This window comes from Passer montanus, unplaced genomic scaffold, assembly GCF_014805655.1.
Source record: "Passer montanus isolate IOZ18808 unplaced genomic scaffold, ASM1480565v1 scaffold1, whole genome shotgun sequence".
Lineage (NCBI taxonomy): Eukaryota > Metazoa > Chordata > Aves > Passeriformes > Passeridae > Passer > Passer montanus.
This window is the reverse complement of record NW_024356504.1, coordinates 107804-179892: the sequence shown is the minus strand read 5'-3', so window position 1 is coordinate 179892 and position 72089 is coordinate 107804. Positions and strand designations below refer to the sequence as shown.

At 39.7% G+C, this 72089-nt stretch overlaps 1 long non-coding RNA gene across 1 annotated transcript; it reads right to left on the bottom strand.

Annotated features, from left to right (window-relative positions):
• Positions 1–22498: 22498 nt before the first annotated feature.
• LOC120497437 lies at positions 22499–53590 on the bottom strand. The gene is made up of 3 exons (XR_005626508.1): positions 53485–53590; positions 53054–53150; positions 22499–22829 (listed from the first exon to the last, which is right to left on the bottom strand). It is a non-coding gene; the product is annotated as an uncharacterized LOC120497437 (long non-coding RNA).
• Positions 53591–72089: the final 18499 nt, after the last annotated feature.

Genomic DNA, 72089 nt, shown 5'->3' with positions numbered 1-72089 from the left:
ATTAATTTAGCACTGGAAAATTAAAGAGAGCTATCACTGTATAACAGCAGTAGAGGAAAGTTGCTTATTATTTACCTGAAGTAATTTGAAAAACGCTTACAAATCCTTTTTCAATTTTACTCCTTTGCCTGAACATAACACAGTTACCAATTGCTACTGAGGATAAGAAAGTTCACCCTGTAACAAGTGTACTAGGTTTAATTTACAAATTTAATTTAATGCAGGTGGTGTTGACACAAATAAATATTAGAATATTATAAGTTAGTCTGAATATTAGATGCACAAAAAGAAAACTGTGTTAATGTTACATGGATGGGTGTCAGGAAATAGGACTGACTGACACTACTCATTCTCCAGTGTACTGGACACTGAATTTCTACATATGCTTTTAAAAAATGTAAATATAAACAAGTGTCATCTGAAGTCCAGTTTACAAATTTAATTTAATGCAGGTGGTGTTGACACAAATATTAGAATATTATAAGTTAGTCTGAATATTAGAAGCACAAAAAGCAAACTGTGCTAATGTTACATGGATGTGTGTCAGGAAATAGGACTGACTGACACTACTCATTCTCCAGTGTTTTGGACATTGAATTTTCTACAAATGCTTTTAAAAAAGTAAATATAAACAAAAGTCATCTGAAGTCCATTTGGAATACTTCACTGAGACTTGAAATAGACTCTTTTCAGTCAAAGTCAAGGTGCCTTGGAACTTTCTCCCATCCTTGCATGTAACAGCCTATCTTGGACCTAAAAAAAGGCTACCAAAGAGATTTAATGAAATTCTTCACTATTTTGTGCCCAAGGCACAAATTTTTTCCAGTCTCACTCAGTATTGCTCCATCCATAGGTGGAGAAGAACCTCTCAGCTTTGAGGACCCTTTTTCAATTCCATAGGCTACAGCTGTTTTTGCAGGGTTGATCCAGTGACATATTATGTTGAAAGGGAAGAACTAGAAATAACTGCATCTCTTAGGCTACAGCTGTTTTTGCAGGGTTGATCTAGTGACATGCGATGCTGAAAGGGAAGAACTAGAACTTCAAATAACTGCAGGTAACACCTGGTACCTTTCCAAAGCAACCTGACTTCAGTTAGTCAAATCGGACACTTCACATGTCTAAACTAGCAGAGCCCTTGTCTCAGATAAATTTGCATACTTCAAAGCAATAAAACAAGATGTTCATGATGAAAGAATCAAAACACACTAATTTTCCCACAAGTTTTCAATGTTATAGCTTGTTTGCTTTAGTTGGTGGAATGATCTGGCAAACTTACAACCTGCACATTTGATTGTAGTTAATAGACCCTGAGCAGGTAGGAAGGCTGCTGGTGTCTCTGCCGTGAAGACGGCAACAAGGAAACTTGAAACACAACAAAATTGAAATGTGTTGATAACACACTGCATGACAATATTTGACCGTCCAGGCTTTTAATAATTAGCTGTGAACTAGAAGATTTATTTGAATATTAAATGGGATGGAAGATTTCTGAAAGGTGAACGCACATTACTGACCAGATAATCTTACAGAGTCTTTTGAGACTTACTGGTGAACACTGAAGCTGAGACAGGTGATGACAATCTCTGAATTAAATAGCAAATCTAAATGCTATTTATCTCTTAATCAGTCAAAGTCCATTTCTTAATTTATAAACCATACTAGATTTAAATTGTGAAAAAAGTTCTGAAAAAAATTATACTATGGAGTTTAAGACAGTTTCAAGAGTCTGTTTCTCACCATGACGTAAATGAGTATAAACAGAATATATTTGTTACACTTTCAAACCATAGTTAATTTCAGTGCTCTTTCCACCTCCTCATCTAAATAAATAACAAGCTCACAGACGCAAATTTTATTTTGCAATATGTTAAGATTGGACAAAAAAAATCAGTGAAGAATGATTAAAAAAACAGTTTATCTCTTCAGAACATTGATAGAATCATTAAGGTTGTGATAGACCTAAAGAACATCAAGTCTACCACTAAAGCAAGTGCCACAGCTACACTCTGCAAAATGTCTCCAGGGATGGGGACTCAACCAATTCCTTGGGCAGCCTGACAAACATTTAGATACATTTTTCCTAAGAACCAATCAAGGTCTCCCCTGGGGCAACTTGAGGCCATTTCCTCTCATCCTATCACTTGCTGCCTGGGAGAAAACACTGCCCGCCTCCTTTTTAAGGCAGTTGCAATAAGGCAGCAGGAAGTGTCCCTTTGAGCCTCGTTTTCTCCGGGCTGAAGGTCCCGGCTCCCTCAGCCACTCCTCATAGGAGCTGCTCAGACTTCTCCAGACCCAGCCTCAGCTCTGTGCCCTTCTCTGGACATGCTACAGCACCTCAGTGTCTTTCTTATAGCGAGGGGCCCAGAGCTGGGCACAGCACCCGAGGTGTGGCCTCACCAGTGCCCAGCACAGGGGGGCACTCCCAGTCCTGGCCTCACTGTTCCTCTTAATCAAAGTTAATCCATTTCTTAATTTATAAGCCATGCTAGATTTAAATTGTGAAAGAAGTTCTGAAAAAAATTATACTATTGAGTTTAAGACAGTTTCAAGAGTCTGTTTCTCACTACGATGTAAATGAGTATAAACAGAATATATTTGTTACACTTTCAAACCATAGTTAATTTCAGTGCTCTTTCCACCTCCTCATCTAAATAAATAACAAGCTCACAGACGCAAATTTTATTTTGCAATATGTTAAGATTGGACAAAAAAAATCAGTGAAGAATGATTAAAAAAACAGTTTATCTCTTCAGAACATTGATAGAATCATTAAGGTTGTGATAGACCTAAAGAACATCAAGTCTACCACTAAAGCAAGTGCCACAGCTACACTCTGCAAAATGTCTCCAGGGATGGGGACTCAACCAATTCCTTGGGCAGCCTGACAAACATTTAGATACATTTTTCCTAAGAACCAATCAAGGTCTCCCCTGGGGCAACTTGAGGCCATTTCCTCTCATCCTATCACTTGCTGCCTGGGAGAAAACACTGCCCGCCTCCTTTTTAAGGCAGTTGCAATAAGGCAGCAGGAAGTGTCCCTTTGAGCCTCGTTTTCTCCGGGCTGAAGGTCCCAGCTCCCTCAGCCACTCCTCATAGGAGCTGTTCAGACTTCTCCAGACCCAGCCTCAGCTCTGTGCCCTTCTCTGGACATGCTCCAGCACCTCAGTGTCTTTCTTATAGCGAGGGGCCCAGAGCTGGGCACAGCACCCGAGGTGTGGCCTCACCAGTGCCCAGCACAGGGGGGCACTCCCAGTCCTGGCCTCACTGTTCCTGGCACAGGCCAGGTGCCATTGGCCTCTTGGTTACATGCTGGCTCATGTTCAGCTGATTGCTGACCAGCAGCCCCAGGTCCCTGTCCTCTGGGTGGCTTTCCAGCCACTCTCACCAAGCCTGTAGTGCTGCACGGGGTCATTGTGACCCGAGGGCAGGACCTGCCCCTTGGCCTTGAACCTCACAGCACTGGCCTCAGCCATTGATCCAGCCTGTTCAGATCCCTCCTGCCCTCCAGCAGATCAACACTGCTCCATTTCCTCTCATCCTATCACTTGCTGCCTGGGAGAAAATACTGCCCGCCTCCTTTTTAAGGCAGTTGCAATAAGGCAGCAGGAAGTGTCCCTTTGAGCCTCCTTTTCTCTGGGCTGCAGGTCCCAGCTCCCTCAGCCACTGCAGCCCCAGGTCCCTGTCCTCTGGGTGGCTTTCCAGCCACTCTCACCAAGCCTGTAGTGCTGCACGGGGTCATTGTGACCCAAGGGCAGGACCTGGCCCTTGGCCTTGAACCTCACAGCACTGGCCTCAGCCATTGATCCAGCCTGTTCAGATCCCTCCTGCCCTCCAGCAGATCAACACTGCTGCCCAGCTTGATGTCACCTGCAAACTGACTGAGGGTGTGCTTGATTCCCTCATCCAGATCACTGATACTCAACAGCAGCAGCTTCATCACAGCCTTGGAGAGAGAATTGGAAGGAAAAAAGGGTCTTTGATTTTTATCATTGTTTTGGACACACTTAACAGGAAATCTTTGGGGGAAAGAGAACTGAAAAAAGAGTCTTAAAGGACAGTGAAACCTCTGAGACATGACCAAGAATAATTACAGAATTCCATCCAATAACATTACTTATCCCTGTGAGGAAGTGTTGAACTACATGATCCTTATGAGTCCCTTATAACTTGAGATTGTCTGCAATTGTATGACATGAATTATTTAAGATGAGCAGTATGTACTGAGTCACCCTTGCCTTTGACATGTATCATATCCTGTTAAGGACAGTGCAGTCTAATGCATAAGCACTCCAATTTTCAGCACTGAGGACTGCACAAATACAGGACAGATTCAGGCTCAAGTATCTATATTTTTTTTTAAAAAGGAGAAATGGAAACACTAGGCTGAAATCCTACTGCCATATATAATACAGTAAGATTTCAGCTTTACTGTCTTTGTAGGCTACAGTCACCATTTCTCAATCCTTTTGCTTTTCTCCAGCACTGAGTGAAAAAGTTCAGCCTAACAGCTTCAGTGCTTCAGAGACAACAGGTTCCTAAAATACTTCAATAAACTCATAATGTACTCCTTTTAGAGATGCAGCTTCATGAGTCTGACGTTTATAATGACTTAGCAATACTGGAAAGCTAACCAACACCAACTTTACCCAAGATCTCAAGACCTGTCATTATTTTATTTCAGACAGCAAACACAAGGGGGTGTTGGAGATTGCATCATGCTTTTTCTTGCCATTCTGGGACATATTTAAGATCTTAACAGTCCACCTGCCTCTTCTGACTCATGCACTTCCTCCTGTCATTCCTTTGTAATAACTTTATTCCTTCTTCAATTATCTCCCAGTAAATTCCAGCAAACTGGTGTCCACAGAAGCCACCTGGCTCCATGGTTTTGTCAGAGGAACATCTACTCCCTGATAGCTCCCAGGGCTGCAGATGCAGTTACAGCCTTAAAGATTTCAATCCGCAGGGCATTAGCATAAGCCAGTAATAAAACCTATCATTCAGAAACCACAGTTCCAGCCATACAGTGAAACTGAAACTCAGGCTTCCTTTAACAAAGCTTCCCTGAAGCTTATGACTGAAAATACAAGGCAACATGCATTCATAAATTAGAGTAAATTATGGATTACTAATGTAATCCATAATTACATGGAAGTAAAATTAACAGTACATGGCCACAACAAGTTAAAACTCTCTCCAAAATATGTACTTCTACATGTAACATATTAGGATTTTTTCCCTTTATATTCTCCTTCTAATACAGCAGAAGGATCTAGTAAAAACCATGGCTTATTTATTAGAAGTAGGCATCCTTGTCCTTTGCAGAGGTGTTTGGGCTCTTCAACAGTATTTGACCAATAATATTCTTGTACTTCCAGAATGAATTGTTTGTGTATAATAAGTCTTTCCAATAAACTCAGCTTCTTTTATACTTTAAATATTTTCTTCATCATTATAAAACCTAAAAATCTTCAAAAGACAATTGCTTTAAGGAAGGATTCCATCCTTCACTACTGACCATAATATTAAAATGGGAAAGTAGAACATGAGAAGTAAAATAAAGGTCAGCAGATGGGAAATACTTTTAGCAAGAAAAGCACATTCAGAACAGAGTTAAGAGCCTGGCTGTGTCTGCAAAACAGGAGGAGGAATGATGGAGAAAACATCTTGTTCAGACAAAGCAGTTCTTGAAAGATGATTTTTACAACCACTATCAGTGTAGAAGAAGCTGTTGGGATCTCTGTAAGCTCTCCCTTGTATTTTACATTTTGGCTGATTGACTCTCTGATAGAGAAGTTTTTTTTCTCTTCCAAAAGCTTTTCATGATGCATGTGCAGGACTTTATCAGGCAGGTAGAGCGACCAACAATAATGGTGAACAGAAGCTGCTGCTTGGGCTTTTTTCTGAAAGAAGTATTTCTAAATATCTGCACTTACAAACAATTCATGTTACAAATGAGCATGAACAAATGCACATTTATTGAGAAGAGAAATCAATAAGATTTAATCTGGATTTGATTAACTTTAAATTGTTTTGAAAACTGCACTAGTTTTTCTTATTAAGTAAATGCTATATTTGTTGTGCATGAAGATTTGCTTTATGTTAGGGTGGTGAGCAACCTCTGCAACAAGAAGATTCTATTTAAGTGCAAGTTTCACCACGAGATTATTTTTAACAACTGTCCACTTACAGTACTAGACAAACACTCTGTACTGCTATGCATAGAAAAAAACAGAATTAAATTAAAGCAGCCTTTTCTCAGCTCTGCAAGAGGAGGCTGATGGCCTGCTACCAGTGCATGGTGAGAGCTATGCCACTGGACAGGATAAACGTGTGTTCTGTTCTGTATAAAGAGTACAGAGTTAGGCCTTTGTAAGTTTAATGAATGATCAAACTGGCTACAATTAACTGTGTGTTTCAATCTACCACATTTCTCAGAATAATTAAAGACAAAGAAGAATTTTCAGTGATAACATGGGGAATCTTGAAAGAATTTTTGAAAAAAATTATCACAGAGTTGTGGGCTATAAACCACAGGGGTTAGCAATAACACAATCTTTAGCATGTCACAATGTGCCTGGACATGATTTCATTATACAACTGAGCTGGTGAGTTTAGAATTTGCATGCAACATTAAAGTTTATTTCTGATTTAAGTATTTTTAACTGTAAAACACTGTCAAAGAAGGAAACAGAGAAACATATACATTTAAGGAAACCAAGGGGAGGAGAGAAAATATGCTTATTGTTCTTATTCTTGGAACTCCAGAAATAACTGAACATTCCTGTTCATCCACTGAATTAGATATACAAACTGTCTTTGCATTTCAGAAGGACTCTCTTGACTCATCCCAAAACCAGAGCTATAATGGGTATTCACTGAATTAGATATACAAACTGTCTTTGCATTTCAGAGGGTCTCTCTTGACTCATCCCAAAAACAGAGCCATAATGGGTATTGAGGTTAGACCTTTCCTATGAGTGCCACACACAAATCTGGGTGTGTTGCTAAAAAAAAACGCCAATCCACCCCAAACCATAAAAACCCCATGCTACTGTTGTGGTGCTTCCCAGAATGGAAAAGATGAAAGTAGAAGTGAAGATCTAAATCACATGGTGCTACAAATACTCTATCTAAAAGATGTATTAAAGCCTTAGCAACAGGAAATAACATAGAAGAATCATGACTTCCATCACTGCAGGAATAAAGGAATATTTTGCTGTTGATCTTCAACAGTTGTTTCATGAGGTTAACAACTCTCTGGCCCTTTGCTTTGAGAAAGATTGCCCCTTACAGCCCTGCTTACTTCATCATGCAAAGACTAAAGGTCTGATTAACCCACACAAAAAAAATCAGGAATATTTCTTTAACTTTATATAGACCCTCAAATCATGTGTCATTTTCAGTGAGTTACTATGCATAACTAACTTAATACTCAGTTTGTGATAAAGAATACAAAACTGAAAGCTTTTCCTTTCATTTTTAATTTAAGAAATACAAAGCCCAGGAGGAATTTTAGATATTCAGTTATCTTGCTCCTCAATTCCAGCAATGTGGAACAGGTCTATTTTTCTTTCTCATTAGGTATCTAGGTGTCATAGCAATACTGATTTCTCCTCCAAATAACCATCTGCAAAGTCCTGTTAGTTATTTGTTCAGACAAGATGACACTAAAAGGCAAACCCTTCTTCATTACAGTTTCTGCAGCAGTAAATTGTCACTCTAATACAAATAAAAAACTTCAAGCAGGAGATCTTCAGACATTCTGTGTTGGCTTAACACCAGTTTCCACTGATTTTTCAGGAAACAGAACTCTAAATGGAAATCTTCAGTGAGATTGAAGAATACAAAATGATGATGTCCAAAAATAAGAGGATTAAAACAGTCTTCTGTAAATTGCAAACCAGTGTCTTGTATGCTACCATTCAGTGATTCATTTTAATACTGTCTGCAGCCAGCCACATGCTTAAGAATATTCATAATATTAAACATTGTTTAGGTGATTTCGGTGGAAAAAAAGGTACTGGCAGAGGGAAAGGTAAAAACCTTTACTGACTCTAAATGGAAATCTTCAGTGAGATTGAAGAATACAAAATGATGATGTCCAAAAATAAGAGGATTAAAACAGTCTTCTGTAAATTGCAAACCAGTGTCTTGTATGCTACCATTCAGTGATTCATTTTAATACTGTCTGCAGCCAGCCACATGCTTAAGAATATTCATAATATTAAACATTGTTTAGGTGATTTCAGTGGAAAAAGGTACTGGCAGACGGAAAGGTAAAAACCTTTATTGTATTTGCTCCCAGAACCAAATTTTTTTTTTACTGCTGCTGAAAAGACAAAAATGTTATGGTTTGCTACAAGTATTCTGACCTGTTTGTCTGCAGAACTTTGCAGATATTATTGTAAGAGAAATGAACCAATGAAGTTTCTTTTCCTAGCCTCCCATGAGAAATGCTCAAAACAAGGGATATCCTCCAGGAATCAGGTTTACCCCAGTAGAACCTTCTCTCATTAATATTTTCATGTGAAAATATATTCTTTTGTTAGGATTGTCCCAAGTGAAGAATTGTCAATATCATGTCAAATAATCACACCAAACAGAGCTGCTCCTACAAGGTAAAAAGTGTGAGTTCCTTCTTTTTGCTGCAGAGGCTTTTGCTTTGCATTAAACCCTCCACAGAAACCCTCCAGTTTGTTATCAGGAAAGGAAAGACTGAATGGCACCAGCTTAGCCTTTTGCTCAGCTGAGCTTGAAGAGTGGATCTGAAAATACAGTACCAGCACCAAATCCATTTAACCCAAGACTCATTCAACTTGAAATAAGTCACTGCACAGAGTCTAGTTCCAAAAAAAATTAAAAAAAATAATCAAGCCTTTAAGAGTTTTTCATGTTTGCAGTGAGTTGCAATATGTGTGTTAGCAGGCTTTTGGAAATGTTTCTTGGAGATAAAATTGGAATAATCTATGTGGTTTAATTTAAATAATTTATGCATAAAGCACTGCAGAGTTATAATTGTAATTATAGTGTTCAACTCAGTAGCAATAAGGTACATTTGAAGTTGGATTCTGATTGTACTGTATATCTTATGCTCCAAATTTCATTTTGTTTTGAACAAACCCTTTGGAGCACAAGAAGATGGCTCAGAGCTCCACAAAAAAATTCCTGAGTGAAGTTTTAGAGAGTTTCTTTGCTACACATTTTTTTATTTTTATTTAAAGTCTGAAATCCAATCTTGCATGCTTCTGTGTCATAGTGATAAAGTAAAGGTGGCTGAAAAGTGCCCCTGGTCAGAGAGGAAGGACTTTTTTACTTTTCTCAGGAAGGAGCAGCTGTTCCTATCAATAATTTCCTCAAGCAATAGGCCTGGAGTGTAAACAATATTTTACACGGATGGCAGCAGAACAGATTACATTATTTCTGAATTTTTGCACTTCACTGTGGAGAATGGATTAACCCTGTGTGACATAAATTCAAATCTTAGTTCCTTGAAATGAATGAAAGGGTTAAAGTATTGTAAAGAGGAAAAAATTTCTACAGAATAGTGTAGTCAGAAGAGTGTCATTAACTTGGTTCAGAGGGAGACAACGCTGGCATTAGGAGCACTTCCGAAATTGCATATTGAAGCTTGAACAGACAAAAGGTTTGTTTCCAGGAGACAACACTGGCATTAGGAGCACTTCAGAAATTGCATATTGAAGCCTGAACAGACAAAAGGTTTGTTCCCACCACTCATAATACTATTTTTTTCCCCTGAACTTGTGACACATGTCCAGAGACAGATAAGAGGAAAATCCTGAACACAGCGTGTAGTCAGAAGAGTGTCATTAACTTGGTTCAGAGGGAGACAACGCTGGCATTAGGAGCACTTCCGAAATTGCATATTGAAGCTTGAACAGACAAAAGGTTTGTTTCCACCACTCATAATACTATTTTTTCCCCTGAACTTGTAAGACATGCCCAGAGACAGATAAGAGGAAAATCCTGAATACAGTCAGTCATTCAGGATGCTAGACAAGTATGAGGGGAATGGACAACTGATACCTGTGTGCTCCTCCTAATTAAAGATGCACTGCCAGCATTGGAGATGGGTGGATCATTGTCACAGTCTAGTAGGACATAGCTGGTGTTTGCAGTAAGAACTAGGTGGGTAAGTCATGCTCAATTTCAAACACCAGCAATGAACTCAAAGGTCTCCAGATTTCAAGTCCCTGGAGCAGGTGAGAAAGCACACCTGTGGATTCCACTGCTCCTGAGCAGGTCTTGCAAGAAGAACCCATCTTCAGCCAGGCCCCAGGCAGAAACAGTGGGCTCAAAAGGTTGAATAAACAACTGTCAGATTTTCAGGGGTGAACGCTGAATGGGCCCCTCAGTCTCAGGAAGAGTTAAAAGGTTATATCTCTATTTCTTTTGACAGAGAATATGCTAGTCCATACCATCCTGCAGCTCTGGAAGGTAATGACATGATCACTGGTTAACCTCTTGGCCAGGCCTATATTTAGCTCTTTCTACTTTGCCCAGTATTAGGTGTGATGCTGGATCACACTCATCCCTTACCCACCCACACCTACCACTGCTCCTGAGCAGGTCTTGCAAGAAGAACCCATCTTCAGCCAGGCCCCAGGCAGAAACAGTGGGCTCAAAAGGTTGAATAAACAACTGTCAGATTTTCAGGGGTGAATGTTGAATGGGCCCCTCAGTCTCAGGAAGAGGTAAAAGTTTATACCTCTATTTCTTTTCACAGAGAATATGCTACTCCATACCATCCTGCACTCTGGGAGGTAATGACATGATCACTGGTTAACCTCTTGGCCAGGCCTATATTTAGCTCTTTCTACTTTGCCCAGTATTAGGTGTGATGCTGGATTACACTCATCCCTTACCCACCCACACCTATATGTGCAAGGTCACTATGCAGCAATGAACTCAAAGGTCTCCAGATTTCAAGTCCCTGGAGCAGGTGAGAAAGCACACCTGTGGATTCCACTGCTCCTGAGCAGGTCTTGCAAGAAGAACCCATCTTCAGCCAGGCCCCAGGCAGAAACAGTGGGCTCAAAAGGTTGAATAAACAACTGTCAGATTTTCAGGGGTGAATGTTGAATGGGCCCCTCAGTCTCAGGAAGAGGTAAAAGTTTATACCTCTATTTCTTTTCACAGAGAATATGCTACTCCATACCATCCTGCACTCTGGGAGGTAATGACATGATCACTGGTTAACCTCTTGGCCAGGCCTATATTTAGCTCTTTCTACTTTGCCCAGTATTAGGTGTGATGCTGGATTACACTCATCCCTTACCCACCCACACCTATATGTGCAAGGTCACTATGTTTCCAAAATATGGATTATTGAGAAGTCCATAAGATCTTGTATCTTCAGATGATTTAATGTGAGAGGCAAGCAAAACTACCAAAGAAAAAACTTATGAGAAAGAAGCAGCTACATTTATTTCAGTAGCCTCCCTACAAGCTTATTTGAAAGTGTTAGAAGTAGTTCAACCAGAAAGCTCTAACATTTATTTCAGTAGCCCCCCACAAGCTTATTTGAAAGTGTTAGAAATAGTTCAACCAGAAAGCTCCAGAAGCTAAATATTTCAGCTGAAGAATTAGAGGCTCACAGCTCTTTCAAGACAGGAAAGCAAGGTAAGTGCAATTCCTTCTACACTGCCATCATAACATGTTTCCAACATGTATTAATAAAGCTGTCATTATTCCAGCTAACCCCTAAGTCTCTAATCAGAAAGTAAAACCCCCTCTTGATTTTGTCTTCTCTTCAACACCTACACATCACTGTAATTTTGCTTTACAACTGGAAGACAATCCATTTTCTGCATTAAATGAGTTCTTGAAACATTAAGTCTGAATCTGAGCTAGTAGGCCCTTTCTTCTCCTTTATTTTGAGCAACAGGATTTTCCTGGGATGGCGTAGAAAAGATATTTTAGGCATCTGGAAGAGACCAAAACCCCTCAAAGCCTCAATCACCAACCAAAATCCTAAGAAAACGATGAGATCAAAAGCCTTAAGAGTCACATCAACATGCCTTTAATATAACCCCAGGGATGGTGACCACCATTTCTCAGGCAGCCTGTTCTCCCATGGACAGCCTGAGGCCATTTCTTATCCCATCACTCATTGCTCCGGAGAAGAGACTGGCACCTGTCTTGCTACAGCCTCGTGTTGCGTTGCTGTACAGAGTACTAAAGTCTTTCCTGAGACTCCTTTTATCCAGGATAAAACTCGCTCAGCCTCTTCTCCTAAGAGGAGGAGTGCTCCAACTCTTACACCAGCTTCATTGCCCTCCTTTGGACACACTCCAGCGTCTCAACATCTTTCTTGTAGTTAGGGGTCCAAAAACACACAATAATTTCAAGTGTGGCTTCATGATCACTGCTCTTGTACTGCTGGCCACATTTTCTGTGGTACAAGCCAGGACGCTGTTGGCTTTCTTGGCTATCTGGGCACGCTGCAGGCTCACAGTCAGCCAGCTATAGACTCACAGCACCAAAATGTCATGTTTAAGGAGAAAATAGCTGCTAAATGTGGCCTGTTATTCCAAAATTAAAGTATTGCAAAGTTTCAGATAATGAAACTGATAGACTCTTATTCTAAGAATTGAATAAATTGAAGTTGATAGATACTGTGCTCTTGATCTGAGATAAGAAGCTTTATCAAAGCAGCCAGTTGGATAAACAAGCAATCTGCAAGATGTTAAAAAAGGAATTAAGCATGAGAAACCTTCAGAAGCTGTGCTTTGCTTCTTTTGTGGTCAGAATTAGAGCTGCCATCAGCCTTACAGCTTCAAGCTGCTCTCAGATCACTACGAACACACATACCTACACACCAGGTATTAACCAGTCATTTTAAAAAATACAGCTCGATTTATAGATCAATTTTCATTAGCACTGTGCCTACATGTTCCATTTGGCTAAAGAAACCCAGCACCAGTCTGCAAACACTAGAACACTAGTCTGTATTTCTCAGCGCCACACTAAAATACAGACGGCCAGAGGGGGGGGAAAAAAAACAACAACAAACCCAAAAAATCCTGCTGCTTCAAACCCTGTAGTCCTCACTTTGGAGTTCCAACTGATTTGCATCCTGTTTTTCTGGCAAAAATTCAAAATTAAAAGGTAGTAAATATCAGATTAGTGGGGAAAAATATTTGATTTCTTCTAGATGCCACTGTTTAAGTAGCAAAATTGTACTTCTCTATTTCCCAGCACAGAAACAGTTAAGGTTTACAATCTGAAGTTGAGGCAGAACAAGATAAGTTAAAAAATTGAGAGCAATTATGTAAGATTTTGTACCGCTTTAACTGAATTGCTATTTAAGCTTACTTGAATTTTAAATCTGCCTTAAAACCAGTGTCTGGCAGATCCAAATCATTATCCCTGATTAAAAAAGCAAAATATTCCCTCTCAAGGCAGACTCATGGATGGATTGTTTGGAAAAAAATCCACCCCGTAAAAAAATTCCCAAATCCCCAGTAATATGATGTGAAGCCTGAGACAACCTGGCTACCTTCCCTGCAGAAAGTCCAGGACTGTACTGGCCCACAGAAGAGCTTGCATGCAGGGAAGAGCTTGCAGAATAAACCTCTAGAACAAGATATGTGATGTTAAACAATGCTATTCCAAACTCCATACTGTTTTCAGAAAGTCCAGGACTGTACTGGCCCACAGAAGAGCTTGCATGCAGGGAAGAGCTTGCAGAATAAACCTCTAGAACAAGATATGTGATGATAAACAATGCTATTCCAAACCCCATACAGTTTTGGTTTTTTTTACCAGTCTGAAAACAACATTGCTGTTTCAGACTGTGATGGTGCAAGGATTCAGCTGTGACAATGTCCCTGCCAGTCCAAGCAGCTGAGGCCATTCAGCAATTTTACCAGGCTTCTGTGAAAGTGCCTGAAAAAATGTTCATGTTGTAATAAAAAAAAAAAAACCAAACAAAACCCCCAAAAACCCAAAACAACAAACCAACCACCAGAAAACACACCCAAACCTCTCAGCCCTATCTGGCTTCAGTAGACCATGAATGAGTCAAAACAGGTCACAACTATACTGACAAAATGAAATGTAAAATTAGGAAAAAAAAAGAAAATAGGAGAGGGAGCTTGAGTACAGATTCATGCTGGTACACGAAGCCAGACTGTCTGAAGCTCAGCTCACTCATGGGAATATTTCTATCCACCTGACCTGCTGTGGGATATTACTAAAAATTATATTAAAGAACCTGACAACTGTGAACAGGCCATCAATAGAAGGGTTCAGATTACCTGTAGCATGACTCAGAACAAAGCCCTTGGTTTTAATAGTGCATACACTCTGTTCATCCTATAGCAGGCAGCTGTCTCTTACAACTGATGGCTGACATGGCATCCATTGGTGCCAATTTTCCAATCACTTCCCAAACTTTCCTGTTCAATGAGGTGAGCTGCACAATGGCAGTTTATTTACCTGCTGGCAAACCTTCTCTTTGAAGGGTCACCGCTCTTAATTATAGTGGCACCTGTGTACTGCTCTGCTTTTAAGCCTGTCAAGGTTTCCATTATGAACCCATTTCTTGATGTTTATTCTGTAATGCCCTTCCAAGCCCACTGTGGGCTGCAGCACAGCTTGTAAGGTCTCAGCAAGTATTTCTCCTAAGTAATTGTGGTTCTCTTGGTTCATCCCAAATAACTTAGGAATGACACTTTCTACTGCTGCTTTGTGGGACGCTTATACATGCTTTTTTTTAAAGAAACAAACACTTTACAGATAGGGTACTCCTAAAAGAAAGTATAATAATCTTACAGGAAATATTGGTCTGTACATCCAAGTCCCAGGGCTCCATAATTTGCCATCTTAAATTCTTAGCATCTGTTGGAATGAACTGCTGTTCTGCCTTGGCTTACCATCATTGCTATTTGATGTTGACTTTTTATTTTCCTCTCCACCTATCTTGCCTATTATCACAGGCCTTTTGGCATTCTCTTTTTCCTGAAGGCAGGAAACACTACTGCTGTTGAAGAGAGGGTGCACTAAACCATGCAGATTACCTGCTTTACATTTCATATCGTGTGTAACATTGTAACATTGCAGACAAGAGAATGGAAGGCAGCCTCTCTATGTTCTCTTACCTGAAGCAGGAGGAAAAAAGTATCCAAAGAAAAAAAAAAAGCCAAATCCATTCACTTCTGTTCAGTCATGGTAACATACACATAAAGACTGGACCAGACTGTCACAGGGACAGCTATCAAATGGTTCCAGAAGGAGAAACGCAGCAGAGAAACAATGAACACCAGCAGTAATAAGCAAGCAGACACTGGAAAGAGACTGATGTATACAGTGGGCTGAGGAACAAGTGACATGTGAAAGGTACTCACTTTTCTTTTGGTGGGAACATGGAAACCAAGTTTCAAGGCTCACATCTGCAATTGTCCATGTCACACTGGAATCTTGCAGGACTAGAAGCAGTGAGACCACAAGCCCAGCTTGTTGCCATTTACACATCAGGTTCATAAATCCTTATTCAATTCTTAACATAACAAACTGAGGATGTTGAACTTCCTGTCTGAGGTACCAGCCTCTGATGCACACCAAAGCTTTTAAGATATTGTTTGAGTTTGCATTAAGTCCATGGAAGAAATTAGTGGTCTGGAATGGAGTTCAGCATTTCTGCTTTGGCATTGGAATGGCACCTGCTGTGACAAGAGAGCCTTGCAAAAAGAGTTCCTGCAGCCAGATTAATTGCTATGCACACGTACACAGCAGAAGTGGGAAGGGAAGAAAGGTTTGTGTTAGCATTGATAGTTACACCTGGGGCACCCTGCTTTCCTTCCACAACCTTGCATGCTTCTGAAATGTAGAAGGATTTTTGTGTTTTCTTACCTGCTTCTAGTCATGCACTTTCAGATCCCTAATGATTCTCCATTTTGATCACAGATAAAGGTAGCAAAAGGGACCAGGTTGTGAAAGACACTGTGTATTCCTTCAGACAGCTACACAAAACCTTTTGTATTTCATGTGACCCTGTTTGAAAGAGTTATCCACTAGCTAGGAACAGAAATATTCTATCTTCAAAGTTTCTATCCTCTCCTGTATTCCTTTTGCTATGATCATCTGAATGACAGAACCTTGCTTTTGATCCCAAATGGATAATTCAATAAATCATTCCCATTCAAGTAAGTGAAATGACAACAGCAGATTTAGAATAACAATGACAAATAGAATTTCTGTCTTTGACTGCCAAAGTTGTTCAAGTTTAACTCTTCTTCCCATATAGGAAGAGGTCATTGCCTTCTGATGTGTAAACAAAGTTAAACTTCAGTTTTGTCCAGACCCCATAAACTTTATGACTTGAGAAGTGACTTAATAATTAATATAACTATAAATTAGGCAGAAATCTAATTACTTCTTGGACAGGTACTAGTTCCCCTTGGGCATTAAGAATCTATTTTTCTTGTTTGAATGCTGAATGTCTAAGTAGGAAAGAAATAAAATCCTTTCTGTTTTAATGAAAATCCTGCAAACTCCACAAACCCTACAGAAATAATAATCTCTGCATTACTTTTAGCTGCCTATCACACATCGTTACCATGAGTCTGAATGCCCTTTATGATCCCTGTTTAAGTGGATTGTTTAGCTTGGGTTTTGCCCATTTGTTGTGTGTGTGTTGGGTCTCTTAATTTGAGTTGTGGGGTTTTTTTTTGTTTGGTTGAGTTTTTGTGTTACTTTCTTTTGCTAGCTAGCTTGTTTTCTTTTTATTTTCTCTGTATTCATGCAGTAACTAACACATTGCAATAATTTAGTGACCATGGATTTGTACAGAAGTGAACGAATTTCACATAACCACAAATATTTAGCCATGTAAAGAAGACAGGAAGTTCTTACAGCTCTGATTTTAAAAAGCATGCACAAATGTGTGGATGCATGTAAGGGAGACACTGTCTTCTAGGCCTAAGCTGCAACTGCTTTTTCACTCTCAGTAGAGCACCAAAAATTAACACAAGTATTTTTTCCATTATAAAAATGCCACAGAAACTATTTACCACACAAAATAGGGGTTTTTTGGCACTAGAGAACATCCTCTCATCAAAAGTGACACTGAAATTAACAGAATAAACAGTTTTTTATCTCCTTATTTCAGATTTGCAACCCAGAAGGAAAGCTGTATCTTCCCTTGAACTGATTTTAGCTCTGCAATCCCCTGCAAAACTAAATTTCATGTCAAGAGTGAGATGGGAGATGATTAATACCAAATCTGTAATCTGGCTAGGAAAAGTGGCCAAAAATAAAAAAGTAAAATACCCTAAAGGATTGATACACTGCAATAAATTTATTTTGCTCTTAACTTTGAGATCCTGCAATGCAGGGTTTCCAAGTGTGACAGGATAATGAAAAAGTTATATGACACCCACTACCATCCTTTTTACTACTTCAGATAAAAACCACTCCTTTCTTTTTCCCCTAGGACTGCCTGAGATACAAGGTGCTTGTCTTTAATTTGATGCCACCATCATCAAGCTTTCAACAGTCTTGACAGGCTCAGGGCTCTCTTTTTGCCCCATATCTCTCCAGAAATTACTGTAGCACCATAAACTATAAATCACCTTTAAAGGTGACCTCCAACAGCAACAAATTGACTTATTCCCTTTTGTTACTGATTAAGAGGCAAAGAAAAAAATCAGAGATTTGGAGTTGGATAGTCTGGTTAATATTTGGGTTTTTTTAAGAGCTTGGTTATTTTGGCTGTTTAATTTATTTCCCACTAACTTTATCTTCCCTAATTTTCCCATGTAACTCCCACATGGCTTTTCCCTAACTTTCTATGCCAAATTAATTTGCCATAAAATGGCAAGTGAGTTGCAGCACATAAATCAGATTTCTGGGCACAATTAGGGATGGGTATGTGTCTCATGTTTGCATACATAAACAGATCCTCATCTTTCCCCCCTCTTCTTGGCATTTTAGGGCTAAAACAAGAACTAATCCCCACTGAGAAAAATTGCCCATTATTTTCTTCAGTCTAGGCATCTCTAGATGAGACCAGGGACACCTCACACTGACACAACGAGGTGATTGTTCTCCGCTGTCCAAGAGCAGGACTGTACACACTGGGGTCTCAGTGACTGAAATTCAGGGCTTGCTGCATTCAGGTGGCCTCATACCAATCAGGTGTCAGAAAAAAGGGTTCTGAACTGCACAGTGACTGAAATTCAGGGCTTGCTGCATTCAGGTGGCCTTATACCAATCAGGTGCCAGAAAAAAGGGTTCTGAACTGCGATGACTGAGACTTCTTCCAGCTCTGTCTGGAAGAAGGAAGAATGAACAAAGACCACCTCAAAACCTCTGGTTGCTGGAGACAATGGATTGCATTTTGGACTAACATCCATAGGCATCACAGCCTTCAAACCTGGCTCTGACAGACAAACACAAAAGCTGCAGTACTCTCACTGGAGAGCAGGAGTAGAGGGAACTCTCCAGGTCCCAGCAGGACAGAAGGCACCCTTACTTTCTTCCTATGGCACATCCTACTGCATCTCTATTTGACCACACTTATCAGAAATCTCTGTGATTTTTATAAATTTTCCCCTACTTACAATCAATACTTGCACATTTCTGGTATCATACATTCTTCAGCATCAATGTCCTTTTTGAAAGTCATCTGAATGACATTCAACAATTAAAAATAACACTTAACCTTTGTGCCAGGGGCAATATTTCATTTTAACAAATTGGAACTATAAGAAATCAATTAATCCACAGAGTATTTTTCCTGGTTTATGTATTCAATTGATTTTTTTACATATATTATGTAAGAAATAGATAATATGATTATTTCTTTGAGAAACATGCAAACTCTGACAACAGCCAATTTCTTAATAGAGCTAAGAAACATCAGGTGAGTGAATTTAGAAGCAAGCAGTGTCTGTTCTACATGCAGTTTTCCTTCTACTTAAACCATCACTATTTCATTAATTTACAATTTCTTAGTAAGGAAGAAAGTGATTACAATGCTTTATCACTGACCAGAGGACACCAAAACTTTTTTGTGGTAAAAATCTTAATACTTTGCTGGTAATTAAGGCAGATTTGTTAGCGTATGTACATAGGTTCAATACTTTGTTTACATATGATACCCTGAGTGCTATTTTTCTGATATTATCACACATTACTCTAGTGCCAGAGTTAACTGTAATACCTACATGCCTGTACCAACTCATGTTATAAAAGAGACGTTGAAGGTTCCAGAAAGCAAACCAGAAAAACAGGGTAAGATTTTAAATTATTTTACCTTTTAGTTAAATAAAAGAATTCACTGTATCTTGAGAACGAAGGGTTCAGGTTACTATCATTACATCTTGTAGAGCAGTGCCATTTTAAAATTAATTTTTTCAATATGCTTTGCAATACAATCAAACACTGTGAGGAACTGACTGCAGTTTTCCTATTGACTTCAAAGGCGACCTAAGTCCCATAGCTACTTGTAATGGGGGTATCTTGAATCCTTCATTGCAGCGGCTACAATAAACCAACTTAAACTAATGCACCCCAACATTTCATTATGGAGACATTAACACATACAACACAGAAATATTAGCCAAAAATAGAGTCATTTTAGAGTGGTTACATTTCAAGGAATTGGAGCAAGTGTGATCTCCACTGTTATCTCTGCCACATTGTTCCCAAAAAAGCCCTTTAAAAAATAACAGCATCAGATAGTCCCTCACTCAGGCTTTGTAGGAATTGCACCAATTTGTAGGAATCCTGCCCTACTTGCTTTCTTTCCTCTAAAGAAAGTGCATTTCACCATCACCATTTTGGGTGCATGTGCAACAAGTATACTAAGTCTTGAAAGTATCTGAAGAGCCTGGCTGTCCTCTGGAGCTACATTTGTATCATGCTTACAGTCACTTAAGCTTTCTAGATAAAAAGAAAAAACAAAACACAGGGTACTCACCAGCTGCAGCAGGTCCCTGCCAGTGCCACCAATGTGCTCCCTTTTTCCTGCTGGCCTCCTGACACTGGAGATGCTTCAACCAGCTGGGACAGTGACCCAGGCCACCAGGCAGCTCCTTCTGGAAATGCTGTTTCCCCTCAGTCTACCATTTTGCTGCTTTCCCACACCTTTTCTCAAGGCTTTTTTTCCCCACCTAAGCCTCAGGGCCACTTTCCATCAGGGCCCCTCACACAAGGGGACTCACACAGCCCAGGAACTGCACACACTCCACAAAACCCCAACTCTCCTGACTGCCCCAACCCTCACACAAGGGGACTCACACAGCCCAGGAACTGCGCACACTCCACAGAACCCCAACTCTCCTGACTGCCCCAGGGACTCCCCAATATAGTGACACAGTCTGTGGTGATTGGGAATGGGGATGGGCCAGCCCCATCCCCAGTGGGTGCAGCTGTGCAGGACAGGTGAGCAGCATTGGGGGTAACGAGCCATGGAGTGCTGAGGGGCACAGAGCAATCGCCAAAGGGAACAGGGGGCACACAGGTGCAATGCATGTGGCACGGGGGGTGTGAAAGGTTGTACTGAAGAACAATAAAGTGGTGATGCTTGAAGCCTTCTTCGTTGCCAATCATACCTCCACAGTCACTCCAAAAATCACACAGAAGGGTTACCCACCCCCTGTTTGCTGATGGTTTAATGCTGCCCCCCAAAATGCCGCTCTGCTGGCTCGGACTGCCTGCCTGAGGGACTGGGTCCTCAGGCTAGAAGGGACTGACTGCATGTTGGCAGAAGGACATCACAGCTCCCTGAGCTGCACATGCTGAGGGCTGTGTGTAATGTTGATAAGTGGCCTTCTCATGGCTGGTGAAGATACAGGGGGACAAAAGGACTAAAACCCACATCAGACGCTAATTGTGTTTGCCCAAGGAGATGTGCTGTCATTCCCTGGGAGGCCTCCCCGCACCTCACAAATCTGGGCTAATTTTAAGCATCTGGCAAAGGCAGAAATTAAAAAGTATAGAGTTCCCACAAGCACCTGGGAGTTGGAGCATTTTTTCACCTTTTGGCTGCAGCAGCATGCTTATAACATAAACCAGCCATTGCATGTTGAGTGACAGTCCCTCAGACAGCGAGGACATATGCAGCGAAAGAGACAGAGCAGCATCGCTCTTGCTGTGGGAGGTTTTTGGAACAAAGCCTCATTCTTCACCTCAAACCACAGTTAGCAATTTTACAGGAGAAATATCTTGTTCACTTATTCAGAATTTTAAAAAAGCACTTCTTCATCTTTTAAAAAAAGCCTTAGGGAGTTGGTGTATTTGCATGGAAAGGTACTGTCATGGAAAGGCGATACCTAGATCATGGAAGCAAGCATGCTGATGTCTCCCTGGGTGTATGGCAGCTTTCTGGAAGGAGATTCAAAATGTCCATGAGATAGACACTCTGTCAAGTCCATTTTAACAGGGAGAGGGCAAAACCTACAATTCATTTACCCGGTACCCTGGGCGAAAAATATTTACTTGAAGATTTAGAGTAATCACCGGGAGTCTGGTTAGCAAGGCCTGAATACTTTGCTGACTCATAGTATACATAATGAAAGCATAATAAAATGGAATATATCTAGTTCATGAAGTCTCTTGATATTGTGTTGTAATTCAGTCCACCAACAGCCTTTATTTAAACTTGGATTCCATGAGCCTGTTATAATGAGCTAAAAAGTGCACAGATAAGCAGTTATTTCTGAAAAAGTGTTTCTCTATCGATACATATTTTGCAAAGCCTGTATAGCTTAATTGAAATGAAATGAGCATGGGACCCTAGGGTTTTTTAGGTCTAGTGAGGCATTAAATACTCCAAAAGCACAATAAAAATGAAAAAAACCCTGACTTCTCCAAACTACTGAATCTTATTGCTCCAGCTGTGGGCAAAACACTCCTACTACCCAGGAAAAAAAAAAAAAGGCAGAGTCTCAGCCATTCCACTACTGCTGCAGCTTCCTTTGCTTGTAGGCACACCCAGAGCTCACTGCTAGGCCATGGTGGTCTCGGGTTCTGCCCTCTTCCTGTCCCTGTGTAGGGCTGGAGCATTGCTGTGCTTTCAGGAAACTCTTTGTGAAAACTTCCATCACTGCAAGCTCCATTGCCCTTGTTAGATGCCTGCCAGGGAATCATGGGAAGGATCCCCTGGCCCTGGTCTCACTTGGTTGGGTTTCTGACTGGCTCTGAGGCAGGGGCAGCGCTTCCTCGCTTGTGGGGAGAGCAGAGGCGCCGGAACCGCACGCAGCGTGCAGGCACTGCCTGACAGCGCTGCGGCCACTGGGACGCCCGCGCCTCTGAGCCTCTGCCACTCCGCTGCTGCTGCTGCTACAGCAGGACAGGGAGCTTTGCAGCCTGAGCTGCCCTTGTTCCTCTCTGTCCGTGCAGAGAATGCAGCGCAGAAGAGAAGGGCAGCAGGGCCCCGCGTGTCCTCGGGCTCAGGGTTTGCGCCGCTTCAGCTCCACGGAGACGCGGGTAACGTGCAAAAGCTAAACTGTTTATTAAAGGAAAGCGAAGGGAAGGGGTGAGCTGGGAGGTAAAAAGGGGGATGGGCAGGGCCTGAGGGCTGCAGGGAGGGAGATGCCACCAGGGAGAGGGATGGCAGGAGCTCCTGGAGCTTCCCACAGGCTCAGCTGTGAGCAGCTAGAGCTGTGCCTGGAGCTCCAGCTGGTTCCTTCTGCTGTGCAGCTGGTCCCATCTCCAATGGGAGCTGGAAATTGCTGATGGACGTCAGTTCTTCGGATCCAGCAGAAGAACGAATCCTGCAGATCTTCTTTTGAATGCCAGCTGCATCAGTGTGCTCCTGCAGGATGGGCTCTGATCTTCCCCGATGGCTTGAAGAGCTGAAAGAGAGAGGACCAGAGTCACGGCCAGAGGCCAGATTGAGGGAATGCAAGGAAAGCCTCCTGCCAGGGCCATCCCAGCCGGCTGTTGCCATGGCCAGGAGGGAGCGGCAGACACGGGCTTGGGCCGGAGGGTGCTGGCCACAGATCCCCCACGTGTCCCTGAAAGCTCTCCGGGCTCTGCCCCCGCCGCCCCTCGTCCGCACAGGGAGCAGAGCCCTCGGCAGCCCGGACACGGACTGTAGCTGCGGGGCCGGCATGTGCAGCTGTCGTGGTTTTACCAGGAAGTGAGTTTCTGGAAAAGTTGTTGTCAAACCAACCAGTGGCCCAATTAGAAATTTGCACGTGTTGTGACCACTGGGGACCTGGATACATTTCTGAGAACACACAGGTTAAAAGCAGAGGATTCCCAGAGTGTCTTCGTCTTTTGGAGTCTGGTGGTGAGTGGAGTCTGACCTCCTCTCCCCCGCCCAGCTGCGTCTGGTTGGGGGAGGGGAAGGCCATGCGGCCTGTGGGAAGGTAGGCCAGAGCCCTGCAAGGTGCAGTGGTGGAGGAGACCTGGGATACTTTGGGCAGCCCCCCAGGAGGGAATGATGGAGATTCTGTACTGGTTTGAAATTTGATATCTTGTCCTGGCACCATGGCCAGGAGAAGAGAGGAGGGGGGACAAGGAGCCCAGCCGTCGGCAGACCACAGCCGAGATTTTAACGCTGTTGGTGCTGAAACAATGGTATCTGTAAGAAACACTGATCCTCTCCAGCTGAGAATTGAGAGGGGACGGAGGATGGGCAGATGAGAAGAAGGCTTGAGTGAGTGAAGAAATACCAGCAGATGAGAAGCACCCTAGATGGAGGAGATGATTTGGAGTAGACTTTTGGCTGGACTTTCCTCTTACATGGCCACAGGACAGAACCAAATCTTCCTGTAATGTAGAGACTGCATCTTGGGGGAAGCGGTTGGCCAGAACCCAGGAGTGACAAAGCTGTTGTGAGAAGTAGAGGGAACAGAGACTGTGTGGTGGAGCCCTCTGCCTTCAGCCGAGAGGGATCTCTGTTCCTGAGACCTCCAGGCCCCAGGAGATGAAATATGGGGGGGGGGGGGGGGGGGGGTGCCCAGAGCAGTTTGGATCCATGGCCAATGGTGAGAGCACTGGACATGGAAGGAAGATGGGCACCACAGCAGATTCTCTTCGGGCAGCTGCCACGTGTGATACAGAAGCACAAGAGGTTCCCACTGTGTTTTCTGGGAAGGCCCATGGTGGAAGAGGGAGACTCCTCTCTCCTGATGAACTGGGGGAAGTTGTGTGGAGGATGGTATTGGATTGAGAATTAAGTGTTAGAGGGGATTGAGTGTTAGAGGGGTGGAGGGAGGAGGAGGAGTGTTTTGGAAGTATTCCACTGTGGATTGCTGTGTGTTTTTTTTTTTTCCTGGTTTTTTTTTTTTTTTTCCCTTTTTTCTCTTTTGTTGTAGATTAATAAATTGTTGTGTTTTTCCCTCCATTCCCAAGTTGGAGCCTGCTTTGTTCTGTTTCCGGCTCACATCTCACAGTAACCATTTTGGAAATATACTTTCATAGGGGCACTGGCATTGTGCCAGGGTCAAACCATGACAGCAGCTACCCTTCCTGTCCATGTGTCAGGGCCCGAGGGGAGAAGCATGAGGAGCACCCAGTGTGCTACCTCTGAGCCTTGAAGGTGGAAAACTGAGGAGAAAAATCTTTCACTGGATCTATTTTGTGGTATTTTTTTACTTTATTGCCAAACTCTTCTGTTTTCTCACAAATAATGGCACTGCTCTTTAACTGACACACTGCAGTGATATAGGAGTGATTATATAGGTCTAAGAAAAATAACTTTTTGAATCTTCATCCATAAAAATGTGCCCATTTTTAGTTAATTTGAAGAAACATGTTGGCTCAAATAACATTTTTTAACCTTTTGCTTCCCTAGTACTTTAAAATATATTGTAGAAGTTACAAATATATTTTTCTGAGTAATTTTTCTTATTATATTGGCTTAGTCTCACTATAGCACTGGGCATTTGAATTCAAGTTACTTGAAACCATCAGTGAAATTAAATGTGGTAATATGAAGAAAGGATATTAATAAGGCGTTGATATTTCTTTTTCTGGTAATATTGAAGGAATTTAGTCAGTATACAAAGAACACCAAACTATGACATTATCACCTGATATTTTCAATGGCAATAAAGTGCTTAAGTGAGGGACTAACTCTGAAGAGCTTTCTTTGTACTGAGGAACTCTACAAATCTAAATGGCCATGTGGATCATAATAATTTGGCACAAGACCAGCATCTCAAACACAACATTTTTATTCCTAGCTATTTCTCCTATCCAACAGGACTGGAAGATAAAGACCATATTTTGATAAAGTGATTATCAAATAATAGATATTTTCAGAGGCCCCACAGGCTCCAGTCCTCCTGATAGAGACCAATCCTTGAGCTCCCATTTGTTACTGGAGAGCTTCTATCCTGTGTTCTTGCTGCACTTGTTTATAAACAAATCATAAGCTTGAGGTTTTGTTTTAACACACAGTTAAACACACATTTTAACCAGTTAAGCTTTCTTCATTTTAGCAGAAAATAGGCTGCTTCAGTCTAGTTTCTAAAGTCTGTTTGTAGAATTACTTGCAATTCTAATTCTAGCATTGCTTGCAGATTGGAGAAGCCATGCGCTGATAAATTGGTTTGATCCCTGTGAAACAGAAGTTAATCTTGGGTGGGGTAATGGAGTGAGAAGTTTCCTTTAAAATCTTACAAACTGACCTATAAAATTTCATCCTTACACAGGATAACTCCCTGAGCAGCTTTATATTGAAATACCAACACCTGTAGAACATCAAAGAGATTATACCTGTGTCCTCACTGTTCTGCATTTTGTGAGGTTCCTGCCAGCATCTCTAAAGCCTGTGCAGAGGGACTACATGGAATGGTGTTCCTGTTGTGGCTAGAGGCTCTTAGTGGAACTGGGCCTTCATCAAAAGAGTCCTTTGAGGAATTTAATCACATTTGGGTTGGCTTAATGTACTTCTACACAAGTTTTTCGCAGCAGGACCCTTATGGAGATATATTGGTGACACCTCTACTCATTTTGACTCTGACACAAATGAACTTCAGTGACTTTACTGAACAAACAAATTCTGCAACTTTTTTCAAAGCACAACTCACCACTTTGACTTCACATTGTGCCATAAGTTGAAAGAGTGCATAGAAACACTATGCAAGCCATATCACCTCCTGAGTTGTTTAACAAATTGCATGGTCAGCAGCTCCAAGATCCCACTCCGTGCATAATTAACATCAGTAGAGGTTAATTACAGCTACCCATACAGCAATCAAGCAGAGGGTAAAACTAATCTGAGCAGTTTAATTATTAAAAAAATTATGTTATAGAGTCAATGTGATAATCACCATGCAATAGAGTTTATACCTTTTTAAAACCACATTCTGAAATTTTACCTGTTCTGCAAGATTTATCTGCAAGAAATTTTATAAAAGGTGTTGTAAAATCAGGTAGATAGGGTGTAAATACTCCTAACCACTAATAGGAACACAAGCAGCTGCACAAATAATGCAACAGAAGAACAGGTCAATGATGAACCTTTATCATCTGAAAAGAAAATTTATCTAAATTTGGTTGTGATGATGCAGGGGTTTTCACTTCACAATTACTGATCTCCAAAGTGCAGTTGCAGTGCTTTTTCTGTTAACCCCCTTTATCCCACATTCTTCAGCCCAAGCTAGAAGTCTTTCAAGATCTTACTGTTTTTTCCCTGTCACAAAACTTGGCTTTAAATTTTTCAATGAATGGAGAAAAATAGATTGTGCTGTGTTCTTTTTTAAATGCTCTTGAAACCCTCTGTACATGGAGCAGCTAAATGTTACTCTGGTAAGCCATTAGAGTATCTTCAAAATTAATTTAATGCTTTATCTCTTCACAGAGAATAAAAAAAAAACAGTATGAAAAAAATGAGAGGAAGGAGTCTGTCTTTTAAGTCCTTGAAAGCTCATAAGACTAGGTTGGCTTCCTAGTGCATGTAATTTTTACATTGTTTTAGTTGCCATCTGAAATTTCCAGTGAGTCTATAAAATTACCTGGTTCATCTAGATGCAGGCATTCAAGGTGCTATGCCTCAGGGATTCATCACCAAATAGATTAATTCTGTATCGCTATTTAAAGATTTCTTACACTAAAAAGGTGAAATTATTACTGTGCTGCAAGATCCTTCCTATGGCACTTCCAATTTGCTGTTCTAGCTGTCTTGTCACTAACTTCAAATGCTGCATTTTGAGAATGGTACTGGATACAGGAAAAAAAGAGCTTGAAGTTCTCAGAGAACGAGATAAGCCTTCAGATGTGCTCAGTTGGATAACCAACTCAAACATTTGCTCGTACCTCGTCAGTTTTGGCTTCTGATGCAATTGAACCAGAGAACAAAAAACTTCAGAAATAGCTTTGTGAAATACTCAGATGTCTCTGCAGCATACTGGAATGGAAACACAAAATAGGAATCTTCAATCCACGTTGACATAGGTTTTCTTAAACAGTACATAAGTTACACATTTTACAGCAGGATTTGACGGCTCCATGGGTGCTGGAGGGTGTGTGCAGTGCCCTTGTATTGACCACATGTGGTAAAACTTTTCAGAAATCAGCATCTGGGGGAAGGATCTTAAAGAAGTGACTCATCAAATTCCTAAGGAAACACTATTGATTGATTTGTCTTAGTCCAAAAGACTACTTCTTTGCTATATATATATATTTATAGCAGGAAACTTTTTCTAAGAACGCAGAATTTACTTTGCTGGCAATGAGATTTACTACAAAATAATCAGCATGCTTCTGCTTATTTCAGTATTTTAAAAGTGTTGGTTAGTAGCATAGTTAAGAAATACTCCCTTCCTCATCTGGACAGATTTCTAAACTTTGTGAATGTGTTTGTAAAAAAAGAATTTCATTTTTTCTTTCCTTTATAAAGGCCAGTAGTTGCTTTGAGTAAGCAGGTTAGATGTAGGTACTGCCAGGAGAGCAGGGCATGCTGCTGGCTCCAGCTTTATGGCTACTTGTCACTCAGGGAAAAAGGTCTGCATTTATCCTCCCATACAGTCACTATATAATAGAGTTAAAAGGCATTATTTCCTCTTTTTTTCCCCCCACTTCTTTCATTTCACAGGAAGAATGGGTCAGGCTGACATCCAAATCACAGGGAAGTCAGCTTATGGTAGAAGAACCTAAACTTGTGTGATGAAGAGATCTTCCTGTTGGTTGAATAAAATAAAACTTTGCACAAAAAATTGTATATGCTAATAGAATAAAACATTTAAAAGGACTAAAACTAGCTTAAATTATTGTAATGAAATATTTTTAAAGTATCAGAAATATAAAAATAATTTTAAAATAGAATTTATTATAATTTGTTTATAATTTTTATTAACATATTTAATAATTTTTTTCTGGGGGATAAGCAAGAGAATGTTTAACAACTATCCTTGAAGGGAAGCACAGAGTATTTTTTTCCTCCATAAAAGCAAAAAAATGGAACAGTAGAACATTATGGAATTTCACTTTCTCCATGGTAGGAAACATAATGAGGTTTTGTCCTCCAGCCAACATCTTTTACTCTTCCTACATTCTTCTAATCCGTTGGAGCTTGCTTGCATGAAAAAGCAGATTTATTCCACAGAATTTGGCATTTAAGATGCAATTAACTGAGGAAATTACCCCATTGTATAGACACAGAAGCAACTTCCAAAAGTGTTAAAATTGCTAAGAAAATTCCTAGCACAAACAAAGCATACTCCTAAGTTCCTTTTTGTGCCACCAAGATAAAGGAGGATGTGATTTACAATTTACCATTTGTTATTTTGGTTTCTGTATTTTACTTACTAGTTGTATCTAATTCAGATAACAGATCTGCTTCCCTGTCTTACTGCTTGTTATGTTCTTTCCTTAGAAAAGACTAAGAAACTTTATTTCAAAGGATAACTTTCCACTGTGAGTAATGCTTTTCACTGCCACTTTCCAATTTAATTATCACTTGCTAATAAAAAAGTAAACCAATGAAAGTAAAACAACAAAACACTAAAAACCTGTAGTCCAGAGAAAGTTTTTTACAGCAAAAGACAAGAGAAGTAATAGAGCTCCATAGCATTTGCTGCCAGCTTTAATATCACTTCTGGCTAAGTGGAAGGAATCTGGATAACAAGGTAAACTGAGGCAACCTGAAATCTTAAAGTAAATTAAGGGAACATGAGGTTAGAAGCCTGCAAATAATTTCTAATAAAAATCAAGAGTGAACTCAATCGCCGATTCTTTCTGCAATGAAATGGAGATCTATGTACATTTTTAAAATGAAGAAAAATAGTGTGTCAAATTGTCTTCAAACACGCTTTGACTTCACATTGTGTTGCCTGAGGTTTTCAAGCATGGAAAAGAACATGTTGTGGGTTTAGGCTTGGATAGTTCCAGCCCTTTCACGATGGGTCTTAAAGGCAAGGTTGGCTTAGATACCTGCTTGGCTTAGGGCCCTAATGAGTTAATTAAGCAATTCATGGTGGCTGCACTTCAGAGAAGGACAAAAGCAGGTATTAAACCTTAGCTCATTTTTAAATGCTCTACATAAATTAAGGTCAAGTGCAGTAGTTAAAATCTTCAGTGAAGAACCACAGGGAATGCAAGGTCGATGAGTTCCCTGGATGTTCTCACGTTTCCTTGAGGGTCACCCCAGGGCTTGGAGAGGCAGCTCCTGCCAAGGCGCTGCAGCTACAGCTGGGGGTGAGCTGGCCAGGGCAGCCCAAACCCATTTGCTCAGGTAAATAGTGCTGCCCAGGGAAGCAAGCATTTAGATGGGAAGAGGCAGAGCATGGAGCATGACTCTCCCCGGGATGCTGGAGGTGTGTTCACCAGAGCAGGTTTATAATAAGCCAGAGGGACACATGATATAGAGAACATGGCGTGGAATTCATGCTCAACTCTCATCAGTTCATAGCTTTCCTAATTCTGGGCTAAGCAAATAGCTATCACTTAATTTTAGCATCTCTAGCAACTGATATTTATGTATTTCTCTTTCACCCCCCCATCCATGCACCTTTTACTGTTTTCTAGTATGTGCTTTTTTTTAATACTATATTTTTAAAAAGTCATTTTCTCTTACCAAACACACCCACACAAGGCAAACCCTATGGGCAAAGTGGTAATAAAATTAAAATGAATCTAAATAGAACTTAATTCTCTGAAATCATTTTGTTCCACTGCATTTAGCAGTCTGAAATAAAAGAAAGCATGGTTTATAATTAAAAACGAGATCTAATGGAAATTGAAAAACAACCTCAATTTCTATCAAAAGGGAGGAAAACCAGTTTCAGATATGAAAATTTGTCTTTTATTTGTATCATTAAATAACAAATGTTTAATAGAATGTTTTGTGAAATTATCAAAGTTATTTGGGACACAAATAATGCATAAAACTCTTGCATGACCTGACATGAAGAATATGATAACCTGCTTTTCAGTGCTTGTCAGGATGTAGCTGTCTAAATGAGCAATCCTTTAAAACACTGTGATGGACCATGGCATTTGGAAGAAAAGTGAACCTACACAGCTAAAACTCCAAGAATTTTATAATAAAGAGTGTTCGGTGAACAAAAGGCACTTTTAGGATTGCAGAATGCAGCCAGGATGCAAAACTGGAGGTCAGGAAACACCACAGATTATAAATATGTGAACTGACAGGAAAGTCACAGAAATTGATAGGAGCTGTTTTAACACTTGAGTTGTTTGGGATTCCTCAAGAACTCATTCTACCTGTGTTCCAGGGACTCTGTCAAAAAGCTTTTCATTCTTGTGTCTTCAAAGAGCCCCAGCAGCTGTACCTTGGTGCATGCTCTGAAGGGGTGTATTGGATACAGCTAACAAATCTCTAGGCAATGGGATGGGGTGTGGGGGCAGCATGGCCAGAGAGAGATGAGGTGTCAGGAAAGAAAAGAAGAAAGCTATACTGATTTTTTTTTTTTTTTTAAATAGCATCAGTGTTTTAACCAGGGCTGCAGAAAGACATGGATTTTCTCATGGCATAGGGACTAGATCCCATCCAGAGGGAGTGGAGCACCTCAGTGCTCAGAGAACAAATCCTGTGAAAAGGACTGAAATGGTTCATTTCAGTTTAAACTATGCTAAACTTTCTTTTCCCATCATAATGATACTATTTGCTGCTTCACCTGTCTTAGACAAACTGGTAAGATTCCCTCCCTGCTAGAAGACTCACATGAGACATCCCATTACAGGAGACTGGACACTGTAACACTACCCAAATTTTGTGAACTATAACAGTGACCATGATCTTGGACCCTTAAATGGACTCTACATAGCTCATTAAAAATTTTTATTATTTTTTCTATTTGAATTTTTCATGGTCTTGTACACTCATTTTTAATTTTTCTGCTTCTCTTTCCTGTTCAAAAATTCCTGTACAGAAAACCCCCAAACAAACCAAAGAAAACATCGAACTAGTACTTTACTCCTCTTGAAAACAGTATTAACCTCCGTTTGGATTTTTATCCAAAACATCATTCCTATATGAAGTCATGATAGATTAAGAGCTATTAATTTCCAGATGAGATGCAGGACACCTTTTGCAGATGAGCCTGACTCCATATCAGAAGCCATACATTTTAGATAAACTAATATATTTCAGCAACATGGTTTAAAAGCCAATTTTACGGGGTTTTTTTACTTCTTTTCGTTGACAGCCACAGTGGTCTAAGTCTGTTACTGACTTGGCTGTGATATTTGATAGCTTCCATTCACAGGGTTCACAAGAAAAAAAACCAGAAATTTATATTTAACAACACAAAATGAAAATGTTAATTTCAAGTTTCAGAGCTGCTTCTCCCCCTGCCCCTCCCAAATTTCCTATATGTCCTCCAGAGTAGGAGTAAAGTGACTTACGAACATCTAATTCCTGCAAATTGTGCTTTTAGGAGCCAGCAAAATAAATCTTATAGCAAAAATTATGAAACAGCAAGAATATATAGCTCATTTCTGTGCCTTTTCACAGCCCCACAGAAGGTCACTGAGATCACACCCCACAGCTTCAGAATCATCTCCCTTCATTTGCATTTTATCTCATTTTCTTTCCTCTGTCTTGGTACTCACCATAATTACCTTGCAATGATTTTTTGACAGCTACTGTGAATACAGGGAATATGGGCAGTACAGTGGCTTTGACAGACGTAAAATCTCAGATGCTGCCACCATGAAATATTGTGCAAAATGAGAGAGGAAACCCTCTGGTTTGTAGTAGAGAAACCCAAGCTAGCAGGTGGTTTATCTATCAACATTTTTTTTTGTTTTACCCCAGGGTTTCTGGATGTGCTCATTTGTCACCCCTCATTATTTATAGCCATGCAGTTTGATGCACAGTACAGAATTACAGTTCAGATTTGCCTGCTGGAAAAAGTTAAAGCCTCTGGTCCGTGACATCTTCTTGAGGAAACAACAGAATTAAATCAGTGAAAAGTGATGCAATGCTTCTAATAACATTTAATTGGTAATTGGATGTTCTAGGAGTAAACAACTGTTAAATAACATCGATGAAAGGTCTGTCAAATGAAGAATACATTGTCTGATAAGCGACTGTGTGGGCAAATATTTCAATTGCTCCAGTCTAGTCAGACATGCTGTGTCTGAGTAATTCCTGAACCCGGTCTTTTAAATTGAGCTGGGCTGGCTTCCAGACAAGAGCAAATCTATCCTCTGGGTTGCACAGCTAAAGACCTCAGTGCAGAGCTGTGATCCTTGTTCCTTATGTCATTTCCCATTCCTTCAATTCCTGACGTTTTGTGTTACAACACTGGTTTTGTTGCTATTGCTTTAATCCCCCAGACGTGGCTATATTTAGAAAGCAGTGGAATAACTAAACTACTGTACAGGGCTTTGCTTCTTCATTACAGATTAGGATCTCAGTTCTCCAAAGCTTCATGTGTGAGATACATCTTTGCAGGATTTCAGAGTTACTCTTTAAATGCTTGTAGGATTTAGTCACAGATAAAGTTTAACTGAATTTTTCTTAGTCTGCTGGCAAAATTAAATACTCACTATGATAAGTGCCTTTAATGGAGAAGAAAAAGAGTGAAAACTTTTCATAGATTTTTACGATGACCATATTTGTACGTTCAGTGTCACTTTATTTGAAGAGTTCACACTCATGTTTACAGTTATAGCATCTTTTCAGTACTAAGACAAAACTTTCAGGGAGTGCAAACTTTCCATAGATTTTTATGATGATCATATTTGTATGTTCAGTGTCACTTTATTTGAAGAGTTCACACTCATGTTTACAGTTATAGCATCTTTTCAGTACTAAGACAAAACTTTCAATTTCCCCCTCAGGGTTATTAACCACTAGGAAACACATAAACAGAACTCTCCAATCTCACTTGTTACTGGTTTTATGCAGAGAAGGTCAAATACAATTTTTGTTCACCTAATGATATGTGAAAGCTAAAGGAGCTGTGCCTTTACATTGCTGCAGAAACTCTGTTTTGAAAATCTGATGTAAGACATAAACCAGGAAAAATGTGATAATACCCATGTGGTGGTTTTTTTTTCCACCTAATCTGTTATGTGAGTAAACCACATTGCTGCAAAAACTCTGTTTTGAAAATCTGATGTAAGATAAACCAGGAAAAATGTGATAATACCCATGTGGTGGTTTTTTTTTCCACCTAATCTGTTATGTGAGTAAACACAGATATATATATTACATTTAAAAATACTTCTTCATATTGCTAGTAGCATTTTTGGCATTTTTTAATATAAATGTAGTATTAGCATACTCTATAGGTAGTAATTTCAGTACACTTTTTCCTGATAAAATTACTAGAACTAGCAAGTAAAGAACAAAAATCTGGACTAAATATGTTCTTATGCTTAAGGGCATGTACCCTTCAAAAGTTTTGCAGAATCCAAGTGGCTTGGATGTCACTTTTAGAAGTGACTCAGATGTTTAATGATCTGTATGTGTTGGACTTTCAGGAAGAGTTAATATACTACCCAAAGATACATGCAATTTTAATATTTCCTTTATCACAGAGATGTAACTCTTTGCATTGTATTAACATGCCGGTAAGACAGCATCCAGCTGGGATGCAAAATAATCTTTTCTTCTCTTTATTTCTAAGACTGGAATTAATCCCTGCATTAGATACTGACAGAATTTATTTTGGGGATTAAATTTGCTCAAAGTCTTTGTTCATAGGAAATGCAGCTTGTGATACAGAGATGACACTAAGCATTACCATAAGCTAATAAAAAGAGAGATAATAAGGACCAAATCAGTAGAAACAAATTTCAAAGGTAAAATTCCCTCTGCCTGCAAGTTTTTTTTTCTCTCCCCTTTGCTCTTGTACCCTTCCTGCTCTACTTTTAGATTCAAACTCATTTCTTCACCATATTATTTTAAGGAGTCAATGAAATCATGATAACCCCCATTTGCTAAGGAAGCAGAAGAACTAATTGCTTTTTGTTCACTATCTTGGCTGATGGGTGAGAAACTAAAACCCAATTCATCCAGTAATTGCTACGTTCATGAAAAACAGCATCAAAGCCTTGATGCGTTTTACTGTTGTGCCTTGGGAAGGCTCATGTCTAATTCTTTTGCTGATATGGCTCATAATATAGTCCTCTGACTCTTCTATTTGCTCTTGCAATTACAAGGGTTCTTATTCCATTGTGCATATTCCTCTGAACTAAGATTAGCTTAACTGAACTTCCTTTGAAAACCTGGCTACCCATCAAATGCATCAGGCCTAATGCATTCTGCAGCCACGCAAAATCAATGAACAGCACAATTTTCTGCTTCCTGCAATGATCAATAGGATTCACATAATGGGTGGAAAATTTTTAATCATGACAGCCCAGCATCTAGCTGGCATAAATCTTCCCTGCATTATAACCTCTCCATTTCCCACTAGTGCAAATTTGCAGGTATTGAATAATATTTATGTAGCAGATACATTATGAAAAGCAATACAATTAGAACTTCACACTTCAGTGATGATAGGTTGAGATCCCAGAGGCTCATTTCCTAGACAATGTACTGGCTTCCATGTTCCAAATGCAAAATTCTTTTTTCTCCTGAAACTATGATTTTTGCTGAAACTATACTTCCCTGGATCAAATCTGACATAGCTCAGGAAAATGTTAATTCAGGTTGACCATCACTAAGAATAAGTACATTTGAATGAGAAAATCTGCCACCAAAGAAGCAGTTCCTGTCTCTGACATAGCTTGCTTTTCCTCCTCTATCCTGGCTCAACTCATGGAGCTGCAAAAATCTCTTCCTTTGAAAAGCCACCAGGAAAGAGGAAAATCAGCTGGTACTGTCCTCATTGACAGTGTGACCTGAGACACACGTGATTTTTACAGGCTACAGTCAGCTACCACAGGTACAGAAATACAGGGAAAGGAGGTAACTCTCCTCTGTGTTTTTTAATAAGTCTACAAATAAATGCATAACTGCAATGTTAAGGGTTCTGGCAAAATTGTCTGCAAGTCACATGTATATTTCTAATTTACTATTTTCTCAGGAGAAGTACAAAGGAAATTTTCTCTATCAAAATCCAAAGTAGACTTAGGTTCCTAGAAAAAGTTTCTTAACTTTAAATGTCATGACCACCCCTATGTTAGGGTATGCAGTGCCTTTTAGTGCTCTTTGAATCTACAGATCTCAGGCTTTGCTCTTAACTGAAAAACAGAGGAGCATCTGTGGCACAAAGGCTAAAAGGGTGAAACAGCAGCTGAACTCTTCTGCAAGTCACCCTGAGACATAACCCACCCTTCTGCCTGGTTCTGCACCCCGTGGGCCCTGCTGCCAAATGAGAGCCAGCCAATTACCTCTTACAGAATATAGTTAGATAAATCTTTACAGTCATTCCTGCTGCCAGACGAGAGCCAGCCAATTACCTCTTACAGAATATAGTTAGATAAATCTTTACAGTCATGTTCTAGGAATGGATTTAATTTTCATCATCTGCCATTATGTTATAATCACAGCCCTATACATGGTTTAGTGCCAAGCTATTTTTTTTTGTCCTTTCCAGAGTGTTATAAGAATATCTTTATGACTCCTTACGCTCCGTGAATCAGAATGATGATTCCTTTTGATTTTAGCACAGAGCCGGTTTCACTGGATGGGAACAAAGTGCCAGCCAAATGTGAACTGCTCAGAACTTTCACTGGTAAATAATATTCAAAGAAGTCAAAACATTGTGTCACTGCTCAAGTCTGACATTTGCTTCTGTCATAAAAATGAGAAATTGGCAGGGGAGAGCACAGTTTTAGACCATTCTTATAATAATCACAAAAATACAGCTGAGAAAAGCAAAGGGTATGTGATAAGCACTAGATTATCACAGTATCACAACTGGAAATGGGTACATATTTGCAGAGGTTTAGAAGGAAAGATTGTCTTCTTCTCCCTAATTTTTTGCAAGGTTTTTCTGAAGGACAAAGTATTATCTTGCAGTTTACAGTGAAGACACATGAATATAATTACTCAATATAGATATAGGATTATAAAGTCAGTCCACCAAATATCTACAGATAGCTAAAGGCTTTTTTAATATTAATATGGAGGAAAAAGGCAGAAACTCAGTGGATGTTTGGTGATGTGTTCTGCTGTTACTTCTAAATTCTCAGGTGTACTTTGGAATGAGAAATGAAAAGCCTCAGACCCTCTTTAATCAGAAAATTGAATTAAAACTGTACAACCTCAAAGAGTCCTGTAAGTGGATGCATTTCTTGGCCAACAGTCTGTATTTGAAGCTGGCAGTTTTCTCTTCAGCATTGCCCTCTGTTGGGGCATGGCATGGGAAGCAGAGCCTGCCTGAGCCATGTCTCTGAACCGGGCACAGAGGAAGGCTACATGCCACAGGAGTCCACAACAAATTAAACCTGCAGTTTAAAGGCAATGTAACAAAGGAGTGTTGGATTCCTGCACTGCTTATCTATTTACTGCTTGTCAGTAGATATCATTTATACTGTGGTGTATATATTTGGTATTTAGTCACTCTTCCAGTCCCCGTTTTTCTCCAGAAGCTCTTTTCTGCACATCAGGCTAACTTTTAGCAAGAAAAATGAAATATCCACAGTACTAAGCAAAAGAAATACATCTGACTGCCAATGCAAAGATTGTCCTGACCACTCCCTGCAGACATTCAGACTAGTGTAGCAGTCAGGCATTTTCTGATGTCATTAAATGACTGACTCTTCTTGATCTTAAACTTGGCAAATTAATGACTCTAGACAGGCCCAAGGTGATAAAATCTACACATCTGTTGACAGTGACAAAATTTTTCTATACTATTAACTAATAGGTCACACAAGAAATAGGCAAGTTTAGCACCATTTAAATTAAAGGTGTTAAGTTTTGCCTGTTGTCAATTTTGCTATGTAGACATAGCTCCAAATACTAGTAGCACTTAGAAGCATCCCTTGTAACAATGTCCAATTTTAGCTTCAATGCTGTTATTATTTAGCTAAGTTATTCATGTGTGCATGAACATGCACAAATACACAGACATATGTAGTTACTTGGGCTGCAAACATGCTAAACACAATATATGTCTGTTTTCTTCCTACCTAATTTGTTGTATAAGCTTTGCAAGGCACTAATTTTCTCTGAACATCAAGGAAAAAAAATAATTGCAATGTTATTTCTAAAAAGGGCAAGATTAATATGTTAAAATACATTGCTAGCATCATTTGTTCTCTCCACACTCCAAGCAATCAAAATGTTTCACCCTCTTTTATGTTGCCCATTAACTGAGGTTCCATCAGAGCTGGAGAGCTACAGTGCTACAGTCTAGACAATATAAAACACCACCCAGAAATGACAGTGCCTGCTGGAAAGGCTTTATGTTCTGGTAGTCCTTTTTGTCATTATAACTAATTATGTAGGACCAAATAAGCCTGCAATATTAGCTCAGCACTCTGGGGTTCCTAGAAATGGATGCTCCCTGTGATGCTGTGGATATTAGAAAATGCAGTTTCACAGTTTCGTTGTCAGCAGGGTCAGGTGGTCTATTAAATACTGTCAAGGAGGAGAAAGGACAGGAAAAGAAGAGCAAGTCTTGGTGATACAGCTTGGCTCTCACTGGCGCTTTCTACTGCTCTTTCATTTTTATTATAGTTTATTCCTATGTAATAATATATGAACAGCAAGAAATTTCAGTCTCCAGCCTGCTAGCTCAGTGAGATGTTTACAGCCAGTCTCAATATACTGGGGGCAGGAGAAAGTTGTTTCAGGGAAAAGAAAATTTCCTGTGAATACTAGTCTATATTAACTTCCAAAAATATTAGTAGTTCAAAAAAAGAAATATGTTTGGGGGAAATAAAGAAAATGAAACCTTTTCTATTTATGTTTCTCAGATTTCTGTGTCTTTGAATCCAAATTAAATTGTTTTTCAGGAATTCTAATATTTTTTATAAATATCAGGTTGTTTTCCCAGAAACCTTATTTTCTTTATTGAAAATGTTTTTTGAAGGAAAATTCATTCTTGTCAATAACACAAAAACATGAGACTATGCTGAGTACTGAGAAACATATAAAGGCTTTCTCTTTCTTAGATGTTTTGCCTTTGATAGAAATTAAGCTGCACTTTCAGTAGTTGCAGGAAAATAATGGGGTTTTGTACTATTGGTATTGCTAGGAGTGCTGTGCTGTTGTTGGTGATACTTTCTATGAAGTGTTAAAAACTATGTTTGTTTGTATTAAGCATAAGATTCACTAATAATCTGGAAGAAAAATACATTCTCCTGATGGCATATCTAAGGTAACAGCAATTGTACTGAGTGTTAAAAGTCCCGCATTTCCTTGATTATAATGTTGCCAGTTTCCCAGCTTTGTTTTCCTGTAGATGAAGCTGGGCTTTCACTGGCTTCATGAACTCTTGAAAAGCAAGAAGCTATGAAACAGGTCCACAGCTACACCCAAGTTCCATTTAGTGCAAAATGCAAAGACATTTGCATCTGTACATCACTTCTGTGTGCTGTGCAAGTTACTAGCAGTAACTTGAGACTCTGGTGCTCCATTTTTTCATGGCCACTTGTGGGGAGGAAGAGATGGTTTCTGTCATGAGTGAGAAATCCTCTAAATCTGCAAAGAGCCCTGCAGACTGTAGGCTCTGTACGACCACTGGTTCACACTGGTTCAGGGTATTTTGAATCAGGCAGGCAAACAAATCTGCACCATGTTGAAGAACATGTGCACCACACTTCTAACAAGAATGTGGCAACATGTCTCCATTCCTCTGTTAACTACAGATTTGTGGCAGAATTACTGTTTATTCAATTCCAGTTTGGTTTTGCCCCTCTGGGACTTACATCCACACACTGTTCTCCCCTGTACATCTGCAACTCCAACTTCTGTTCTCCTTGCTGAGCACACCCATTCCCTGGCCCCTGCCTTGGCTCCACAAGCCACTCATCCCTGTTTCCAGGAATTCACGGGAATGCTGGAAGGAGCCCTGTTCATGTGCCTTGCCTTGCCATTGGAATAAACAAACCAAGGCTCAGCCTGGCAAGCACAGCTAGGAGATGGTTGTTCAGCTCAGGCTTTTTACATTTTCATACACTAGGAAAGCATCTATAAATAGCCTTTGAGAAACATAAACGTTTTAGTATAATGGGATTCATATTTAATATGGGCAATGACTTCCTTTCCCTTAGGATGGCAATTAAAATGTTTAGACAAAATTAAACAGCTTCTTGGGAAGATACAATGATGCAGAGCACAATATTTAAACAAGATCCCAGTGCCTGACAGAAAATGGCTCTTTGCAATCAAGCTCCAAAAGGGGAGACAACATAGCTGTTTATCATTGCTCCATATGCTGATGAAATATGGGTGCTGGAGCACCAGTATCACAGAAGCTTATAGAAAAGAGGGATTTCTGGAGAAAATGACATTATTTGTTTCCGAAAAACAAATTGGTAGTTGTCTGAGGCAAGTTTGGGACATGTTTTCATTATTAACTAGCATCATGTGATTAGTCAGCTCCAGCTTTGGCAAGACAGATTTTCCTGTATGGAGCAGTTTGATAGAAATTTCTCCCTGCCCATTATTTGAAAAATAAAACAAACAAAAAAACCCACCAGGTTTTAATCACAGCATTTTCTATCCTTGTAAGATCCTTGGCTCTGGCTGTAAAGCTCTTGTGTAGAGCTCAAGCAGGGAGAAAAGATAATTGTACAATGCTTTTATGAAGCTCCAGTTAATCCAGGAGCTAATCAGGGATTGTTTAGGCCTTGGCACAAACTGGGATAATCTCTGCAGCTCTCACCTGTGCCCTTTTCCAATCCTTGACAATAGTTTGTTGCAGCAAATCCAAATTCGGGTAATATTTTAGGAGGACAATTTGGAGTTGTTTCCTCTTTGCTACCCCTGCATTTAGGAAAGTTGGGAAAGAGTGTTACCACATGGGTTTCTTCAGAATCCTTTTATTCCAGGAGGGGATGGTGACTAAGAACAAGCACAAAGCCTCCAATTCCATCAGATATTCAAGATAAAATTGATCTATCTTGGACCATCTTAAAAGGATAAGTTCAGAGCTCCCAAGTGTTATCTAGAAGTATATGCAACATAGTCACAAAAGATATCTACTATTCAACTTTTACCATTTAGTTAGTTTAAGGCTTGCTATTCTGGACACTCTAAATTACAATTTTACTTTAGTGCTAGAAGGATTAAATTTTTTACATTTCATTAAAATTATTAGGCCTAGGTGGGTGAGAATAGATATGATTCCTGAGAACATAATCATGCTAAGGATTTATATTTCAGAGAAATTCTGAATTTTGTCTACACTACTGCCAAAACCTAATGAGAAACAGCAAACAGACATTTCTGGTTTATCAGAGCTTTTTAATCTAAGCACCACATTGAAAAACTATAGTCTTTGTGCTGCAAATAAAGGATTTCAGGACGTGTTGACTTCTCCTAGTGTTGCCATGCTGTCAAAATCTATACTGCCCCAGAGATACATACTAAACACCCAAGTGAAATCTGTGATTCTATAATGCTTTTCTGTTTCCACTTCCTTTGCTAATTTTGATTTCACTCATTTCATGCTGTGTGTGCAACCTGTCGTTATGTATCTGTGGTTTCTGTCATTACATATCCTTCTTTAATTAATATCTATGGCCATGGTGAGATGCATTCCCAATGCCAGCTTCTGTCTGACTGCCATGTGCATTGACCTTGTTGACCTCACCTACATTTCCTTTCCAGCTCTTAAATGCCAGAACGCTCATAGCAGGCTGGAGCCTTGCAAGCACAGGGACATCTGTTTCCACAATTTGAGCTATCTTGGTTCCACCAGAACCAGAAAGTGGTATTTCCCTCTTGCACGTGTCAGCTGTTGGATCCTTGCAGAGCTTGGTGAAGCTGTGCTGCATGCAAGGATCCAGCTCATGGTGCTGGTTCTTGCAGAGCTCCATTGATCTTCCAGCCCCTCTCTGCCTGCCCCATGGTGCAATCAGCACCCATCAGATCAGTGCAAACAGAGCCTGTGTCCAGCTGGGCTGTGCTCCCTCTGCTAGGAGTGCTCTGCTTGTTCTATCTCATCATGGGGCTTCACATCTGATTTCTGCTGGCACCCTGCCCTCTTGGCCAGAGGGGAGCTCCTGCCCTGCCATCCAGGAAGGGCTCAGTGCTCCCCACGTGCTCGATCTGGCACATCCAACCTCCTCATGGTCTGCCTCTGAATCCTCAAAAGGGCAGCACTTTGAACTGGGATATTATGGAGACTCACGTGTCAGCTTGATCCTTGCAGAGCTTGGTGAAGCTGTGCTGCATGCAAGGATCCAGCTCATGGTGCTGGTTCTTGCAGAGCTCCATTGATCTTCCAGCCCCTCTCTGCCTGCCCCATGGTGCAATCAGCACCCATCAGATCAGTGCAAACAGAGCCTGTGTCCAGCTGGGCTGTGCTCCCTCTGCTAGGAGTGCTCTGCTTGTTCTATCTCATCATGGGGCTTCACATCTGATTTCTGCTGGCACCCTGCCCTCTTGGCCAGAGGGGAGCTCCTGCCCTGCCATCCAGGAAGGGCTCAGTGCTCCCCACGTGCTCGATCTGGCACATCCAACCTCCTCATGGTCTGCCTCTGAATCCTCAAAAGGGCAGCACTTTGAACTGGGATATTATGGAGACACTTATCTTTACTTTGTTTTACAAGCTTTAGCTAAATTTCTTATTTGAGCTGGCCTTTAAAATACTTGCTGGAATATAGCACAACTTAATTGTTACTAAAAATCCCCCCAAAACCTCCAGCAAGATCTAACTACCTAAGTTCTGTGGTGTTTAAGTGACTCAAGAAATCCATTCTTCCTAGTACATAAAAATGAAAATTGCATAGTCTCTATGTAGGTAAAAGGCAAGAAAAAATTATTTAAACTAACATGACAAGAAATTGCTAACTAAAAGTACTGAAGAGTCATTAAAAATTAAAACCTCCATTTTGAAATAAGGAAATGTCTGCAGAATACATTCACTTTCTGTAATATTTTAGGCTTTGTCCAAGTACACAAGGAATGTTTCTTCCTCAGTATTATCCTGAAAATCTCTAAAAACTTCATAGTCCAGACAAGCTTTTTAAAAATTCCGATAACAAATGAAGATTGTATCACAAATACTCTTGTAAACTCAATAATGAAACACCTTGTATTTTCCATTAATAAATACAAAAACAATGAATTTTGAGGACAGAAGCTATTAAAACTCCACATATGCTCTCACTTCCAAGCAAAGTATTTAAAACATGACACAATTTCAATTATTCTTCAGTCCTCACTGAAAGAAAAAAAGAATTCTGCATGCATAATAGCCACAACCTAAATTGTGGTTTACTAAATAAATTTGCACAAGCAAAGGAAGCCTCTAGCTTCCACCACAATGCAGGTGGTCACTGGGTCACTTCTGCAGCTCTGCTGAATATCCCTGAAGTTCTGCATCCACCCAAGTTTTATGGGCTAAGATTGAGGAATTTTGAAACCAAGATGTGGGTAGGAGGAACAGAGGTAAATTTACGAGCAGAATCATTCTGAGCTGTGGCTGTAACCTGCCTGACCTGAGCAGCAATATGAGTTTTATTGGAATTACACGAGCACAGGAGAACACACGCTCCCAGTCCCTTCCAGAGCAATCCCTGACACGAACACAGCCTGACACATCCATCCCAGGCTGTTTGCTGAGGTACAAAGTAAATACAGCTGTCAGCTGTAAAGACAGCATTTTCTGGTGTTACCAGCAATTCTATCTGGAATCTCTTCATGTAAACCTAGTGGTAAGAATCTGCTATTTACTAAACTCCAACACATGCTATGAAAACAACAGCCTGTTTATGATAAAAACCTCAAAATGAAAAACTGCGAGGAAATCTCCAGAAAGAACAACTTGATTCTCCATTTTTTATGCTATTTTAACACAGGTGTTCTTCAACAAGGCCTTATGAAGTGACAGTAATGATTTTGCAAAACTATTGCAAGACAGGTTGGACATTGTTCTGGTTAATGATGTTGCTCTGGAAATCATTTGAGTTACAAGTGTCTATACTGTATATATAGTTTCGTTTATTTTAAAATGCAATGTTATATGTTAAATAAGACATCCATGCTAAATAGTCTAACAAGGAATTTGCATGCATGTAAAATTAGATGTATAACTGCAGTTTAATTTTTAATTTTACAATCAATGTCTACAAAAAAGAGTGACATCTATTGACAAGTTCCATGTTACTGTAGAGAGAGCATCTATCTTTGGTCATCTATGTTGACCCAATGATCTAAAAAGGCACATTGGTCTTTTACAGTACACATTCTTAAACATTATTCATCTCTACTTTTAAACAGCTTGGATCCTTTATATACACAGAACAATATGTTACTAAAATCTGAAACAAAAACAAAAAACAAGTCACATACTGTAAAGACATTTTTTTAGATTGCAGGAAAGCCCTTTTCCCACATTACTTTCAGATGAAAGGAAGATTTGGTCAAGGGTCAGGCTAACGCTAGGACTGATCACAACATTCTAAGTCAAATTTGGGGTGGGGGTCTGCTGTCTGTCCCACTGGTGCATGGATTGCATTTGACTCATCACAGCATCCACCTTGTTTTCAGCAGGAACAGATGGCAGAAGGGAAGAAATGAAAGGCACAATGAAAGTTGGTTGGTTTTTTCAAAAGCAGTAAATTGTCAAAGGTATTAATATTTCCTAACATGGCCTCTCCAAATTAGCAGCTGTGTTCGGTTGCTGTAGGGACAGTGTGCAACCAGGAGCCAGGAGAAGGTGGCACTGTAACCCCCAGGAGCCCAGAGGTGCCACAGTCCTGTGAGAGAATGTTATGGAGGCACAAAATTCCTTGACAAAGATGTGTGCAGTGCTGTGTCAGTGCTGGCAGCATGTATCAGTACTGTGCTAACATTTCTCACGAGCTGGGGGTTACACACCTCGCTGTGCCAGGACCAGAGCACTCAGTGTTTGGGAGACACCTCACAGGGATGTGTAACACCACTTAATTCCTGTCAAACCTACACCTATTATGTTAAAAATAACAAGGACTTCAGAAAGGACTATTGCTAAAACAACTTTTAAGAAATGCTACAACGTTGTTACAGAAAATACTGGACTGATTTTTGTATGAGTCATGACAGTCTGCTGAGGAGCTAAAATACATTTTGTTTTCACAACAGCACCTAGATACCATCCTGAGTCTTAAACAGTCAGGGCACATACTTGAATGAAGAGCAATCATAGTTGCATAAGGCTTATTTGTGTTTTCTGAAAAAGGAGAAATAGCATATTTTTTCCCTTCAACCATATGTTCTTCAGGAGTGACTCTCCTTCCAATAGCTTGATTTCAACAGAAAATAAATTTTCTTTGGCTTGTTGGGTTCCCCCAGTCCCCCCAGAAGGAAAGTAGGTCTACCTCTTCTTGAGTCAATAAATCTTTGTTTGAAATTTTTCTAATGGCCATGCTACAGCTAAAAACTGATTAGGTTACTCACCCTTTATTTCCAAAAACTTAGGCTGTAACTGTCCCTGCCCCTAAAAACTGTTGTACTAATCTACATCCCATAACCTAATTATCTGTTACCCTGAACATAGGTAAGAAACCTGGAAACTGTCTTCAGATGGTCAGCAGAAATATCTGCTATTGGAGAGGAATAAAGAATTAATGCAGATGCTGCAACTCTGTGCCCTTGCTTCACCAAACAGCTGCAATATGGAACCAATCTATTCCTGTGAATATTTTCATGAATAATTTCAAAATTTAAACTGCTTTTGCTAGGTAAGAGCAAAGAAACAACTCTGATTGTAGGGAATGGTCTGAGCTGACAGTCAGGAGTCTCTTCTGCTTCCTCCACACTTGTCCAGAGTCAAACCCTGACACAAGGTACAGTCTCAACCTGTCCCAGCCTCCAGATGCAGAAGGAATGAAATAACACCAGATAAAATGTAACATGAGTCATAAATACAGTCCTCTCATAAAATTTTAACAAGTGAAGAATAACACCACCAGAGGAGACTGAAGACAAAAATTAAGCTATATAACTATGTAGAAGGAGTGACAACAGACTACAGGGAAAAAAACCCAAACCCCTGAAACTGTACTACATAAAGAAAAGTTTGACACATGGACATATTTTGCTTCCAAAAGTCAGAGTTGTTAAAAATCAGACAGAAGAGCCCTTCCAATATCTGAATGTTATGAAATTTAATTATAATTGCTTGAAAGCAGAAATTCTTTTATTTCATTGTTAAAGCATTACTTGTGCTGTTTACTCAATACATAAACATTGGTCTGATTGCACTAGCATAGCAATCTTATGCATAAAAGTTCTGATGTCTCAGTGATTACACTTAATATTACATCTACTAAACTGCAAAGGCAGCCTGCCCAGAGCTTTCTTAGTGTTTTCATTCAGAGAATATTTTGGGCCAAATTGAGCAATGCAGATTTAGAAGACTGAAATTTTAGTTCACAAAAAAAACGCTTGAAGCTACAAAACACAGTAATTTTCAGGCAAGTGGTGCCCATGTGCTTTCTTCACATTCTTTAGAGAGAAATGTCTTTTTTTAAATCAGCCTAAATTTATTATTTGGGCATTACTCTGACCACTGCATTTCCCCATCACACCTGAAGCTGATAACCTGACCTGCCCTTTCTTTCAGCTGATGAACTTCAAGCAGTGCTTCACTTCTTAAGGTTTTGTCTAGCACAAATAAAAATTGGGAAGATGAATATACTTTACACAGGAGCACGGGGATGTAGATGGGAAAGCCATCTACATATATGGATATATGCAGGAAGAATATGTTTGCTTATTTTATTGTTTCCTGAGGGTTGTTCCTCTCCTCCCTTCCACTCCATCAGTACATAAATTATATTTGTGTTTCCTTACATCCATTGAATACCAAACCTCCCACCACCTTCCTTCTTCTTAAGATCATGAGTTAGAGGAGCAATAATAGCCACATTCTTGGGCTACAATAGCAACATTTAGAGGTATTTGTCTTTTCCGTTTTCTGACAGATCCATTACCAGTTCATTAGCCTTTAGTGGGTAGAGACATTCAGTAAACAAATGAAAGTAACTCCATTTAAGAGCTAGTGAGCTAAATTCAGCTCTCCTGCTCAGCCTGCTAATTACATGGAGTGTTGCGAGTGCACAGAGAAACAAAGCCATCCTTTGCTGTGATTTTAGAACATCTCATCTTAGAATTCCTGAAGGCCAAGACACACAATTAGCTTTCTTTGTCAGTGGCTGCAAAGATGTGAAATGGAAAACTAGTCCAGCAGCATTTGTGCTACTCCATCTTGCTGTAGTCCAGAAAATATAGAGAATGTGTATTCTAAATTCAAAAGATCATTATCTTCCTCTTCCACTCTATTCCCTTGTTGAGGTGACAGACTGCTCCAAGTACTAAAAAAGTACAGTAGTTGAAAGGCCAATCTCTTCTTAATTTTAGGCTTAAAAACATGTTAAAAATACATGCAGGAGGAGTGGCACATGAAAACCCAGTCTTGATATGTGTGGCACAAGTTATTCTGGAATTAAATAGCCCAATATAAAATCCACCATACCAGGATACAGCATTACTTGTCCTTCTCTACATGCTTTTGTCTACCCTGCATTCAGGCTTTGCAGAAACCAGGGAGCCAATAATTTTCTGATGCTTGGATGGTAACCTCTTAAAGATAACATTAAGTTCATCAGCACAAAGGGACTTTACTTTGGCTAGAATGGGGTTAAAAATGACCTTTACCTTTTCTACCTAGTGCACAAGTAGGGAGAAACACAATTTAAAACATAGAGATCCAGTGCCAAGCTCATGCTTTGGTCTACCCTGTATTCAGGCTCTGCAGAAACCAGGGAGCCAATCATTTTCTGATACTTGGACGGTAACCTCTTAAAGATAACATTAAGTTCATCAGCACAAAGGGACTTTACTTTGGCTAGAATGGGGTTAAAAATGACCTTTACCTTTTCTACCTAGTGCACAAGTAGGGAGAAACACAATTTAAAACATAGAGATCCAGTGCCAAGCCCTTATTTCTAATAGCCATATACTTTTTTTTTTCTTTTTAGTATTTTCCTTACTAGTACCAAGTTTCTGTGCCACAGTGGGGGAATAAGCAGGCCTCAAAGTTTTAACAAGGAGCCAGGTTCACAGCCTGTTTCCCCCTAAGAAGGCATTGAGAGTAAGGTAGTTACTATCCAGAGCTAATCTAAGCCTGACTCAAAATTAATTAAATAGTAAGAAATTGCAAGCACTTTTTAAACTTAACTGTTTTTACTTGAGGTGAAGTTGGAGGCAGAAATGATGATTCAACATGAGGAACCTAAGGTTTTCACTTATTTCAGAAGACTAAATAATGTTGTTAGTGCAGATGCTGGCTGCACTTTGACAAAGTATGATGTAAATGTCAGAGAGACACATTTTGGGAAGATATGTTATTGCAAGGTCCTGTTATAAAGATGCTTTTAAGACGCTGTTGTCTCTTTTCCTAATTGATCACAGGAAGTGCATCTCTTGGAGAAGCAGTGAGAGCTGGGATCAATGACAGGCTAGTTTAATGCAGCTCTTAACAACAACCTGCAGAGATTAGGAGGCTGTCAGAAAGATAACACCAGAGATTTATAGATTGTTTTCTGAAGCCATTCTCGGCTCTCATGGGTGCTCTGTTATGTTTCTCTATGCTCGGATATGTAATATGTACTCCCCATACAGATCCAAGCTGTAGTTCTCATTTATGGAGAAAATAGCCTTGCACCTTTATGTGCTGCTGACTCCCAACGCCCTGGGAGAGCAGGAAGACACGTGTCTGGAAGCCCGGCCAGTTAAGTAGCTAGAGTGGCTCAGGGAAATCTGAGTTATAGCTGCAGTTTCTTCTGTCACTTGAGTAGGGCATAATGGCCCTCATTCAGCTCCTGTAACACCAGTAAATCGATGGGGCAGCATTATCAACAGATGAGCCCCCTGGGTGCTGAGTCGGGGCTCAGGTGATGTAGTGTTTGGGTTTGAAGGTCCAGCTCCTCAAAGGCAGTTGGGTCCTCAGGGAAGGGCTCTGCTCCATCAGGGCAAGGAGAGTGTCTCTTTTCTCACATCCATAGCTTGGGAAGAAGTCAGACTGAAGTGCCCCAAGCAGGAGGGGAAATAAAAGGTGCTCTGCTAACAGAAGAGGGGAGCAGCACTATTGATTTTCATGGAATTAGGCTGCCCTGAACTAGCTGAGGATCTGCTCCCCTTCCCTCTGACAGAACAAGCCAATGCCAGCATTGCTCTGGCCTTTCCCAGCCCCTTTGACTTCTATATAGCAGCCTGTCAGAGACCTTTATATATTTATGGGATTTGCCTTTTGTAGCTTTAAAGACATTGCATGTTGTACCTAATATGAGAGAGACAGGACTATTCATTGTAATTATTCCTGAAGATCATTTCATTTGTCAGTAGCCTGAAGAGTGGAAAGTAAAAATGAATTACCTGAACAGTCACTATTTGAACAAAGGGCACTATGGTGCAGGCAGAGGAGAAATTTTGGATGTGCAGGGAAAGGTTACTCCCTCAACAGCATATAAATCATAAAGATAAAACCAGTTAACCACTCCTTTATGGAATATTAGGAAGACTTTCCTATGACTTTTGGTTTGTTTTATTATTGCAAATCAGGAGTAGAGAGACCTTAAAGACAGAACTATAACGTATCGGGCAGTCTCAGCCCACAGATTAATCTACACTTTTCCAGCTCCTCAGAGGACCTGCCATCATTTTCATAAAGAGATGACAAGGACAAAGATGGACAAAGCTAATTAATTTTGTTTCTCATGAGCTGAGTGCAGTGTACAAGGTGATGACTTAAAATGAAACCTCAGGAGCTAAAGACATATAGCAGCTAAAGTGGGCTGATGTGATTTCTTAAAAACCTGAGGAAATGCCACCAACTTCTACATGAAAGTTGGATTCTGTTTCAATTAGAGTGTACAGGAAAAGGGAAAAGATACTTAAACACTATTTTTCTTTTTTTTTTTTTTTAATTTAAATCAGAAAAGTTAAGCTGAGTTGGAGCACCAAACCAAAGTGCATTTTGAGAGAAACTAGCACTGGAAAACAACTGGAAGAAAGAGGTGAGTCAGTAATACTCATAACTTGCAGTAAATAAGGAGTCTCATTATGGACTAAATGCACAAGACAGTTTTTTCATACTGACAGTTGGATTAGTTTTAAGGCATGCACCTTACAGGTGGCATTTTGATGTGTGAAATGAACAGCACTGCAAAGCATTGAAGGATCTAAATCCACGAAGCCAGCTATAGCTTAAAGTACAAGTTGTGTGTACCATAATGCACTTGAGAGAAAATTTAATGGTTTCTGGGAAGATGAAGGTCATCCCTCCAGCATCCCCCGTTTCCTCCTCCTTCCCCCCAGCTCCATGGGCCAAGCTGTTGCCACATGACATGGGATATCCCTTTGGTCAGCTGGCCCTGCTGTGTGTGTCTCCCCACTCCACTTCTTGTGCAGCCTCCTCAGTGACCAGAGGAGGGGAAAAACAAAAAAGTCCCTCCAGCATCCCCCACTTCCTCCTCCTCTCCCCAGCTCCATGGGCCAAGCTGTTGCCACATGACATGGGATATCCCTTTGGTCAGCTGGCCCTGCTGTGTGTGTCTCCCCACTCCACTTCTTGTGCAGCCTCCTCAGTGACCAGAGGAGGGGAAAAACAAAAAAGGTGTTAATTCTGCAAACTTTGCACAGCAATAACCAGAATATCCCTGTGTTACCCACTCTGCTTCCAGCACAAATCCAAATCACAGACCCATGGCAGCTACTGCAGCGAAAAGGAGCTCAGACCAAAACCAGCATGGTGCACAACCACACAAAGATGTCCAAACACAGAAATGTCTAACAGATGTTCAATATAAGTCCTTCACAGCTTGGGCACTAACTGAAAACAACTAGGAGATCAGCTGCTACAATAATAAATATAAAACTAATAGTACAAATGCATTAGGTAACATCAAACATTGGGCAGATGCCCACTTCTTACATTCTGGTAAGAGGATGGAATAGAATATGGAACATAGCAATTACAGAAAACCCCAAAACCCCCAACCAAACAAAAGAAGCAAAACAAAAAAACAAAGCCAAAGAAAAAAACCCCACAACGAAAAAAACCCACAAAACAACTAAGCCTGTTTCCTGGACATAAACAGTTGCATTTAAAAAGATGGGAGTACTCAGTTTAGCTGAATATAAACCATTAAGCCTTTGATAAAATCCATGTGGCAGACAGATCTGAAACAGGTGGCTTTTTCCTCAGCCTTGGTAGTATATTGAAAGCAAAGATTAGGAAAGACTTCTCTACAGCAGCTGGAGAAATGCACCAAAGAAAGTCTACATCTGCACTATATTCTTATGAATTTTGTGTGAAAGAATTCTCCAAGGCTAGATAAAAAAAGGAATTGTGATTGTGAGAGCATCTGCCCAGGAAGAGGCCCTTCTGAACTGAATTAAAGTGGCAAGAAATACTGTGTTGGAAATTTAAGTGGGGAGCTCCAATATTAAATACTGTTTTAGTTGAAGACTATAAGATTATTATAAATGTTGCAGAGGATGGAGAATGCATGAGATCAAATTATCCACAAGAAGTTTAAAGACTTTTTTACAGTGACTTCAAATTAACAACAGTGAATTCAAATTAACAACAATATTGAGGGGTTGTTAAGGCTCATTGTAGGTAGTAAAAAATATATGAGCTTGCATAAATTGAAGGAGTTCATGTTAATTCCATATGACTTACAGAAGTAAAAAGACAAAGAAAGATGCACTTCCAATGCATTAGTTTATTGAAACCTCTTCCTCAGTTTATACTATCAACCAGAAGCTTGATCACACCCACCAAGTAGGTTTCACCTGGCCTGTGACATCTCTCAGGGATGACTCTCACTCACCCAGTTTTTATAGCCCAGTCTAGAAGTACTTCTGCCCTGTAGGCACCTCCTTAGGCTGGACCCCTCCCACCAAAGCTGGCTGCAGAATCAGACCTAGATTCCATCAAAACACGAAAGCAGGAAGCCAGTGTTGTTTTGCTTTAAGTTTGTGTGACTCAGCCAGGCTGTTTAGAGTAAGAAGTGCTTATAACAGGCAGCTAAGGTACCATTGCAGAACAAGAAATATATTTGGCCATTTGATGGCAGTGTTAAATTGTGCATTGCAATGTCTTTGTTAGGTTCAGGTTTTGCTGTTAGGACCATACCCATCTTCTGCACCTCTCCTTCTAGGGCTTTGGATTCATAGCTCAAGCCTCCTTTTTAATATATAGATGTCATGAATGAAAAAACCCTAAAGGCAAAAAATCTGTGAAGATTAGGCAAAGTGTGGATTAATTTATCTGGAAGAATGTGTTGGAAGTATTGCTACTTAATATTTGAAGATCTCTTGATGTTTTGGGTGACATGAAGTCCCTACTACAACATTCTGGATCATTCTATCAAATAACAACCAACAATAAAGTAATTTGTAGTCAGAGAAGTCCTTATAAGAAATCCCAGCAATATTAAAGGAAGCGCTTTTCTTCAAAACTCCAACATTACACATATCAACCTTTAGGGATAAGTCTAGAAAGACAAGGAAGACTTGCATTTCACTCTTGTACAGCTCCAAGATACCAACATCCAGGACTTGGAACCAGTTGTTATCTCTGAACATATCATGTCACATAGAATATCATTCATTCCCTTCTAGACAGTCCCTAACTACATTTACAGCTCTAACTCCTGCCAGCACATCATTCAGTTGAGGCAATTATTAAATTGCATGTTTTAATTTTTGTTTGGTTGGTTTCTGCATGTTTATAACAGGCAGCATTTTTTCAGAATTATTAATTGCACAGAATTACTAGAGGAAGAGGTTTACATACAGCCTACAACATCTAAGAGAGAAGTTATGACATTCACTTTGATCTCACTCTGCATGAGGGCTCCCAGCCTTTTACCAGCATGCAGGTGGGAAATGCAGGGACAAGTTTTATCCCATGCTTTTCTTGGTTCATAACTGATCCAAGCAACCAAAATTATTCCACAAACATCCTGAAGGTTAGAGGGTACTCACTTTGTGAAACTTCCTCCAACATTTTCACTTGTCTTTAATTAAGTGGCATTAAATCCATTGGTTCTTATCTACAGAAAACCAGGAATAGCAAAAATAGGCCTCTCTGACTTTTCAGTCTGGACACTGAGTGCAATAAAGAACAGCCTAACAACACAAAGGTCTCTCTGAAGTACGCAGTTTTGAACTGACTGATTTCTGTCTGTGGTGGGTTGACCTTGGCTGGCTGCCAGACCCCCCTTCACCCCATCTCTCACTCCTCCTTCCCCAGGAGTAACAGGATTAACAAAAGCTCATGAGAATAGCAGGGAGATTGGTTATTAGTTACCATCAGGGGTAAACACACTCAATTTAAAGAAAATTAGTTTCACTTATTGACAATTAAGGTAGAGTTGGACAACAGAAAAAAAGAAACAGAAGATATAAAGCAATGCCCCCCATTCCTGTCTTTCCAAGCTCAATTCCACTCCCTCATTTCCATCTCCTCTCCCTCCCCAGGTGGTGCAGTGGCATTGGGATGAGGTAAGAACAGAGTAGTACCTCTCTGGAGCTGCTTGCTCCTCATTTTCTCTTGCTTCAAGCTGGGCTTCTCTCCATGGGACACAGCTCCCTGCTATGTTACAGAGCCCTCCACAGCCTGTGAGGAAAGAGAGGAATGTAAGAAAACCTATAGTACAGATTCTTCTCAAGCCTTAGTCATCACACTACTTCTTAAAATTATTTTTTTTCAGTATCCCACCTCACACTAGAGCTCGAGGCTTTTTGTCCATTTTAAACAGGCCCCAGCACCAGAATGTAAGGAAACCTGTATTACAGATTGTTCTCAAACCTTAGTCATCACACTACTTTTAAAAATTATTATTATTTTATTTTTTCAGCATCCCCCCTCACACTAGAGCTCAAGGCTTTTTGTCCATTTTAAACAGGCCCCAGCACCCTGTCACAACCAGATTTCTGCCCCAGACACCCACCACAGATGCAGCTCAGCAGCACAGGCACCAACCAGAGCTGGGGCTCCAAAAAACTACTGTGTGCCCAGGAACCTCTGAAATAACCCAGGCCAGGGTTAGCAGTGATTGCACTCGCCTGGTGATAATTAGAGCCCTCATTAAAGGACAGCTACAAGGCACAGGTGGTATGATTTTTTCATTTTAAACTCTCTTTGAGGAAGGAAAAGACCTGAAAGGTCCTAGTTCAGCTACCCCTGGCTGCACAGTGCTAATTTGTTAGTGAGGAGAAGGTGGCTTTCTAACTCGCGTTCTTAACTTTCTATTTATTGTCTTAAGCAACAACTCATTGTCCACTAACATGAAACGTGGAAGGAGCAATATAATAATCACTTTTCTCATTTTGAGTTTTTGCTGAAATAAACCTCTGAATCCATCATGTTTCTGATTATCACCTGAATATTTGCTGCTTCCTACTGTCCACTTTAAGTGACCTACAAAATCCAGCTGGAGTGATCTTTGTAGTTGATAAGCTGCCTTCAGTTTTGGAGCTTCCTCTTTTTCCTGGAGCATCAAATATAAGCAGATAGGACACTGGCCTCAAGCAGTTGTGATGAACATGGAAGACACTGCAATCATATTAGCAAACCCTAAGTTATTCAGAGTACTTTCTGGTAAAATGGTGTTGCAGGACAATGAAAGCAAAGAACAATTCCCAGCAGATTAGATTTTTTTTTTCCCCCGTTGCTGCCTGTAATTATTTCTGTCAGATCAGTTATTTGCTATGCAAGCTTACCTTCAAAAGCATGTTTGTTTAAAGGAGAAAGAGGAAGAAATCCTTTGTAGGACCTGCACATGATTAAATGGTTCTAACAAAGCATAATGAATAATAATGACAAAGACCTGTCAATTGGAATTTTAAGCATTTTGGCTCATGAATTGGAAAAGCCAATGATATCAAGATAACTGCATGTAGCAAATAAGTGGGTATTTGCCAGTGCTGCCTATCAGTGAATATTACAGGTGAGTGTTCCTAGCTTGCATATTTCTGCAAATAACATTTCTCCTGTAATATTACCATAATCACAGTACAGAGAAAAACAGTATGGAACTATTGTCTTTATCAATATATTCTGCTATGATCTCTGAGAGCTTGTACAACCCAAGAGAGATTTTTTGGTTTCTCTTTTAAAAGGAAGCTTGGTCAAAACTAGCCAGACAGAAGTACAGGTGAGTCCCAGCACTGCTACAGGAAGGGTGACTCAGGGAAGGGGTATCTGGGTTTCTTTGAGTGATGGATGGTCATTTTTGTCATGTTCTGCCCTCAAAGCTCTAGGGAGAAAGGCAAATATTTGCATAAAAGTGCACGGAATGAAACAATTTTTAATTTCCCCATTGTATTATTATCAGTTATCTCATCACCAGGATTTGATATAAGGTGTGCATTAAGATAATGACTTCTTTAGACTACTCCATGGTTAACACTGCTTTCTGGAAAACATCTTTTTGTATGAAAATTTCGTTTTCTTCCAGAAATCATTTTGGGGGGAACTGATTTTTTTTTTAATGTCTATTTTATTTTTCTATATGCAGTTCCCTAAGGTAATACAGCCCTCCTAAATATGTGGTTTAATTTTTCTCATTTCACTGACAGAGATAGGGCAATATAGGTGAAATGAATTTGAGAAGGATTTTTCCAAGTTGTGCTTATACCTTTCATCATTATCACCTTCAAAATTAAACAAAATATGAAGTTATACAAATATTTAGATATTTTACTATGGCAGACAGGAGCTGAGGAAAGGACAATAAATGTCATAAAACCTTAGTTTTCAATCCAGTTTTCCTTGACAAATATCCTTTTCTTTCATACAGCCTCTGTTGAGGAAGGCCCATGGAGAGGAATGGCCAGGCATCTATCACTTTATCACTCTGACAACATTCGTTAACAATGTCACCTTTCCTTTAAACCCAGAGTTTGCTCTAAGAAATCTATTTTTTTAACAATATACTGTGTGGCCAAGGCAATTTTTAACATCTATTACTCCAGTGTATTGTGTTTGAAATTGATAGTGCTGAATGTGTTACATTTCTAGTATCAGATACTCATTGTGGGAGATAGAAATGCTGTGAAGGCCACTAACATCTCATTGAAGAAAAAGAACAGAAATCTGATGGCTTTCCATTGAGGGACAGCTGCTCAAAGGGAGGTTAAGTAAGCACAATATGTTGGATACTGCTTTTTCCCCACTGGAGAAATGTGTACCAAAGCACTTCAGAACTCTCCATCAGATCAGCGTTCCGGTGTCAGTGCTGTAAACAATTTCAATAGGATGCTGGCTGGGAGAAACAGAGAGAAAACAGAAAAGAAAAGGAGGGAAACAAAAGGCAGGGATCTCTTGAAGAAAGTGACAATTTAAAAAAAATTTTTTTACAATAATGAACAAGCACACATATTCATTTTGAAAACAAGTATTTAGCTCTGTATAGACAGGTTTCCATTAATAACAAAGAGCAGTAAAGCAACTGAATACGTGCCAAGATTCTGCCCTGTACTTTAATAAATTGGAGCAAATTCCCTGGATTTAAGCAATAATCCTGTACTGACTTAGTTTATTTCCTGGTGTGGAAAATCAGCCCTACTTCAGCATGTACATCAGTTGTGACAGGAGCCAAATCAATCAGACAGTCAAGGTGGATCTGCCTAGATCTCCTTGTGAAAGAGAGCTGCCCAGGGCAGCCTTAAGTCATTGACTCAACAGCCTGGTGTCACTTAAAAACGAACTAAGGCTCCTCTCTCTGTAATCAGGGGACACTTGGCTGCCTGAGGACACAGTGTCCTCCTGTGACTCCCTCATCTCCTGCCTCAGCCTGAAGCCTTTGGCAGGACCCCCCTGTGCTGACCTGCCCTACACAGAAATAGCCATCTCCTGCTCTCCCAGTCGTTCCCTTTTCACAGGGAAAGCCTGCAGACTGAGAACTAACCAAGTGGGAACACCCTTCACACAGCCTGATTAATGTTTCTACAGGCTTCTTAGGAGATAAGTACTATTTTATTAAATTCTCAATCTACTATTATCAGAAGATTTTCTAAGTGAAGCACTGGTCTATGCAGCTGAGTATATTTTCTACATGCCTCTAAATTTTCTTCTTTTCCAAAATTTTTTTAGATTCTTAGGCTTTTTTTAATGGGAAAACTTTTTAAGACAGAAAAAGGGAGAGAAAAAAAACTAAACCCCCTGAAATGTCACCTTAAATACCAGTTTAACTCCATATTTTACCTTTGAGTTTCAGGTCCCTTAGTACATAATAAGGTACCACTATGTTATATATCAAGCAGACCTATGAGACAGGAAAAATAAAAATAGTACTCCAGTGTTGATTTTCATTTTCTCTTATCAACAGCTTTGTTCTAAGGTAAAAGTAAATGCCTTCTGAAATCTGGTTACTTGATTCTCTCTTCCATTTTTGTTTCTAACATATAAACAAAGCAACTGAAAATAACTCTGAAATTACACGCACATTCTGAGAATGAGTGGTGATGAGCATCCTGTGGTACAAAGTGAAATCTTGTTTCTTGTGAGTTGATAGGGTGTCACAGACTTTCCCTGGATCACGGAGTGCAATGGATCTTTTCTTAAGACAGCCCTGACAGCTTCATGTAACTGAACTAATTCCGAGCGATGTTGATTTAATTCATTGAGATGAGAGTCTGATAACTGCCTTCAGTCTCCTGTAGAAAACAACGTGCATTCCTGCTGCTCTACACAAGTGCTAACAACAACGTGTTGGAACACAAAGCTCAACAAATCATTTCAGCATTTACTTTAGCCTGCCCCACTGCAGCAAAACACTTAAGCACATGCCTAAAGGTATAGACATGCTCAAGTGCCTTTCTGATTAATGATGAACTGGAGCCCAAGTGTCTAATTTCAAGGCTAACATTGTGTCTTATTGCTAGATTGGAAGAATTACTCATTCTGGTAGTATCCAGGGAGATTAACATCACATTTCACTTCCCTTTCTCCATGAATGCTGCTGGTACACAGTGGAGGAGCTGAGCCCATGGGCTGGAGGAGCTCTGAAATATTGACACACAATCAGACTTGCCAGCGAGTGATGCCCTGAGTTCCTTGACAGGCAATCAGGATGACCCCCCAAAATGAAGTTTTACAAACTGTTACTTCATCATTTGAAGTAATGAATCCTGAAAATCAGTTTTCACGAAATAGTGGGGAGGCAATTGTTAAAGTGCTTTAACATCCTGTCAAAATGTCACCTATGTGCAGGAACGGCATCTGTTCATTTTAAAAAGAGAGAAATGCAGAGAAACACATGACAGTCAGATCTGAGCTGAGGAAAAAACTCAACCAAACAACCCACCCAGAAAAAAAAACCAACAAAAACCAACCAAACAAAATAACAAAACCCAAAATGACAAGGGAATAAAATGAAGGATAAGAGCATTGTCTTTACTGTGAATCCTCATTTCAGTCTCCAGACGGTGAAAACAACAAGGTCAATGTCTCAGTTTAAAGAATGCAGCCCCCCCATTGCCAAGGTACTCGAGACAATGTCAGACTTAATTGACAGATTACTGTCTAATCAATGATTTCTCTGATTAGTGACCCACTGACAATATAACCAAATCAATGTGTTTATTCCAGGCGTTAGACCTGATGCTCTAAAAGAGTAAAACCAGGAAAAAATTACAACATTAAGTAACTCGAATCCCCTGCATACCAATTACACCTGTCATTCAGCTTGCTTATTTACAGGGTTTGAAAGGTTTAGTTGACAACAGAAGGGCTAATAAACAGAATCCAAGTCATGTTTAATTATATCAGTTTTATTATCTTAATTAATCAGTCCACTGCTCTGCACTCTAATATCATAATGTTGTCTTTTTTTATAACAGGCTACAAAAGATTTCTTTATTTCTCTTTACTTATTTTTTGGCCCATATCTATTGTGGCATTCATTTTGTTGAATTCACACTCATAGACATTAGGCTAGTGTATTAAATCTTTGAAGACTGCTCTTTAGCTGGAGAACAAAAACACCCTGAAAGCTGAATGGAATACCAAAAAGACAAGAGAGTCTGTACTCTAATTAATTTTAGATGAAAAGGGAAAATTAGAAAAGACAATAAGGGATTTAAAGCCCAGAGGTATTTGGACAGGAACTTGGAAAAGATGGTGTAACTCTGCTACTGATGATAAAAGTCCATATACCAGTGCTTGATTACAACCAGAGATTATATAAAAAAAAAGTAAATTATGACTTAATCTGTGCCAAGAGTAGATAGATATGCAATATCCTCCTGATAGCTGAGATGAATGTGTAAGGGGAAAACTGGATAATACTGATTTCAATTTTAATTCACGTTTCAAATGCAAACTGTTTTAATTATGTCTAATTGAAATGATTTATTGCCTTGAGTAGCAAGGAAAAAGACCTGAACAGAAATTCAACTTCTTAATCTTTGTGCCACACATTGTTGCGGTTCTCCATTTGTTTGTTGTGTTGAATGAGAAATGGGAGACATGTCTGTGTCATGCCTTTGCATATTTAGCTTTTCGAGCTGAGTCGAATCAGGATATAAAGAGAGGATATGGTTTCCATAGGGGAGACCCAATGATATGAAAAGGTGAACTGTCTAAACATGCACTGACAGCTTTTTTTAAAATAAACACAGCTTAAGTTCCCAAGCTAGCAGTAGACGTGTAAGCTGAAAATACCTCAAAAAAAACCCCTCAAAGATATTCTGTAAATAAAGTTTCCTTTTTTAACTGACAAAACTTCATTTTGGAATGGATTATTTTTGTGGCTGTAGAAAGTGCTGTTGTCACCAACCAAGGATTCTTATATTTCATAATTTCATCCCTGAAGTCGGGACCAATGGATCCACCTTCACAGACCAGTGAACTGGCTGCAGACCTGCCCCAGTTACCAGTGTCTTCTCATTTCTCTGGGGAAGCAAAACTCTGCATTTTTGTGACAGCCTCAATGGGCAGATGGAGTGGGATACTCTGGGTGAGGCAGCCTCTGGGTCAGTGGCTCGGGCTGGCTGAGATGATGGCAACAGCATGAAGACAAGCAAACAAAATCCCTGTTTCCCCCTTCCCCTGGAGCAGTCTTTGTGCAGTTGCAGGGCTTTTGGGGAATGCAGAAGTTCTTCCAGAGTACTCAGCATTCTGAAATCACAGAAGGAACCTCTGGAGGTCAGCTGGGCCAACCATCTGCTCCAAGCTGAGCCTTGATAGATTACTGCTGTGAGTTGGAAATCACTTTATGAACAGCTCTATCAGCCTCTGGCTGTCCATTGCAGCAGCATCAAGGGGTTGTGTCTAAGCCAAGGGGTGATGCAGCTCCAAAAGAGCATTCCCAGTTCTCCAAAGGCAAGCATATCTGTCCCACTGCTCTCCCCTAACATCTCCTGGCTAGCTTGAGGGGAGGTGACAGCCAGGCCTCCAGGGCTTGGAGGGATTTTTTCCCAGTCTTCAAAGGGAAAAACTGGCTAAATATACTGAGAATTGAACTTTATTCTATTTACCTCTGTGCTGTATATCTGCCTATAAAGCAAAAAATATGGATTATTTCTGTAAGAATATCCATTGAATTTAGTATTGATAAATTTGCTGATTAAAGTGTTCTTCAGGAGGGGTACTAAAAATATATTGAAACTCCATTGAAATATATAGCTTTTCTGTGCATTTTTAATTTTTCATAAGAGGCATAATTCCTTGTTCAACTGATTCTAAAAAAAAAACCCAAAAACTAAAGAGGAATTATTTTCTAGTACAATCTGTAAGACTTTTTTTTTAAGGAATGGAGGTGAAAAAGCAGATGTGGTAGTTTTTGTACATGGTACACAACTGACCTGAGGGAAAGCAGCCTGCCAGGAACCTCTCACGAGGACTAACTATCCATAGAAATTCCCATGTTTGAGTTGATGCTTGCAGACAAGCAAAGGCTGATGTCAAAGTTCTGAAGGCCAAATTAAGACAAAGTTTTTCTAGGTTTCTTTGAAGAGCAAAGCGTTTTGGACTGTCTTTCAGTTCCTGTAACTCAAGTCTCCTTGACAGCCCATTATTTGTTCAGTCATTACGTTCTCTTGATTCTTTCTGACAAAGTTATCAAACACCCCACTGGGACCACAGCCAAAAAAGCATTCACCTTTACAAAAAGGGCTAAATCCTGATAAAGAATGCACAGCTGGAGTAAATACACTATTTGGTCAGAAAACAGAGCTAAATGGAGATTACTGCTGCACTTTGTCACTGCTGGTGCAAATCCAAGCCGTGGGAACTATAGAATATATGGAGAAATAAAATATACAGCTCAGCAGTGCAGGCTTCTCCCCACACTAACACTCTTGCACAAATAGCCACAGCAGAGCTCAGATTCATTATACAGAGGTGTGCTTTTATTTTCCTTTTATTGGCTCTCTATTGTCTATTCCTCCATCCATAAGGAAGGTGGTGTTTCATTTTTATCTTGTTCACAGCTGCAATGGGAACAATTAATCCTTGTTCAACAGTGGATGCAGTATAGTCAGTCATAGCACCTTTTCTTAGGGCTTTCAACTTGTTACTTTTTGATATGCTTATTGCTTTTAATTTTATTGTAATTGTTGCTGAACTTTTTACAGTTTTTATTTTAATGATCTGGGGTCTTTTTCTTTTTTGCATGTCCAGAGTGCTGAGTTCACAGCCACCCTTCATTCTGCACTACATTCAGATCTGATGTATCAAAACAGATATCACCAGTGTCCATTCTCTTATCAATTTCTGAAGAACTCAGAGTGACTCCTGGAGACAAATGTGGTGACCTTTTCTAAACATCCCACAGCTAGAATTAATGGTTATAATTGCCTTGCCATTCCACTGGTGTCAACAATGGGTACATGAACACATTAAGTACTACCCCAAACACAGCATAACCTGTGCTGTGAGTCCATCTTATTTGAAGCAGAAAGAAATCTTCTTCTTTGTTGCAGCATACTTGTACTTAATCTTGCAGTCCAGTCATTCCACAGCCAGTCTATAACTGGTTTATTTATCTATATGCATATATAATTGCATATATATGTTTGTACATACATGCAAGCACACATCTCACAGACCAAGGAGCAGCTAAACATGGTGAGTCCCTTAAATGGCAACTGCTGAGAATGAAGGCGGAGAGAGAAGAAATAAAATTAATTTATTTAATTTTACTGGAACATTCGGATCCTTGTTTCAAGATCCCATTTCCTATTACTCACACTAAAGTGATAGTTTTGGTCAGTGCAACTTCCAAGTTTTCCACTGCTGATACAGAACTCTAAACCTGTAACTTCTCCTTTCACAGGGTAAAATTCCTCTGCTGTGTACTTTAAGAAATATGATTCACCTTGTAAAAAGCAACAATCTGTCAGCTCTGGGTTCATGTACCTGCTTATCTCCACTGCTAGTGATTTTCTCCAGGTACAGGAGTGCAGGCAGATAAGGAGAAGTGTCAGTGTAGTGCAAATACACCATCATCTTCTGCTGAGACAGACAAACTAGGGACACGTGCTCTTTTAACCTGAAGCCAGCATTACATTGGCCATTAGGAAGATGGGCTTTTAAATTGAAGGACGGCTGTTGGTTACTGATTACTTTGTGAACAAGACTATTTAATGGACTCTAATTTCCTGCAACTAATTCATTCTTTGGGCTCTGGAAGTAATTTTGGAACAATGTAACAGGTGATGCTAATAATTATCCCTCTGTATAAAATCTAAATCTCTAAATCAAGATATATATTTTTCTCTTTTTGTCTCTCCTGACACTTAATCCCTAAAGTACTTTACAAAATAAGGTAGCACAGTTACAGAAATAAAATAGCAGGAGATGGAGATAAATTGAAATGAAAAATAAATAATTGATGAAATGTGTATTTTTCTTCCTGTGCATTGGAACAGGCTGCCCAGGGAAGTGGTGGAGTCTCCATCCCTGAAGGTATTTAAAAGACCTGTAGATGTGGCCCTTAGGGACAGGTTTAGTGGTGGGCTTGGCAGTGCTGGGTAAACAGTTTGACTCAATGATCTTGGAGGTCTCTTTTAACCAAAAGAAATTCTCTGATTCTGTGTTCCAAGGTGCTGTCAAATATTGGACCTCTGTCAATGAAGTTGCCTTGTCCGTATTTAAGACAGAGGAGGTGCAGTCCAGGTCAGAAGAGTACAAGCGTTCACTGGTATTTTGACAGCTTTTGCTTCTTTGCACATCAGGTGGGGTTCTGCATTCGGTAAGGAACAACAGAAGGGAGATGTGAGTGTTGTAGCTAAAGCAAAATGCAGCCCACAGGGCTTTGTACAGCCAGCACACACAGCAGCCAGGAAGGCCACCCCTCTTCACCTGCATGGCTTTAAAAGTGCGTGTGTCACACAGTGCAGTTCAATACACAAAGCTTTTCCCACAACTTGGTATTTGCATCTGATGCAGGAACCTTGCCTTGCATCCAATAAGTTCCTGCTCCTTTGCAGCTGTTCATCAGCTGAACCCTGGTGGGAATCTGTGCAGAGGTGAAATGATAAGTTCAGGCAGGTGCAAGGTTCTGGTTGCTGCTGGTAAATCTCACCTTGAGTCAAACTAAGCCATTTCTTAAGGCCCTTTCTTTGCCTTGTCACAAGTGGAGAGTTTCAGCCAAGAGTTCAGTAGTAAAGAACAAGAAGCCACCAAAAGCAGGAGTGAAAAAAATCCCACTGGCTGTTTATGGTTCCTTTTTCCAGGTCCCCCTTTCTGGCACTCTTTTGTTTATGTGCTCAGCAGCAAAATGCTCTGCTCTTCTCTGTGCAAAATCAGCTCTTTCATGTTTTCTAGGCCACTTCATATATCTTTATTGATTATGTCTGTGACTCTTTAACAATGACACTATTTGCAGAAATCAAAGTAGAACATGTGGAAATAGTAGTAATCTTTTTAAGTAAAGTAATTCCAAAGAAAAAGGTATATGCTGTTCCATTTATTTTCAATTTATTTTTAATGCAGCTAATTGGTATTTATTTGAATTAGAGTGATATGGCAAAAATCTAGAAAAAAATATGAAATATGATAACTATTGTAGTCCTTATTAATATTTAATATTTTAATGTGTAGCTACAGTCACAAATAAAAATATTCTCTCATTCCTCTCTCACAGCTTGTATTATTTTTATGAAAACTAGATTCTCATTACATTTGCTGGTTTTAATCAGTAATGTGATTTCTTTCTCTGTGCCAGGCAGTTTGTGAAAAATGAGGCATTTCCTGAAAAACTCTCAGTTATAATGTTTTAGAATCAAAATCCCTTATTGTAATTTCATAGAGAATGATTACTCAAACTTATTCCCAGAAACAGTCTGGCAAGAATCTGTCTTTTTTTGATCTCAGATGTGTATTGTCCCAACTAAAAACTCTTGGATTTGTGCAGTTCAAAGCAGAAGGCAAAGGAAAAAGATTTTTTAAGGATTTTTAAAGGATTTAATGAAAGGTAAGACAGTTGGTTTTTTTGGTATTTTTATTTTTTTTGTAAATTACTTTTTCTTTCCTACACTACTTTCAAAATCAGAAACACTTGAAGCCAGCTAAAAGAACTTACCCTGTGAAAGAGAGGAACCTCCGCAAAGGACATTTGTGAACAGTGACAACAGAAGGAGGATGTGTGTGAGTGGCACAGAATTTTTACTGGATATGGAAGCAAATATTTCTGTGTGCAGAAACCACAAATAAAAGAAATCAGATGCAGCTTAGATAACAGCCAAGGACTCAGCATTGCGAGGACCACAGGTTATAAACAGCTCAGACACCATTGCCACCTTCACAAATAGGACAGGATATGTTCAGATGACAACATTTTCTGCACAGCAGCAGTACTTTTGATAACTACTCCACAGTAATTTAAGATTATCATATTACTGGATGGAATACAAACAGGTAAAATAATCACTCTGAAGATTAAACAAGTGGAAGACTATGTAAGTTCAAGTTAGTTTTTCCTCTTCACTTATGTTTGCTACTCCTGTTATGTTTGTTTCTGGCAGATGTAAAGTAGCTCACTTGAAAAACCACTATATTTCCAAGAGAGCTCTGGATACACCAAGTACTCTTGAAAATCTAGGCTTAATTGTGAATTATATGCATTCAGAAATTTAGTGGTGACCAGCTCTGAGAAAGTACCTTCTGCCGGTAATGAAGAGAATAATACAGATTGTATTTATAAGTGGGAAGTAGTGTGCATATGCAACTTTCCCAAAGTAAAGGATCAGCACTTGCCAGATGCTTTGTTTCAGATGGTAGATATTTCCTAGGGACAGCATAAAAACTTGGTAATAGATGATCACTTTAGTGACTACTGGGAAATGAAAGCATTTTATGGCAACTGCTCTAGCTGCTGCAATACACTTTAATCTCTGACCTGAAGTACAGCTGCTACTTCAGAGCAAACAAAAGAGGCTTACAGAAGACCAAGGATCAAATTTCTTGTTGTTCTGCATCTTGTATCATCATTTACCATTGTGAAAAGAGGAATAAATCATCTGCTTTTCAGACCTGATTGTACTGTGTACCCACTTTACAAAAGGATGAAGGATGACACAGGTAGGAAGACAATGGGGAATATGCCCACAGGGATTTATGTCTGCACTGTTAGTCAGTTTGGGTTTTGAGCTCTCATGTTTTTCCCTTTGGACAGAATAATATTTAGGGAAGACACTTTATGCACATGTAAAAGAAACCAATACATTATTGAACAAATCTGTGTTGCCATGTGCTGATTGCTGTTTGCAAAATATGCCATATACTGAGAAACTAAATAATTCAGGATGGCTATCCTGTTTCCATGTACACATATCATAAACAAAATAGGAAAACTGTTTGCTGCCCTTGTCAGTAAAAATCAGCAAATTTTCAGTGATGTATGGAGGCAATGTGGCAAAAAACTAAGAGTTATGAACACTGAAGTAACAAAGTTTTGCCATATATATTCTATGACAGTCAGTAGATTAATAGATTAGAAATACTACTGACACTACTGGACTCTTATCCTGGATTTTTTTAAAGTGCTGTATGTGAATGTATACCTTAAGTCTTTATAGGAGAAGAAAAATCTCTCTCAGGTATACCACTCTGGGTTTTTATAACAAATGACAGAATATTTAAATTCCCAATATTTTCTATATGTTCGCTGCTAGAAATCCAGACTACCATTCCAGATGTGGCAAATTTAAGTTATTAAATGTCATCCCTGCACTGGTACAAACAACACAAAACATGACACAAAACTAACAAAAATAAAATATGAAAGACATGTAAGTGTCAAGCCAGATTTGTGCAGTCTATTGGTAATCTCGTTTGAGGTGTAGATTGCAAGACACCAGCATTTAAATCTGTTCTACATCTCAGGGTGTTGTGTTTCACAATATTTATGTTTCAATACATTCACTGCCTTTGTACTTCAAGGGAACTTCTAGCTCCAATGAGAGGAACCAGATTCCCAAAATCCTGCTCAGACATTGATAAACTCCTGTTGACCATGCCTTGTGTTCAGGTGCTGCAGAGAGCTCCCCACAGGATCAGCTTTAAAGGTCAGTGCCACTGCAGGGGCAGCTCACAGGCATTGCTTTTTCTCATGTCCACATGAAAGTTTGATACAGTCATTCCTAGACTTAAGATTTCCAAGCTGATGGCAGAACTGGTTGGCTCTCATGCTCCAGGAGAAGTGAAAAGTTTTAGCCAGAATTTTTAGCCAATTTTCATTGTCAGATGAGGAGGTGATGTTTCCAGTACTTCTAAGGGAAGAACAGTAGCAGAGCTGGCACAATCAATAACACCAAGGGAGATGTATGTTGATGCTATTGCATCACATTTTTCTGGAAGATGTATTTTGGTATGGAGAATTTAAAGGCTTTTAAATTAAGGTAAATATTGCTAAATATGTTAGAGAATTAAAACATATGCTCACAATAAAAGACAAGCCTGCATCATTTAATAAATGAAAGAATGTGAATCAGTCCCATTTAAAAAAAAATAAAATTCTTCATAAAATTTTCTCTTCAGTCAGATTTTAAAAATACTTAATTCTTTCTCCCTACAAATTAAGGCAATGTAGACCTTTGAGAGGGCTCGTACAGCTTTCCTCCCCATAGCCAGTATTTCCATTCTGTACTGCAGTGGGGATTTCTAAACTGAATGGGAAGCAAATCTCAAGGGAAGATGCAAATGTAGTTAATGTTGTCATTCTCAAGACACTGAGGAAGCATTCAAACTGTAGTTTGCTTAAATGAAATTATTTGGTCAGATTGTTTGAACTACATCACCTCTTCATCAGGCTCAGTGGCTAGAATATTCATGGGGAATATCTCCTTAATAATTTGCTTCAAGATAACAAGTATTCCTCTTGCAAGTGCAAAACAGAAATAAAATAATCCCTGAAACAGGTGATTTTGAGGTCACCATTGTCAAACTGAAAAATGTCTGGCATATTTGTTGGGTAACAGGAATGAGGGAGAGAGGGTACAGATCTCTTGCAAGGCAGAGAAGATAATGAATAGTGAAGGATTGTGATGATTGTCACTCAAATAGTTTTCAGTAATGAGATTCAGCCTGTGTGTTCCTAGCAACAGATGCTCTCAAAGTCCCTGTCAGGAATGACCTTTAAGCACAGTATTGTTGCAAAGAGCCACAATATTAACTTCTTCTTCATACATTCAGATATCCCACATAATGCTTATGTTCTGCAGAACAATGAGATTTCAGGTTTTATTTCTTCAAATCTTCCCCTCTCATTTCCTCCTCCAAGGACTGTAAGAAAACAAACAGGCTGGAGCACAAAAAAAGGTTTGCTGTTATGGTGGAATACAAGCACTAATATTTGTTTGTCCCATTATCTGGGAAAAAGGCTGTGCAAAACATGGGCAGCTCTGCAGCAGATGGAAAGATTTTTTGCCATTAGCATCATTCAGCTATTTAAGCAGGAGTGAAAAGGGTTCCTCTTTAACCCTTGAAGCTGAAAATTCTTTTCTGCTGTAACAATGGGTGAAAAATATAATAAATATACCAGAAAACTTATTTTTCTCTGCCAGACAACCTGCTAGAAATTCAAGATAATTAACACAGCAACAAAGAAAAGATCTTTCATCTCATCCTTTCCCTACCCACCCACTCTCTTCCTTCTTAAAGAGAGTAATGTGTTAGAAAAATAATAAGTCACGTCAAATTCAAAGCCTGGTCCTGAGTTTCTGGCCCCCACAAACACTAATGCAGGATAGAATGGGGCCCAAATAATCTTAATTTTCTGGCTTAATTGCATTTTATATATCTCTGACTTGATATCTTTGAACATAGCTATAGTATAGTATAAATTATATAATTTGCTTTTCTTTTTTCATCTAAGAAAACTTCCCCATAAAACACAACCAAATTTTAGAATTCTTTCCACCCTCTTTCCAATACTTCTCCTTCCTTGGTGTACCTTGAAGAGTACCAGGAATTCCTATGGATTTGTCTGGAATTAACTGCATATATCCTATGACAGACACAATTTCTGCCCTGCATGAAGCCCTCCAGCTGGGAGCACTACCATTTTTAACTGCACTTGCTTATCCTGAGGAGTCACTGTCACACGTGTAGTTGTGCTCTATTTCCAGAGCTGGTACTCCATAAATGACACGACTCTAACTGGACTAATGTGTTGTGTATCAAAATGAAAATAGTAGCACTGTCAGGGAAACAATGAAAAGACAGATAACTGAATGAAAAGGAAACTTCCCAACCACCCATTTTAATGTCTCAACTTGCTTTTTTCTGGGTGGGAGCCAAAAGGAAAAATGGAACAAGCTTTGATTTATTAGTTTGGGTTCTAATATAGGGGCTGTAGAAGTAACAAAAATATTTATTAATGTTTGCAAAGAGTGTAATTTAATATTGATTCTTCTTTCTCAACCTTGTTTAGCTACTGGCATGTGGAGACTATGAAAATGTAAGAAATATTTATAATATTTATTACTTCAACATCCACAACTGCAGCATTCTTCTGGTGTATATAACCTACTGAATTAATTCTTTCTTCTCTTTGGTTGATAATTAGAATTTATGTTCTTGTTGTGAAGCCTCACATATTCTCATTTTATCAGCAGCAACTCAGATTAATACTACAAAACCTTGGATACTCTGTGCAAAGTTCCCTACTTGACAAATTAATCAAGAAAAGAGTTTCCTATTATTAGTGTTCTGTATTTTGAACAAGTGTTAGCTAAACTTTTTTGCCTTTTTTTTTCCCCTCTGATTTTGCTCCGAAGCCCTGAGCCTGTGCTAGATCCCTTCTTTGCACCTCCTGGATTCATGTTCTTGAGTTTCCCCTTTGCATGTCATTAATCAGCTTATTGCTTTCTCCGAACTTTCGGGTGTTAATAAATTGAAGGGAGTTTTGTAGCTATGGGAACAGTGGAAGAAATGGAAAATATATTTATCAGAAGGAATCCAGGTACTCAAGCAGTTTTGTTAATCAAAGAGCCTGTTACAGAATTATGGTCGTGACAGTGAGGATAACTAACCAGAATGTGATTTATCATAGACAGCATTGGATCTTCCCTCAATGTGCATTTTAAAAATTGTTTTTCATAGAAGTCTTGAAAGAAAGAAAACATAATTTGGGGCAGTTCTATGTCCTGTGTGATAGAGGATCACCACAACTGGTTTACATTATCTGCCTTCTATACATTATGAATCATCATAATGCTTGAATATTTTATTTTCCTTATGGTCTGGGAATTGACAGGATGTGCACATTTGCCCTTGGGTTTGTTATTTCATCCTCCTGCCTACCATTTGCATGTGTAGTTTCATTTCATTGGCTCCCATCAGTTCCTTGCACAGGAAACCAGTCTGTTTGAAGGAATGCAAAATGGTGGCCTGGCCAATTGCAAAGTGAACTGTGTCGTGATACCAGTTTAATAATGCATGACTGAATCCCCACAAGCCATAACTCACTGCTAGTACTATTTCTTCCTTTATCATGTGTCAGTTCCCTTTCCTGTCAGGATATCAAATGGCTGCAAAGTGCAGCATGCTGTTTTCCTTATCTTTGAGCTAAATGTTCCATTATATCACATTTTAGGCTTTTAGGATTGCATAATGAAGCACACATAAAATCTGAAGTGATCCTGAGTGGTGTATCCACAATGGAATATGCTGCAGAGTGATACAGCACTGGGACTGAGTGTTGCACTGTGCTAGGTGGGAAGACACAGCTTAAATCATTCAGTCATTAGAATAGCAGATACCTGCTCTTGGTTTACTGTAGGATTTTAGGGAGATTTATATACATCCACAGACAGCCAGAGTTCAAGGAACTTAATTGGGCCGAGATAGAGTCTTTGCAACTCTGGGATTCACCATGAGAAAATGTTTTCTGGATTAAGCCACTGTGTGTGTGCTTGCTCAAAAAGATTTGGGCTTAACCTTTGAATTTTTACAGCATGAGAAGGTTAATCTCTTTCTTTTACAGTATTCTTCCTTAAATGGGAGATGCCACACTGAAGATGTGGCATATTTTAATCATACTGTTCTTTTGGATTTCAGCATCAGATCTGAAACACTAAATTTTTTAATCAGAATGGCTCATGTGGCATTAGTGTAGCTATAAAAAACCCTACTTTTCTTCTTTAATGGAGCAACTGGAGTAAGAAATGGATTGACTAAGGTGCCTCCCAGAAAGATGTATGTGAGCTGCCAGGTTCATATGCTGTTTTTTTGATATTTTGCTTTTCCACTAACAATGGCATAGCTGTTATATAATTATTTTTAAAATAAACAATCTAATAATAAGTGTTCCTCCACAGTATGCCACCAAACAGATGCTCGAAAGAACAGCACCAATTCAAATAAAAACAAAACAGAAAGCCTAAAAGGTCACATCACTTTTGCATATTGTAGGTGTCAAAATTCAACTGAGCATAAATATTAAAACTTAAATATGTCAGTTGTTAAAAAAACTTCCAGAACCTGCAAAAATATCTGAGTCACTTAAACATTTCTGGCTGTGTTATGAACTTGGAAAAGTACACTGAAAGTTATTATTGCATTTAAATTGGATTTCATCTAAGGTATACAGATTCATTATGACAAAAAAAAAAAATCCAACAGTGATTAAAAATAAAATCTCATTTAAAACGCAAATTTTAAAGTATACAGTTATTTACAAATCCCAAAGCTACAGCTGTGCACCATACAGGTACCCACAGGCACTGCAGCAAACATGGGGCTCCAGCTCCAGTTTGGGAATAATTCACTGTAATTTCCTATGGAACATTTACCTCTCCTGCCCTCTCTCCTCTGTACCCACAAATCTGCTTTTGCCTCATGATCTGTCCTCAACCAACGCCTCCTTTCTCTTGTGGCTGTGCTGACCTCTCAGAAGGATTAATTAGCTCAGGAGCAGCTGCAGAGCAGAGCAGGGCAGTGATCTCACTGCCTCAGGTAGGATCACCCCCTTGGATGCTGGCTTTATGATCTAGTTAATAAAATATTTAAACACCTCATTTTTATGCCCACAGGGAGCCACAGGCATAAAGTGTTGCTTGGACAGCACGAAACAGAGACAGATGAGTGGGTCCACATGCAGGCTGTCTTTCCCAGATGTGCTCCATGGGCAGAGACAGTACTGACATCTCAGACTGAGTGTCTGGTCCGTGTTGAAGGTGTGAACAACCCAAGGATCTGCACCCCAAACCAGACCAGTGCTGCTGGGGACACTGCACTGAGTTCCTGATTCTGTATTTTTTCACACACACAAAAACACCCTGATTATTTCCCACCCCCCCCCCCCCCCTGCCCCCCGCCCTCCCCGCTTGCACTGAGTTCCTGGTTCTGGTTTTTTTCACACACACAAAAATACCCTGATTATTTTCCCCCCCATCACTCCTAACATTGAAATTCATCTGTATCACAGTAGAATTAGTCTTCAATCACCTTTTTAGATTTTTATTTCTTGTTTGGAAGTATAACCTCTTAGTCTCAAGCTAGCAGAGGCTTGCAGCATCCTGATAAAGTGAACCTCAGAAAATACAAAGCACAGGGGCAGTTGGGACATCACTCTTGCTAGGTTTGCACTTGGAAAATCCACAGTCACAGGTTTCTGGAGAGGGGACAAATATAAATGACAGCAGACTCTCTCAAGACACCAAGCTCATTTTCAACCTCTTTTCTGTCTGGAAGATTACACAGCTACAGGATCACAAAGTAAACTCAGTGATCAGAGGCAGGAGCAGCTGGATCTCCCACTGCACTGAGTGGGAATTTGTTGCAGCCTCTGCTCTGAGATGTGCAGGGTGGGAGCTCAGAGCACTGAAATTGTCACTTTAATGTACACAGATATAATCACACACCTTTTACACGAGTACCATCTGAGCTAAGCCATTAGCCTTGCCTAAATTAGCCTGGCTGTTTATAAGGTATTAAATGCACTACAAAGCCTAACATGTTTGTTATGCTCTATAATCAGAGCACCTGTTTAAAAGCCCAGTGCAGCTGTACTTCCAGCAGATTACAGGCCATTAGGCAAGTTAGCAGCACCTTATTTTTATAACCTAATCTCTCTTCCTCTTTCACATTTGAATTTTAGAACCA